Source organism: Procambarus clarkii, chromosome 23 (assembly GCF_040958095.1).
Source record: "Procambarus clarkii isolate CNS0578487 chromosome 23, FALCON_Pclarkii_2.0, whole genome shotgun sequence".
In the NCBI taxonomy this organism is placed as follows: domain Eukaryota; kingdom Metazoa; phylum Arthropoda; class Malacostraca; order Decapoda; family Cambaridae; genus Procambarus; species Procambarus clarkii.
The window spans coordinates 25608158-25680246 of NC_091172.1; the positions used below are offsets into that span (position 1 = coordinate 25608158).

The 72089-nt window shown below is 42.4% G+C and overlaps 3 protein-coding genes across 3 annotated transcripts in view; 1 reads left to right on the forward strand and 2 right to left on the reverse strand.

Annotated features, from left to right (window-relative positions):
* Positions 1–4134, reverse strand: part of rl (Mitogen-activated protein kinase rl) — a 25502-nt gene extending 21368 nt beyond the window's left edge. Inside the window, exon 1 of the mRNA XM_045751238.2 lies at positions 3934–4134. Coding sequence (XP_045607194.1) covers positions 3934–4046 — 113 coding nt within the window. The 5' untranslated portion in view covers positions 4047–4134. The remainder of the gene's footprint in view (positions 1–3933) is intronic.
* Positions 4135–33545: 29411 nt separating this feature from the next.
* Positions 33546–43120, forward strand: RpLP0 (ribosomal protein LP0). Its single transcript, XM_045751237.2, has 5 exons — positions 33546–33854; positions 35660–35894; positions 40285–40470; positions 41618–41776; positions 42914–43120. The coding sequence occupies exons 1-5, from the start codon at positions 33625–33627 to the stop codon at positions 43058–43060; spliced, it is 957 nt and encodes a 318-aa protein (XP_045607193.1). The 5' UTR covers positions 33546–33624; the 3' UTR covers positions 43061–43120.
* Positions 43121–50263: 7143 nt separating this feature from the next.
* Positions 50264–54955, reverse strand: LOC138367785 (mucin-22-like). The gene has a single exon (XM_069329749.1). The coding sequence runs from the start codon at positions 54953–54955 to the stop codon at positions 50264–50266; it is 4692 nt and encodes a 1563-aa protein (XP_069185850.1).
* Positions 54956–72089: the final 17134 nt, after the last annotated feature.

Sequence of the window (72089 nt, forward strand, 5' to 3'; positions counted from 1 at the left end):
TAAATTTGTTAACCATAGTTCCTCTGTAGTTGAAACAAAAAAAATTTGCTGCCTAAGTAAGAAAAAAAGTTTTTTGAACATCATATACATACCATATACAAGGCATTATTTATTATTTTATTTTATTAAAATGTGATGGGAGGCTGATCCTGCCGCTGCCGTGGCGAGCGGGCTTACCCTGCCGCTGCCGTGGCGAGCGGGCTTACCCTGCCGCTGCCGTGGCGAGCGGGCTTACCCTGCCGCTGCCGTGGCGAGCGGGCTTACCCTGCCGCTGCCGTGGCGAGCGGGCTTACCCTGCCGCTGCCGTGGCGAGCGGGCTTACCCTGCCGCTGCCGTGGCGAGCGGGCTTACCCTGCCGCTGCCGTGGCGAGCGGGCTTACCCTGCCGCTGCCGTGGCGAGCGGGCTTACCCTGCCGCTGCCGTGGCGAGCGGGCTTACCCTGCCGCTGCCGTGGCGAGCGGGCTTACCCTGCCGCTGCCGTGGCGAGCGGGCTTACCCTGCCGTGGCGAGCGGGCTTACCCTGCCGTGGCGAGCGGGCTTACCCTGCCGCTGCCGTGGCGAGCGGGCTTACCCTGCCGCTGCCGTGGCGAGCGGGCTTATCCTGCCACTATCATGGCAAGCTGGAATATCATGCCATTTCCATGGCAAGCAGGCTTATCCTGCCGCCACCGCAGCAAGCAGGCTTATCCTGCCGCCACCGCAGCAAGCAGGCTTATCCTGCCGCCACCGCAGCAAGCAGGCTTATCCTGCCGCCACCGCAGCAAGCAGGCTTATCCTGCCGCCACCGCAGCAAGCAGGCTTATCCTGCCGCCACCGCAGCAAGCAGGCTTATCCTGCCGCCACCGCAGCAAGCAGGCTTATCCTGCCGCCACCGCAGCAAGCAGGCTTATCCTGCCGCCACCGCAGCAAGCAGGCTTATCCTGCCGCCACCGCAGCAAGCAGGCTTATCCTGCCGCCACCGCAGCAAGCAGGCTTATCCTGCCGCCACCGCAGCAAGCAGGCTTATCCTGCCGCCACCGCAGCAAGCAGGCTTATCCTGCCGCCACCGCAGCAAGCAGGCATATCCTGCCGCCACCGCAGCAAGCAGGCATATCCTGCCGCCACCGCAGCAAGCAGGCTTATCCTGCCGCCACCGCAGCAAGCAGGATTATCCTGCCACCACCACAGGAAGCAGGCTTATCATGCCGCCACCACAGCAAGCAGGCTTATCCTGCTGCCACCACAGCAAGCAGGCTTATCCTGCCCCCACCACAGCAAGCAGGCTTATCCTGCCACCGCCACAGCAAGCAGGCTTATCCTGCCGCCACCACAGCAAGCAGGATTATCCTGCCGCCACCACAGCAAGCAGGCTTATCATGCCGCCACCACAGCAAGCAGGATTATCCTGCCGCCACCACAGCAAGCAGGCTTATCATGCTGCCACCACAGCAAGCAGGCTTATCCTGCCACCACCACAGCAATCAGGGTTTATCCTGCCACCACCACAGCAATCAGGATTTATCCTGCCACCACCACAGCAATCAGGATTTATCCTGCCACCACCACAGCAATCAGGATTTATCCTGCCACCACCACAGCAATCAGGATTTATCCTGCCACCACCACAGCAACCAGGCTTATCCTGCCACCACCACAGCAAGCAGGTTTATCCTGCCACTATCACAGCAAGCAGGCTTATCCTGCCCCCCACCACAGCAAGCAGGTTTATCCTGCCCCCCCCACCACAGCAAGCAGGCTTATCCTGCCCCCCCACCACAGCAAGCAGGCTTATTCTGCCACCACCACAGCAAGCAGGCTTATCCTGCCACCACCACAGCAAGCAGGCTTATCCTGCCACCACCACAGCAAGCAGGCTTATCCTGCCACCACCACAGCAAGCAGGGTTTATCCTGCCACCACCACAGCAAGCAGGCTTATCCTGCCACCACCACAGCAAGCAGGCATATCCTGCCACCACCACAGCAAGCAGGCTTATCCTGCCACCACCACAGCAAGCAGGCTTATCCTGCCACCACCACAGCAAGCAGGCTTATCCTGCCACCACCACAGCAAGCAGGCTTATCCTGCCACCACCACAGCATGCAGGCTTATCCTGCCACCACCACAGCATGCAGGCTTATCCTGCCCCACACCACAGCAAGCAGGCTTATCCTGCCACCACCACAGCAAGCAAACTTATCCTGCCACCACCACAGCAAGCAGGCTTATCCTGCCACCACCACAGCAAGCAAACTTATCCTGCCACCACCACAGCAAGCAGACTTATCCTGCCACCACCACAGCAAGCAGGCTTATCCTGCCACCACCACAGCAAGCAGGCTTATCCTGCCCCCCCCCCACCACAGCAAGCAGGCTTATCCTGCCCCCCCCACCACAGCAAGCAGACTTATCCTGCCACCACCACAGCAAGCAGGCTTATCCTGCCCCCCCACCACAGCAAGCAGACTTATCCTGCCACCACCACAGCAATCAGGATTTATCCTGCCACCACCACAGCAATCAGGATTTATCCTGCCACCACCACAGCAACCAGGCTTATCCTGCCACCACCACAGCAAGCAGGCTTATCCTGCCACCACCACAGCAAGCAGGCTTATCCTGCCACCACCACAGCAAGCAGGGTTTATCCTGACACCACCACAGCAAGCAGGCTTATCCTGCCACCACCACAGCAAGCAGGCTTATCCTGCCACCACCACAGCAAGCAGGCTTATCCTGCCACCACATCAAGCAGGCTTATCCTGCCACCACCACAGCAAGCAGGCTTATCCTGCCACCACCACAGCAAGCAGGCTTATCCTGCCACCACCACAGCAAGCAGGCTTATCCTGCCACCACCACAGCAAGCAGGCTTATCCTGCCACCACCACAGCAAGCAGGCTTATCCTGCCACCACCACAGCAAGCAGGCTTATCCTGCCACCACCACAGCAAGCAGGCTTATCCTGCCGCCACCACAGCAAGCAGGCTTATCCTGCCACCACCACAGCAAGCAGGCTTATCCTGTCCCCCCCCCCCCACCACAGCAAGCAGACTTATCCTGCCACCACCACAGCAAGCAGACTTATCCTGCCACCACCACAGCAAGCAGACTTATCCTGCCACCACCACAGCAAGCAGACTTATCCTGCCACCACCACAGCAAGCAGACTTATCCTGCCACCACCACAGCAAGCAGACTTATCCTGCCACCACCACAGCAAGCAGACTTATCCTGCCACCACCACAGCAAGCAGACTTATCCTGCCACCACCACAGCAAGCAGACTTATCCTGCCACCACCACAGCAAGCAGACTTATCCTGCCACCACCACAGCAAGCAGACTTATCCTGCCACCACCACAGCAAGCAGACTTATCCTGCCACCACCACAGCAAGCAGACTTATCCTGCCACCACCACAGCAAGCAGACTTATCCTGCCACCACCACAGCAAGCAGACTTATCCTGCCACCACCACAGCAAGCAGACTTATCCTGCCACCACCACAGCAAGCAGACTTATCCTGCCACCACCACAGCAAGCAGACTTATCCTGCCACCACCACAGCAAGCAGACTTATCCTGCCACCACCACAGCAAGCAGACTTATCCTGCCACCACCACAGCAAGCAGACTTATCCTGCTATCGTCCTGGTCAACTACCTCACCCTGGGAGCGGCAGGGTATGAGTCCTGCCCACATCAACCCCCCTCTCACCCCGCCCCCCTCTCTCTCTCTCTCTCTTATCTCCTCTACCTTCACACTTTCTCTCCCTATCTCCCCCCTTCCTCCCTCTCACTCTCACCCCCTTGAGCACCCTTTTCTCTCCCTCACTCTCTCCCTCACTTGACGTCCGACCCCCAACACTGATCAATAATCCACGAGCCCAACAGGTCCATCTTGCTCTTAGCAAGAGCGGTGCGGGGCGTGCGGGCACACGGCTGGGATACTTACACCACCATGCCGTAGGCCCCCTCGCCTATGTAGGAGAGGTTGAAGTAGCGTGGGCCCACCTCAAACAACTGACATCTGACAATTTCTCCCTCGACTGGACGATCTTCCGTCATCGTGAGTGCTCCTCCGACGCCGTCCTGATAACAACTAAGCGCGAGCTCGCTTCGCACCAACAACACGCAGGCTTCTAAAAGGTGTTGGGCGTGCTGCGGCCCCAATAGCGGGATCTCTGGTAATGATTACCTGGTCACCTTATATCTACTTTCTATAATATTTGTGATGCCTCGCTTAAACTTCTGTTTGTTGGTATTAATATATGCATGATAAACAAAGTGGATAGTATTGGAACGATATTGACGTTATAGCTCTTTATTGTTCGGGTAGAGCACGCACTAACCTTAATATACCTGGGACGTGTGAGCGCGATGCGCCTACTTGGAATACTCAGCACTGCAGTGATAATAATTGGGCTCCTACCGTGAATAAGATGATTATAAGATGTGCCTTTTAAACGCACCGCAGAATGACGTCATCTCCAGACAGGGTTGTCAAGGAGTACTAGTATACTGGAGGCAGTCACGTCTTCCCCCATCATATATCTCCAATATTTCACCACATAAACCTTATACACTACTTTCTTATTCTCTCCATGGCTCCCACCCAAGTAGAAACGTAGCAATACATTCAATTTACGCACACATATATATATATATCAAACAGAAATATTGCTAGAGGAGGAGATGGTGTGTGTCAGACATCCGGTCAAGGGCCGAGTCTCTCAGCTATCATCTTCCACAGGATGTTACAACGATCTTTTTCATCTGTATAATAATAGCTGGGTCGCCAGGTACTGCACCTCCCTCAACCCCTTGGTAGTGGACCAAATATATAGCAAGGGCAGGGTGACCGAAAGTCTTCATGAGAAGCAATTAGAATACACATGAAATTAAAATTGGTAAATACAGAGATCATTTATATCAAGTAAACGAGCAAATGAAACATTAATATGTCGTGGACAGTGGCGTTTACATATATATATATATATATATATATATATATATATATATATATATATATATATATATATATATATATATATGTCGTACCTAGTAGCCAGAACTCACTTCTCAGCCTACTATGCAAGGCCCGATTTGCCTAATAAGCCAAGTTTTCCTGAATTAATATATTTTCTCTAATTTTTTTCTTATGAAATGATAAAGCTACCCATTTCATTATGTATGAGGTAAATTTTTTTTATTGGATTTAAAATTAATGTAGATATACGATCGAACCTAACCAACCCTACCTAACCTAACCTAACCTATCTTTATAGGTAATGTTAGGTTAGGTAGCCAAAAAAAGCTAGGTTAGGTTAGGTTAGGTAGGTTAGGTAGACGAAAAAACATTAATTCATGAAAACTTGGCTTATTAGGCAAATCGGGCCTTGCATAGTAGGCTGAGAAGTGAGTTCTGGCTATTAGGTACGACATATATATATATATATATATATATATATATATATATATATATATATATATATATATATGTCAACACCTGACAGTCAGGTGTTGACAAAGGCCCAGATCGGCCGAAATCTCTCTTTCCCATTTTTCTGTGGATTTTCTGTATATATATATATATATATATATATATATATATATATATATATATATATATATATATATATATATATATATATATATATAATATATGTAAAGTAAGGCAAGTCCTAGTCAATAATGACTTCTCTAACGGTTATGATGAAGACGTCATTAAAGAAAGGTGACACGCTATGCAACCCTCTAAAGAATCAACCAACACAACACCTGTACCCCCTATTAAATTATTTTACAGAAACTTCTTTTCCACGGCTCATAAAACGGAGGAAAGAGTTCTGAAAGTTATTATTGGTAGGAAAGTTATCCCCACAGACACAAATCAGAAGATACAATTAACAATTTACTACAAAAAACAAGAAGACCGCCAACCTACTCATGAAGAACTCTCCAGACGCCAAACAGAACGCCTTAAATAGACCAACGTCGTTTATGCCTTCACATGCCCACTTGGGGACTGTCAGCCCCAAGGATCTCAGCATATAGGCAAGACAACAACGTCTATCTCTCTCTCTAGGCGATTAACAATACACAAGCAACAGGGCACCACCAAGGAGCATATAATCTCCTCACACAACCAGACCATCACCAGAGAATACACACACATATATATATATATATATATATATATATATATATATATATATATATATATATATATATATATATATATATATATATACATATATATATATATATATATATATACATATATATATACATATATATATATATATATATATATATATATATATATATATATATATATACATATATATATATATATATATATATATACATATATATATACATATATATATATATATATATATATATATATATATATATATATATATATATATATATATATATATATATATATGCGAACAAGCCTGAATGGTCCTCAGGACTATATGCAACTGAAAACTCACCCCAGAAGTGACTCGAACCCATACTGCCAGAAGCACTCTGCTAGCGTACAGGATCCCTTAATTGCTCGACCAACACGACCGGACAAAAGAGGATGGTAGCCGAGGCTATTTCCATCCCCCCGCCGGCACTCGGTTGGTAATCTTGGGCATGGTATTTTATCAAATCACCAAAGAATGAGGTGATTTGATAAAATACCATCTTGAGGTTATTTTGAGATGATTTCGGGGCTTTAGTGTCCCCACGGCCCGGTCCTCGACCAGGCCTCCACCCCCAGGAAGCAGCCCGTGACAGCTGACTAACACCCAGGTACCTATTTTACTGCTAGGTAACAGGGGCATAGGGTGAAAGAAACTCTGCCCATTGTTTCTCGCCGGCGCCTGGGATCGAACCCAGGACCACAAAATCACAAATCCAGCGTGCTGTCCGCTCGGCCGACCGGCTCCCTATGCCCATGCCCAAGATTACCAACCGAGTGCCAGCGGGGGGGATGGAAATAGCCTCGACTTCCATCCTCTTTTGTCCGGTCGTGTTGGTCGAGCGATTAAGGGATCCTGTACGCTAGCAGAGTGCTCCTAGCAGTATGGGTTCGAGTCACTTCTGGGGTGTGAGTATGTCGTACCTAGTAGCCACAACGCACTTCTCGGCCTACTATGCAAGGCCCGATTTGCCTAATAGGCAGAGTGATTTTCTTTATTTTCCATAAAATGTTTCCAATTGGTTTATTTGAATTATTATTATTATATTATACTAGGAACATAAATTATTGACTTAGTTATATTGGTTTAGGCAAGGTTAAGATAGGTTAGGTTAGGTAGGGTAGGTTAGGTTCGGTCATATATCTACGTTAGTTTTAACTCAAATTAAATAAAATGAACTTATGCATAATTAAATAGATTGGTCTATCATTTCATAAGAAAAAATTTGGAAAAATATATAAATTCAGAAAAACTTGTCTTATTAGGCAAATCGAAGCTGAACACTGAGCACAAAGGAAGTCCGATTCTGGTCTGTCTTCCTGGCTACCGGCTTTCCTTCTCTATCTCTTTGCCTCCGATTCCTTGGCAAGTGACTCCTCGAACTTGGAGAGACCTCTTTGAACAGACTGCCTCCAGGCTGAACGGTCTGCAGCCAGTGTCTCCCATATAGCAAGATCGACGTCCATGGCTTTCAGGTCCCTCTTGCATACGTCCTTGTACCGTAGCTGGGGCTTGCCTGTTGGACGCTTTCCCTGCATCAGCTCTCCGTACAGGAGATCCTTGGGGATCCTGCCGTCGCCCACTCGCACAACGTGCCCGAGCCAGCGCATTCGTCTCTGCTTCATCATTGTGTACATGCTGGTGATTCTTGCTCTCCCCAAGACGCTGTTGTTTGTCACCTTGTCCTGCCAGGTGATGTCCAAGATGTGTCGGAGGCAGCGCATGTGGTAGGCGTTCAGCTGTCTTTCCTGACGGGCGCGGAGTGTCCAAGACTCACTGACATATAGGAGAGTGCTCAGGACACAGGCTCTTACAGAGCCTGTGTCCTGAGTCATTAATTAATTCATTGTGTCATTAATTCACTGCGTTAAAAAAGGACTAACATAAAAAAGTGTAGAATAAAAAAGTATTTTATTATACACATGGTGTTTATTAAGCATCAACAAAATATAGGTTTTTATATATATAATAAACTGTTCGTTGTCTGCAGCTGTAATTACCTAATGACATTTTTTGAGAGGATTTTTGTTTCGAATTACTTGGTAAGTGTGATGCGGCGCCGGGTAAACGCCAGCGGTGGTCCAAGGTCACTATGGAAGGTCAGCCCCTTCATCAATACCGGAAGGTCAGACCTTAACCAATGCGCTTCGTTGAAGTGATTATAATAATTCACAATAATTAATAGTCCGGGGACAGGCAGCCAGTGTATATATACATGCTAGGCTTATATTAAGGTACCCCCCCCCCCTCCCCGTCAGGGTGGAACTACTGACCCTCCCCAGAGTGCAACCCCACAACAAGCTGACCAACTCCTCGGTACCTATTTACTGCAAGGTGAACAGTTGCATTAGGTGATAGGGAATGCGCACAACCATTTCTGTGCCGCCCAGGATTCCTGATTATGATTCGAGAACAAACCCGACTGTACACAGAAACGTTCATGTCAATATCTGGCGATATACACAAGCCAGTTCTTAAGGTTACAAGAACTAGCGGTATTCAAGGTATGGTGAGGCTGCCAATATGTAGAGGCCATCCCCTTTACGTCCAGGACTGGTGATATATCAGTGTCATTTAAGGACAAGCGATATACTGGTATACCATTGTTGGAGAGAGAGAAAACCTGTCGATCCTTCCTTGTATGGAAGGGGTGCCTCACAGCTGAGTTGACAGCGCTTCGGATTTCGCAACAGTAAAATGTGGAGTTGTGGAAGTTGTGGATGGAGGTGGTTTCCACAACTTCTTTTAGTTCATTCTACTTGTTGCCCCCCCCCCCGTACAGGGTACGAGCATTTCCTTCCATTCCTTCGAGGTATTTGCGTTTCCAGTTTCCACCTGTGTCCCCTTGTCCTACTTCGTTCAATTGTCATGGGTTCGTATCCTGGCCGGGGAGGATTTACTGGGCGCAATTCCTTAACTGTAGCCTCTGTTTAACGCAACAGTAAAATGTGTACTTGGATGAAAAAACGATTCTTCGCGGCAGGGGATCGTATTCCAGGGACTATAGGATTAAGGACCTGCCCGAAACGCTACGCGTACTAGTGGCTGTACAAGAATGTAACAACTCTTGTATATATCTCAAAAAAAAAAAGAAATTGCAGAGGCTATCCTTGTCCACTATTTCGATCAGTATCTTGTATTCTGTGATTATATCCCCTTTGTTTTTTTCTATCCTCTATGGTTGTGAGATTTAGTTCCATTAGCCTAGCTACCTTATTCTCATAGCTTAACCCTCTTACCTCTGGCACCAGTATTGTTGCTTACCTCTTAACTTTTTCAATATGATTTTATGCTTCACAAGATGCAGACGCTGGTGCTGCATATTCCAGTTTTGGTATAACAAATGTTGTGTAGATTGCCTTGAAGGAGTACTGATTTAGGTTTCTAAACGATGCTCATATATGCGCCAGCTTCCCATATGCTGCCGATGTTACCCTGTTTATGTGTGCCACAGTTGTTATTGATGAAATTATATCCAATTCCAAATCTTTCTCTCTTTCCGGTTCCTGTCGTTGCCTTTCGCTTATGGTGTAGATATCTCCTGGTTTTCTTCTCCCTTTTCCATCTTCATTACTTTACACTTGTCGGGACTAAATTCCAGCAACCATTTGTTTACCCACTCCTGGAGTTTGTCAATTAGGTCCTCCTGAAACATCCTGTAGTCCCCCCTCTGTTTTTACGTTCCCCATCAACAAACATTGACATATACAAGCTCTCACTCCCTCGGGTGGTCGTTCAGATCAATTAGGGACATCAGTTGTCTCAGGACCAAGCCTTGAGGGTTGTAGCCTATTATAGACCCCAGACCCAACTTGCAAATGCCTTTATTATTTTATACTTAATTCATATACACCTCAGTCTGAATTATAGTCCTTTAGCATGTCAGTGTTTCCTGGGACTTAATTAGAGTCTTTAAGCATAATCTTACTTGGGGTTTAATTGAGTCATTCAGGATGTCAGTGTTCCATGGAGCCTAATTAGTCTTTCGAATTAGATAAGTCTTTCGTCAATTCAGTGTTCATTGGGGTTAAAGTGGAGTCCTAAGACAAGGGTTAAGATTCCCTGGGGTAGGAGGTAGTGAGAACAAGGTGTTGACGACCGTGTAGAGAATATCAAGTAGAAAGTAGACCGCAGTAGTAGATTATGTTTAATTTATAATTCATTAATTTATTTAATACGAAAGTACCTAAGAGAATTCATGTCTTAATCCTTCCTTCGTGGTCTGACGTTGTCACATTGTTCATCGCGTGTTAATTTCTTCTTGATTTACACACTTAATTTATATTTATAATGTCATATACTATTGAAGTTCACTCTTGTTGTGTATGTACCTCCTTGTAGGTGTCCGGGGGGGCGTACATACTAAGCTTTCGTATGTACGCAGTCATCTTAGATGCCTTTTTCTGTTTGTTTTCTTTTGTTTTACATGTCCTGTAAAGTGGTCGCTTTTGTCTATTATGTCCTTTCGTGATTTCTATGTTCTGTGTTCGACGCACTATGCCTTGGAGTCCGCGTAGTTGTTGATAGTTCGGCACCTTCGGATGTGGAAATGTTGCGTCTGTAGCTGTTGCTAATGACTGTAATCGTCGTCTGTCCTGTGTGCTCGCTGGGTTTACACACCCACACATCTGAAAATTATGGAAGTGACGACGCTTCGGTCCGTCCTGGACCATCATCAAGTCGGGTGGAGAACGGGCCCAAACGTCACCATTCTCTATATTTCCAGACGTGTTGGGTTGGGTGTCCAATATTCAGCTGCGCTATTATGATTTGCTGTCTGCTTGCTGGACTTACGTTCGTCGGCGACCTCTTTTAAGTCTATGTTTGTCTTAATTTTCTTTCGTTAGTTCCTCCCACGTGAAAGTGTGCAGTTCCTCCTTCATACTTGGATGGTTTCCTCGAATCATATATTCATCTTTCTTGACCTTTTATTTTGGCTTCTGTTAATTATTTTTCATCCGAGGATATTGTGTTGGTGTGTGTGGGTGAGAGCAGGTGTTCCTCCACCACACACCGTTGACACCACAAGGTCTAGCTAGCACACCCCGTGTGATAGGACATGATGTATGAGGAATTAACATCTGTATGAGGTAAATAAATTTGATAATTTGTTAAAAAATAATAATTATCAAAAGAGAGTGCTATACTGTACAGTTATTTACCACTTGGAAGAGATATGAGAGTAAGGACCTGGGAAAGGACGGAAGAAAGGAATGATTTCTAATGGACTTCATATCCCATTCTGTATACTGTGTCTGGCCTCCTGTTTTCATTGCCTTACATTAGCTCGAGTTGAACTGTAGTAGCCATTTGTTGGACCATTCATTCAGTTTGTCTAAATCATCTTGTAGCCTAATACTATCTTCCTCTAACTTAATCCTCCTCATAATTTTTGCATCATCTGCAAACATTGAGAGGAACGAGTCTATTCCCTCTGGGAGATTTTTTTTTTTTGCAGGGATATTCCTGCGGGGGCCTAAGCCTCTGGCTGGCACACTAAGCGTTGTTTGTTTCTGTTTTACTTGGGCGGAGTATGAGTATTTATGACTCGTATGGTCGCTTCAGTAAGATTTTGTCCCATGTGTTTACCAAGTTCTTCTGCTCCGTTGAATCTAAGGTGAAATCTTAATGGGTTTGTAACTGTGCACTGTGTTAGATAATGTTCCAGTGGTCTGTCGGGCATTTCTCCACAGTGTTGACATTTCCTCTCATCTTCCGGAACCTGTAAGCCTATTTCCCATGCACATGGGTATCCAAGCCTGATGCGATGTAAGTGTACTTCCGTTGTTCTACTGTTCCCTTTCATCAAACTAAGTGGTTTGTAGTTGGTTGAATACTTGTACTAACCCGCAGATCCTGATGTTGCAACTGCTGTGTCGTGGTCACTGTACATCTTTTGCATTGCTCTGTTTCTAATTACTTTCTTAATCTATGATAGACTCTGTGGTATGTAAATGTCTACATTTCTTCTCTTAGCTGTAAGTTTTGCAGCTTCGTCTGCAATATCATTTCCTAATATTCCCACATGACTTGGCACCCAGTTGATAAGTACAAGTCGGTCTTGTCGTTTGAGTGTTTGCATTAATGATATGACATTTGTGATCAGATGGACGTTATCACATATGTGTTCTTGTTGCAAGGTTTCAATGGCAGAATCTGTATGTATGATAACATATTGTCAGTGTTCAGCAAGAGCATGTTCCAAAGCCTTTTGAATGGCTAGCATCTCTGTTTGTAAAGTCGAACACCCATTTGAGAGTCTCCAACTATTTACAGAGTTTCCTGCTTTAACTGCAGCTCCAGTTTCTTGTCCCTGCTGGTCTACTGGTCCATCTGTGAAGTAAGTGAAGCTGTCAGATGCCAAGTTTGCTTCTATATTCTTCTGTGCAATATTACATAGCAGATGAGGATTAGTCTGTTTTTTTTTTCTTCAAGAGCCATAATCTTAAAGTCTGCTGGCAGAGATTCCCAAGAGGCTTGCATAACAAAGTCTGCATGTATTTTGTCGACACCCTTCTCAGTAATTGTGTTTGTTATATCGAATGTATTGATGGTGTTTATCGCACAATGGGTCCACCTGTTGCTATTGGAGGCTCTTCTGTCCAGAGTTAGTGCTCCTGTGATTATATCTTTAAGTGAACTGATTCTAGGTCTAGTCAATATCTTGGTCAGCATGCACACAGCAATCCCTTTTAACCTTATTTCAATCGACGTTAGCTTGGTTTCTAGTCTTAGGTTCAGTATTTTAGTCCATCTGGGAGCTCCTGTTATGATTCGCAATGCATCGTTTTGATTAACCTCAACATTTGCCCACTGACCAGGAGAAAGAGTGAGTAAGGCAGGTGCTGCATAATCAACTAGGGAACGAACGGCGTGTATGTAAAACATTCTTAACACTTTGTGTCCCGCTCCTAGACGGGGCCCCTGTGATTGCTCTCATTATATTCAGTTGTGATTTTGCTTTCTCCTTCAGATATTGAATTTGCTTGTTGAATGTCATTTTAGAATCTATCCACACTCCGAGATATTGATATTGTATAACCCACTGAAAGTCAATGTCTTGAATGCGTAGGTGTCTGGGAGATCATTCATATATATCAAAAACAGTATAAGTCCAAGGACTGAACCCTGTGGGACTCCACTGGTGACACTTCGCCAATCTGAGACCTCGCCCCTCACAGTGACTCTCTGTCTTCTGTTGCTTAGAACAGAAGACTTCCTTATCCAATGGAGTACCTTCCCTTTCACTCCAGGGTAGACAATGCTCCCCTTGAGGGTAGACAGTGCCCCCAGAGCCAGAGGTAAGTGCATGCCAGAGTCCCCCCTGGCCGGGCGCGCGCGACCAGGCTGGTGGCGGGAGAGAGAGAGAGTAGCCTCTGATTGAAGGTCAACAGTCACTCCGAGGACCAGTTTTAACGCTGTTTGTTTGTCTATGAACAGTGTTGGGTTGTGACAGTAACATTGGTGGTGATGATGAGGGGTTATTGTTGGGGGTGATGACGGTGATTGTGAAGGCGATGAGGGTGATTGTGAACGAGATAGTGAATGTGAAGGTAATTGTGGAGGTGATGATGGTGTCTGTGAAGGTGATAACGGGTGATTGGAGGGGGTATTATATGGTGATTGTGGGGGTGATGATGATTATTGTGGTGATACCTCTATGCTTGGCTACTACAGTAGGTGATGTCTCCATGCTTGGCTACTACTGTAGGTGATGTCTCCATGCTTGGCTACTACTGTAGGTGATGTCTCTATGCTTGGCTCCTACAGTAGGTGATGTCTCCCTGCTTGGCTACTACAGTAGGTGATGTCTCCATGCTTGGCTACTACTGTAGGTGATGTCTCCATGCTTGGCTACTACTGTAGGTGATGTCTCCCTGCTTGGCTACTACAGTAGGTGATGTCTCCATGCTTGGCTACTACAGTAGGTGATGTCTCCATGCTTGGCTACTACAGTAGGTGATGTCTCCATGCTTGGCTACTACAGTAGGTGATGTCTCCATGCTTGGCTACTACAGTAGGTGATGTCTCCATGCTTGGCTACTACAGTAGGTGATGTCTCCATGCTTGGCTACTACAGTAGGTGATGTCTCCATGCTTGGCTCCTACAGTAGGTGATGTCTCCCTGCTTGGCTATTACAGTAGGTGATGTCTCCATGCTTGGCTACTACAGTAGGTGATGTCTCTATGCTTGGCTACTACAGTAGGTGATGTCTCCATGCTTGGCTACTACAATAGGTGATGTCTCTATGCTTGGCTACTACAGTAGGTGATGTCTCCATGCTTTTTATTAAGTTTAAAATACATTTATTAAGTACTGTTATCTTCCTCGTGTATTCATATGTGTACTGTTATCCATTTTCTCAGTAAAGGTTTACAAGATAGCAAATAAATAATGATGGAAAGAATTATATTCCTCATAGAGCGTATGTGTATTCCAGCGCCATAAACAACTCCATTAACATATCATGATGCTGTTGCATCACTTGACAACTGTATTAAAAAGTGTATAGTGATTATATTAATTTATTGTGTAAATAACCAACATGTCAACGTTCAAAGTTAGTCGTTTCAACAGTCGACTATAACTACTTTTCTCCAAAAGTATTACCAAGGGACACGACACGATTTTCTCTGCTTTCATCAATGAGTATTTTTAGCAGCGCCTGGAGTTGGCGCGTGGGTGATGACGTCACGCGGGTGGCGTCATCCAGCTGAAGCGAAGCTCTTGAGGTCTCAGCCTTGTGTCCTAGCGAGGTCTCAGCCTAGTGTCCTAGCGAAGTCTCAGCCTAGTGTCCTAGCGAGGTCTTAGTCTAGTGTCCTAGCGAGGTCTTAGCCTAGTATCCTAGCGAGGTCTCAGCCTAGTGTCCTAGCGAGGTCTTAGCTTAGTGTCCTAGGGAGGTCTCAGCCTAGTGTCCTAGCAAGGTCTCAGCCTAGTGTCCTAGCGAGGTCTCAGCCTAGTATCCTAGCAAGGGGGGTCAGCCTAGTGTCCTAGCGCGGAGTCAGCCTAGTGTTCTAGCGAGGTCTCAGCCTAGTGTCCTAGCGAGGGGGTCAGCCTAATGTCCTAGCAAGGACTCTGCCTAGTGTCCTAACAAGGAGTCAGCCTAGTGTCCTAGCAAGGTCTCTGCCTAGTGTCCTAGCAAGGAGTCAGCCTAGTGTCCTAGCAAGGAGTCAGCCTAGTGTCCTAGCAAGGAGTCAGCCTAGTGTCCTAGCAAGAAGTCAGCCTAGTGAAGGGTCATGGCCATTGACAGGAAGGATCGAATTGGGTTCATCAAGTCTGTACTGGTGTTTGCAAGATACATTCGCCTCGGGTTCATGTAAAGAGGAATTTCTCTTTTTTTTTTTTTTTTTTTTTTTTTTACCCTTGAAACAACTACCGAGGGCTCAGATATTTTAGAAAAGGTTTCAATTTTATTTGACTCGGAAAATCTTTTGTGGAATAATGTCTGTTGGTTCTATTTAGATGAAGCACCAGCCATGTTGGGGTCAAAATCTGGATTTCGAATTAGTGTGAAAAATCGAGTTTCAAAAGTTGAATTTTTTCATTGTATGATCCATCATCAGGCACTAACCTCAAAAACACTTCCAGCTCCACCAGGGAAGTTTTGGGTCAAACATTTCAAATTGTACATTTTGTGGAAGAAAGAGCTCCTAAATCACGACTTTTCAATCAGTTATGTATTGAAATGGCTGCGGGCCAGCGTTTGTTTTGTTTTTTCCACAAACAAAATGTTTGATGACTTTCAAGAAGAAAATGTAACTGGGCGAGTATTTAAGCTGTGAGATGATTTCAAAATATTGTTGAAGTTAAGAGTAGGATAAATTTGTTCCCTGGTTGGATGATAGTCGTGTCCCTTGTCTATTTGGCATGTTTCAGCAGCTGAATCTACAGACGCAAGGAAGGAATGAACACATCTTAAAATTCATTGATTCAATAAAAGCTTTCTGGAGCAAACTGGACAATTGGAAGATGAGGGTCAAGATAAAAATGGCATCTGTTCTTGCTTGCTGCTGTTAATGGCCAAGTGCTTCCAGAATTTGCAAACAATTAAATTTTGCAGTATTTCACAGCACTGGAAAATGTTTTCAGCCGACATTTCCCTGAGCTTGGTGTTGAGAAATTGGATTTAATGCATAAGACATTCAAACTGTCAATTGAAAACGTTCCCAATGATTGTCAAAATGAATTTCTGGAACCGGAGACTGATTCGACAGCTAGAGATATGTTTGATGAGATATCAATAAAATAATTGGACTCTTGATGTGCGATTCCTACCCAAAAGTAGCAAAAAGAACTATACATACATTGTTTCCACGTGTGCCGACATATCTTTCTGCGTCAGACTTTTCAACTCTGTTGCAACTGAAAACGGAACAACGATATAAATTGGAGGTTGAAAATGACTTGTATTGAGCCTTCCACGCATCCAAGAATTGCCGTAGAAAAAGAACACATGTTTCTCATTTGCTGTAATCTTCTTCTGAATAAATTGAATTGCAATACCCTGGCATTCTATTGATCTTTCTGCTTACTGAAATATGCTTCAGTTTAAAGCTATTAGTTATGAATATAACAATATTTTTATTCAAGTTTTAAAATTATTAATATTTTCAATTGCTATTAAATTTGTAAACCACCACTATAAACATTTTCCAGTTAAATGTATATGTACCAATATAGAAAAGATAAAATATTTTTCAATATTATGCGTACTAATTATTTGGACGACTACATATTCTGACGTATGGTGAGAGAGAGAGAGAGAGAGAGAGAGAGAGAGAGAGAGAGAGAGAGAGAGAGAGAGAGAGAGAGAGAGAGAGAGAGAGAGAGAGAGAGAGAGAGAGAGAGAGAGAGAGAGAGAGAGAGAGAGAGAGAGAGAGAGAGAGAGAGAGAGAGAGAGAGAGAGAGAGAGAGAGAGAGAGAGAGAGAGAGAGAGAGAGAGAGAGAGAGACAGAGAGAGACAGAGAGAGAAAGCTCATAAAACAACGAGCTCTGGTACAAATAAACATAAATGCGGAAAATGAGCTGGACATAATTGGAGGAGAAAGCCGATGACTAGTAGGAACTTCCGGAGAGATATGAGAGAACAAGCGGGAGGGAGTGAAGCAGTAGGTTCTAACACCTGTACCGGCATCAACAGTGTGCCCCTCATTGTGACTTCACTCACCTCATCAACACTACATCTATAACAACTTTTTTCTTTTATTTTCATTAAGTCAGGTTAGGTTGAGTTAGGTCAGAGTATCTTAGGTTAGGTTAGGCTTCGATAGGTTAGCTTCGGTTAGGTTAGGTTATCTTACATTAAATTAGGCTTGGTTAATGTTGGGTTGCATTAGGTTAGGTTAACAAAACCTAATGTTAGATTACAGAAGGTTTTGTTAAGCTAGGGTATGTTAGGTTACGTTGGGTTTAATTTGATTAGGTTAGGTTAAATTAGGTTTCGTTAGGATAGGTTAGTTTTGTTTTTACTATAACGATGACGTAGGGGAGTTCATACTTTTCTCAGGTCTCAGGGGAATGAGAGAAAATATTGCGTGACGAGAATATTGGTATCCTTATCTGTGGTGGCGCATTGGATCACCTGTGTCCCTATCTGTGGTCGGCTTTATGTCAACACCTTGCTTCCTGGTCCCATGTCCACACCTGCACTTGCTACCTGGCTTCTTGTCCACACCTACACTTGCTACCTGGCCTCATGTCCACACCTACACTTGCTACCTGGCCTCATGTCCACACCTACACTTGCTACCTGGCCTCATGTCCACACCTACACTTGCTACCTGGCCTCATGTCCACACCTACACTTGCTACCTGGCCTAATGTCCACACCTACACTTGCTACCTGGCCTAATGTCCACACCTACACTTGCTACCTGGCCTCATGTCCACACCTACACTTGCTACCTGGCCTAATGTCCACACCTACACTTGCTACCTGGCCTCATGTCCACACGTACACTTGCTACCTGGCCTCATGTCCACACGTACACTTGCTACCTGGCCTCATGTCCACACGTACACTTGCTACCTGGCCTCATGTCCACACCTACACTTGCTACCTGGCCTCATGTCCACACGTACACTTGCTACCTGGCCTCATGTCCACATCTACACTTGCTACCTGGCCTCATGTCCACACCTACACTTGCTACCTGGCCTCATGTCCACACGTACACTTGCTACCTGGCCTCATGTCCACACCTACACTTACTACCTGGCCTCATGTCCACACGTACACTTGCTACCTGGCCTCATGTCCACACCTACACTTACTACCTGGCCTCATGTCCACACGTACACTTGCTACCTGGCCTCATGTCCACACCTACACTTGCTACCTGGCCTCATGTCCACACGTACACTTGCTACCTGGCCTCATGTCCACACGTACACTTGCTACCTGGCCTCATGTCCACACGTACACTTGCTACCTGGCCTCATGTCCACACCTACACTTGCTACCTGGCCTCATGTCCACACCTACACTTACTACCTGGCCTCATGTCCACACCTACACTTGCTACCTGGCCTAATGTCCACCAAACCTACACACGAAAAAAAATAATAGTGTACACGAATGATATTTGTTTTACCAGAAGGGAATCACCCCATTGAGCAAACACAATCGTCTTTTTTTTCAGACACTCACTGGCCACTTCAATTTTACCAGTGATGCATAAGATGGCGAAGTTGTTAAAAACACAGTTTCTGATTCTGACTGCTAGGTGAGCAGCAGCATCGGGTGTATGTGTGGAGGCGTGTCCGAACCTCCTTGTCCTGCCCGAGAATCGCACCCGAGAGGAGAGGTAGCCCGCGGCTTGTCAAAGATCTCTCCATTATATATAAATGACAATTACGTTCATTATCACATTACAAAAGAAGGCAAGAGAACGAGCAGAACTTGGAAGTAATTATCAGCAAGTTCTTGAGAACTTGGAGCAATGAGACAACAGGGAGTGTTTAGGACCCACTTTTACAAGGTTTTCAATTCAGTAAGTGCAACATCGGTTATATATGCATTAAGGAACCGGGAAACAGAACATTAACTTTACCAGTGACCTTTACAAGGTTGCTGCATCTTGAATTAGGATGTTTCAAGACAAAATTACTGAATGTGTGTTTATATATATATATATATACATATATATATATAATATATATATATATATATATATATATATATATATATATATATATATATATATATATATATATATATATATATATTATATTAATGAATTCAGCAGCACTAGTCTAGGCTAGTGGTACAGCCTAGGTTAGTGGTACAGCCTAGGCTAGTGGCACCAGCCTAGGCTAGTGGTACAGCCTAGGCTAGTGGTACAGCCTAGGTTAGTGGTACAGCCTAGGCTAGTGGTACAGCCTAGGCTAGTGGTACAGCCTAGGCTAGTGGCACCAGCCTAGGCTAGTGGTACAGCCTAGGCTAGTGGTACAGCCTAGGTTAGTGGTACAGCCTAGGCTAGTGGTACAGCCTAGGCTAGTGGTACAGCCTAGGCGAGTGGTACAGCCTAGGCTAGTTGTACCAGCCTAGGCTAGTGGTACAGCCTAGGCTAGTGGCACCAGCCTAGGCTAGTGGTACAGCCTAGGCTAGTGGTACAGCCTAGGCGAGTGGTACAGCCTAGGCTAGTTGTACCAGCCTAGGCTAGTGGTACAGCCTAGGCTAGTGGCACCAGCCTAGGCTAGTGGTACAGCCTAGGCTAGTGGCACCAGCCTAGGCTAGTGGTACAGCCTAGGCTAGTGGTACCAGCCTAGGCTAGTGGTACCAGCCTAGGCTAGTGGTACAGCCTAGGCTAGTGGTACAGTCTAGCACCCTAGGCTAGTGGTACCAGCCTAACAGTGGTAACGTCTAGAATAAGCTTAGAATAAAAATAGAATAAGTGACAATAACGTCACTGACAGCAAATAATCCAACCTACACATGAAAACAATTGAAAGAGACGTTTAGGTCCGTCAAACCGAAACGCCTCTTTCATTTGTTTTCATGTGTGTGGGTTCGATTATAAATGTAGAATCATTTATGAATAAAGTTTTTCATTCGATTAAGAAGAGTTGGCTCGGAGTTTTTCGTGAGTGACCCTTCCAGCACTGCTGTAGCGGTCTCTACAGCAATGTAGGAAGAACGCCTCATTAACGTGTATTTTTGTATCTGGCTTCAATCAACTATATATATAAATATATAGTGTGGACACCTTTGACCTTAGGAGTTGAGAGAGATAAGCTTTCTGGAGGATGTGGCCTCTGGGGGTGTCATCATCCTCTGCACCTTTGTCATCTCATCTACTGGGGGGGGGGGGAAGGGGGTGTAGATTTTGATTGCGCAATGGTGAAAAACCCTGTGCAAGATAATATGGAATGCTCATTGGCAAACCACTTGGTTAGCGACCACTAAGCTATTTCTTTTTCCCCATAAGGTAGCTGCAGCAACACAATATTCAGTAATTTTCCTTTTGTCTGTGGTACGGAAGCCACAGGCAGGCAAGACACACTAATCACAGTCATTTACGGTCACAAGGAAGGATTGAGTGGTTGGTGAAGTTTGATTTATTCATTGGTGAAGTGTGTGCGCTTGGTATGAACTGACATAAGTGGGTGCTAATTATAATTTTACAACAATTGTATTACATTCGTGGTGACCCACGTGATAGCCCAGTTAGTTGCACTTACAAACCACCTGGAGTAGGTGAGCAGTTTTTTTTTAATTATTATTTTCTACCACAGACGTGGCCACACATTTACAATGCTAACCACATATATACATTTTCTTCTGTCCTCCATGGACAGGGTGAGAGATTTGTCAAACATACAGTTCAGAGATTTATTGGACAACCACAGAAGTGCAATTAGGAACTTTACCTCTGAAGGTGATTAAGATGCTTTTACAAGCTCAGGTTATATAGTTACATTACATGGTTAATCTAGGGTACAAGTCCAATATATCATCAAGTGTTCCAATACTCATATAGTAGTTACAGAGTTCAGCATACCTCAGCCCAGGAGGGTGAAAGTCAGACAATATGGGACATTCTACAATATAATGTTCAGGAGAGTGCATGTTTTCTCTTTCACAAAGTTGACACATTGTGTACTCGACATTTGGGTTTTGAGAAGGCTGCCAGATACGTCTATATCCCAGGCGTATTCTGGCAACTATAACATCACATTGCCGAGTTCTTGCTCTATTAGTCCCATATGTGAATGTCTCCTCACGATATCTATCATAATATTTAATACTGCAACTTTCAGGGCTTTGTGAATTTGTTAGGTCGGTGAGATCTTCATTAGATATTTGTTTAAGTATTCTCTTTGTCACTGCTCGTGAAACACCCATATCAATTTCTACCACTGGTTTTCTACAGGCTGTCTTTGCAAGCATATCAAGAGTGTCATGCCTTGAGATGCCAACATGTGATGGTATCCATAGGAATTTAATTTCAAATCTGTTTTCTTTAGCAGCAGTGGAATCTGAGAGACTAAGAGAGGCTCTGAGTTCATCCAGGTGCACCCAGCAATGAGTGACGACTCTTACGAGTGCCGCCAAGAAACATGTAAGTGATTATTCCACCACATTTAGCTACACCATGTGTAGGTGATTATATTGTTCGTGCATGTAAATTGATGTCCAAAGTATCCCATTGGAACTCCTGTAATCCCTATAATTACAGAAATGATAGGAAGTCACAGTGAAGAGAGTCATATATAAATGCCGTGTTGAGGCTGTGTCCCGCAGGGGTGACAAGTATCTATGATAACCTTTGGTTATAACACTTCGTAAAGTAAGAGAATCCCAAACCATGTATGTAGAATGAAGCGTAATAGATAGTTATTTTAATTACTTATTGTCATATCTGTGTAATTAAAGCCTTTCAACTGAGGTTGAAAATTTCCAGCGTTAAACAAGATCAAATGCCACACTAACTTTTGTGTCGATTAGCAAATATAAACATTATTTAAATCAAATAAATACAATTCCTTTTTTTATGATTAATTTGTATTACCTTCATGTACTGGTTATGAAAATACTTCAATAGATGAATGTGGACAACCATAGCCTCACAGATATTGCTGTTAGGGCAGCAATCCCACCCTTGTTGTAGACTCTGGTAATACTAATACTAATAATAATAATAATACTGATAGGTCTATCTCATTACCCCGTCATTATCCGGAGTCAGTAAGGTCGACCTTAAGCTGAAGCTTCAAGGGGAAGAGTGGAGTTGGGGGGGGGGGGGGCTGAGGGCCCCATGGTACTAAAGGAGATGGTGGTTCACGGTGGGTGATTGTGGGGGGGGGGAGGGAGGGATATTCACTCTTGCAGTGGAAAAAGTGTTTTGGCTAGCGAGGTGGGGTGGCGTGTGGTGGTGTGACTGGTGTGTGGCGTGTGGTGTGACTGGTGTGTGGTGAGTATGGTGTTGTGACTGGTGTGTGGTGAGTGTGGTGGTGTGACTGGTGTGGCGAGTGGTGGTGTGGCGTGTGGTGGTGTGACTGGTGTGGTGTTGTGACTGGTGTGGTGTTGTGACTGGTGTGTGGTGAGTGGTGGTGTTGTGACTGGTGTGTGGTGAGTGTGGTGTTATGACTGGTGTGTGGTGAGTGGTGGTGTTGTGACTGGTGTGGTGAGTGTGGTGTTGTGACTGGTGTGGTGAGTGAGGTGTTGTGACTGATGAGGTGTTGTGACTGGTGAGGTGTTGTGACTGGTGTGGTGTTGCGACAGATGTGGCGAGTGAGGTGTTCTGACTGGTGTAAGTGTATAATGAATAGCCAGGAGGTGTAGTCAAAGAGATGTTAATCCCTTGTCTGACAAACTGTTCACTTGAAACAGTCCCAGTGACAAGTGACATGATGGTCACTTGTCACAGGATGGACAGGATACAAGTGACAGGATGAACAACCCAGCAGCAGGTGGTCTTCCTATTGGGGAGTGTTGTACATGCTTCTATGGCGGTGTGTCCACTCACAGGATGTGAGTTACATATTCACTCATGTATGAGTGCCGCTGCCCAATAAACTAACCCTCCAGGACAAAATTAAATACAAAATAAATGATTGTGCTGAGGTAGCTACAGCGTGCGGCCAGGGTGAAATTTTTAACTGGCAACATTTGGTAACTGAGGTTCTTTGACGGGTTGGGTGTGGCTGGAGGGTCATGTGACTGGCAAGGTGTGGCGAGAAAGGTGTCTTGACTGGCAAGGTGTGGCTAGAAAGATGCTTTGATTGGTAATTTGGGGCTAGAAAGGTGCTTTGATTGGTAAGTTGGGGCTAGATAGGCGTTTTGACTGGAAAAAGTGTAGCTAGAAAGATATCTTGACTGAGGTGTAAATAGAAAGGCGTTTTAATCGACGAAGTGTGGCTGGAAAGGTGACTAACAAGGTGTTGCTCTTCCATGTTGATCTCACGATCTTCCGTCTGTACGCATGAGAGCGTGGTGAGCGGCCTGGCAAGGGTAACCAGGGCGTTGGCCGACAGGGATGGTAGCGCAGGTTGAATGACAGCTAGTTCCCACCTGCTTGTTCTCTCCCCCTCTGTACCTCCACAGCGGAGTGGCGTGCACCGCGTACCCGCGATCACCCAACCATTAAAGCAGAACTGGAGAAGTGTGTGTGTGGCAGGGTGCAGTAATATGGGCCAAGCCGCCACCTTCTGCTGCTAAACTCTCCAGTTAGAACGACGAGCAGAGATGTGGGGGTAGAAATAGCCTAGTTACTCTATTTTCTTTCTTGTCTCAATAAACATACTTGAACTTGAACTGAGGTGTGCTCGGCGGTGCCTTGAAGGCCTTACCCCGGGAGGTGGGCAAAATTGGGCAAAACGCATATATAAACATTGATTCAACATTGATGCAATTACGGGGCTATTCATGTCCATGCCACTTCTTGGGTGACTTAATCTTTATCAATCAATCATTGATGCAACATAACAAGGATGGGGAGGGCCCCCCCCCTCCCCATGAAGCTTTAAATTTAATATAGTAAGATGGTCTTAATCTAAATCAAACGGGTAACTTGACATTTGTATTGTAAACCAATGAGGAGAAGTTGATGTATTCCCAAGTTCGGTGAAGTGTACATTTGTGCGCTGTCGATAGCTGAAGTTTACAAACATGCGGCCACCACAGGAGAAACTAACACTCATATTTCTGTGTTATGTGGAACTTGGCGCTCGACGTGTTATGTTCCAGTGGCAGTTTGTACGGTAAACTACCGCTCATATGATGAGTATGAGGTGCACGATAAATTACCACCCACAGAATGAGTATTGTGTTCATCACTCTAATAAATAGCCTAAGCTACTCTATCCCTTTGAGATGTATTTTTTTGTCACAATAAACATACTTGAACTCTAATAATAAACTCTGTAAGCAAGAGATGGGACTTACTCAAGTAAGAGTCAACACTATTAGTAAAACAATCAGTAATCAAGGATTTTACATCAATTAGGATGAGATACTTTGAGCCTCGTAGCAATTTTCTTCATCCACGGATATTACAAAATATATCCTCAAACTATTGACACACAGGTTATTATTTTATGTTATTGTTATGAATAATAACAGCATATTATGATGTTTAAACACCATTCATAAATTTAAGGTATTTATTATATAAACACCATAAAACTTGTGGTGTTTGCAGAGCGAACATACGAGTTTATACAAATATTATTATCATCGTTTTCACTTTTGACTTTTGTTTTGTGTGGTACGAGTTCATTGCTCTGCAAGATCAAACAACAATGTAATTAAATGCACATTAACCTACAAGTGTAGATAAATGTACATTAACTTGCAATTCAATTTCTTTATTATGCACCCCATACCCATCCCGTGGGCGGTGGTGTAAAGGATTACAGACACATAATCGGTTCAGGAACTGAACCCTCTAGTTCGCTTAGCTAAGCAAATAACAATCTTTTGACGCTAGTTACAAAATTATTAATGTTATATATACATGTACACACACTCATGAATACATGTACATATACATATACATACATATTTAATCACCCACACAAATACACACATCAATAATCTTTTGTGTCAGAAGTGATTCAACAAGAGGCTCACAACAGTCACTATACAAGGCACTTTACATCTATGATGAGTTGCACAGTTACTAGTCTAGTTCCACACCCACCCAACTGGGCGGCAGCTTTAGTCATGTGCATGCATTACAGTAAGCAAATTTTGGATACTTCGCTAAGATTTCGGGCAGCACATCATTATGAATGAAGTACTTACACATTTCTTGGACACTATTGATGGTGTTATCTCTAAATTCCGCGATTTTTTTCACATTCCATTATATAATGACGCAAAGTATGCGAATAGTTCTGCTGGCAGAGTTTACACTTAGTCAAATCAACATCAGAAGATGTTACAAATTCCCAGAGGCACTTGTAGCCGAGCCTAAGCCTAGCAGTGGTAACATCTAGAAGTCTGCTAACATTATTGGATGACCCATAAACGTGCGGTACTTCCTGCATAATAGAATGATGATAGATAGATAGAACTGATGAGTTGGCCAAGACTTTTGCTCGTAAAGAGGGAATTGATTACCAACTTGGACTGCCTTTGAGCAGCCTGAGGGCAGTAATATTCCGGGAACATCAACTAAATTTCGGAGACTTGAGGCAAAGTGAAATTCACACTAGTTACTCCGTGGGCTGACACATTTGTCATCACGTGTTAACTTTCGTGATTTACACACACACACACACACGTGTGTGTGTGTGTATTAATCATGAAAGTTAACACGTGATGAAAAATGTATCAGACCACTGAGTAACTGGTGTGAATTTCACTTTGCCTCAAGTCAGATGAGCCTGTCGGTCGCCCAGACGGGATCACGGTGAACCCCTGGAAGAATGGTAGACAGATGGCGTGGGACTACACTTGCGTTTCAACCTTAGCCAACACCTATGTTAACTTCAGTGCTGCACAGGCCGGAGGTGCTGCCAATCACTGGGAAGCAGCCAAGTCACATAAATATGGAGACCTTGATCACCACTACAATTTTGTCCCCATTGCCTCAGAGACACTTGGTGCCTGGGGTAAAAGTGTTGCAAGTTTTTTGAAGGAACGGGGGTCCAAGCTAATTGAAACAACTAGAGACCCTAGAGCCGTCAGTTCTTTTTCAGCGCCTTAGTGTGGCGATCCAGAGAGGAAATGCGAGCTGGAGGAGCTGTACAACTTGTGACAAATAGTCTTGTACCCTGCATGTAACTAATGTTGTAACCCTTTTTGTGTAATGAAATTTCAAATAAAGTTAGATATATATACACACATACACTAAAAGAATAGGGGTGGTAGGGGAAGAAAATATCAAATTGTTCAGAGAAGATCCACAAGGTCTTCTCTCAGTACTCATTTTCTTCTCCGAGGCTATGGGCCCCTACACTTGCACCAGTGGTGCTACCCCTTTTAGGTTTGTATATATATATATATATATATATATATATATATATATATATATATATATATATATTGTGACGGGAAAGTGTAGGAGTGTAGATGTGTAGATGTTCGGCAGTCCTCCAATGGCTGGTGTCAATGCCAAGTCACACTTACAAAAAAAAGATATACTGCTTGGCTGTTTATCTGTGGTAAAGTAAGGGAAGACACGCAAAACACATACTATGAACAATGAAACTTTAATATAGAAAACAAATTAAAAACAAAGACAATCCCTTGGCTTACCTGGCTATGTACAGTGCAAACAAACAAGTCAAAAAAATATAACATAAGAATGAAGAATAGGGATGACGTTACTCTACAATAATATAAAGACAAAGTGAAAATAATCAGGTGCTGAGAATATAGCACTAGCTGAGAAACATCCACCTGATAGACAGCGTATATCAGTTAGTTGTTCACGGCTTGAGAGCACAAGGATATTCTGACTTCAATGGCTGGTTCAAGCCCAGACATCGACTTGTAGAGGGCGCTGAGGTGCTGAGGTGCAGGTGTGCAATCGGCGGGTCACCAATCAGAAGCAGGCAAGCTGGGAATGGTAGTTTTCTGGTTGATGACGGAGCCGGCATGTAGGGAGTGTGGAGTAGGGGAGAGTCTTAGGTACGTTTGCCTCCTGGTCAAAACGTTTTGTGCTTCTGGTAGACGTATCTTGAAGGTAGCATCTTATTGTTGTATAATATGCGTAACTTTATGTAGAGAAGAGCAGGCTCAATCTCTCTTGAAAGAGATTATCGTCACAATAAATATATATATATATATATATATATATATATATATATATATATATATATATATATATATATATATATATATATATATATATGTCGTACCTAGTAGCCAGAACTCACTTCTCAGCCTACTATTCAAGGCCTGATTTGCCTAATAAGCCAAGTTTTCCTGAATTAATATATTTACTATAATTTTTTTCTTATGAAATGATAAAGCAACCCTTTTCTCTATGTATGAGGTCAATTTTTTTTTATTGGAGTTAAAATTAACGTAGATATATGACCGAACCTAACCAACCCTACCTAACCTAACCTAACCTATATTTATAGGTTAGGTTAGGTTAGGTAGCCAAAAAAAGCTAGGTTAGGTTAGGTTAGGTTAGGTAGGTTAGGTAGACGAAAAAACATTAATTCATGAAAACTTGGCTTATTAGGCAAATCGGGCCTTGAATAGTAGGCTGAGAAGTGCGTTCTGGCTATTAGGTACGACATATATATATATATATATATATATATATATATATATATATATATATATATATATATATATATATATATATATATATATCTTATGTTTCACTCGAAATATTTTAAATTTAATGGTTGTAAAATATAGCTTATATAATTCTGTCTTTATCGTGATATAAATGATTTACGTTTAATGACTAATGACGTATTTAGATCTTGCCCGAAACGCTATGCGTATTAGTGGCTTTAGGCATTGTATGTACTAGCTCTATCTACACATCCAACACTATGTTTGTAACTCTGCATCTATGTATGTACTTTTCCTGGCCAAAACGCTTTGCGTAATAGTGGCTTTAGGCATTGTATGTACTAGCTCTATCTATAAACCCAACATTATGTTTTGTATCTCACCTTGTATGTATGTACTTTACCTGAATAAATATTTGATTTGGATAAAATATTATTATTATTATTATTATAGTTTCAACAGTTGCCTTTGGGCGTCGTCGCTCCCAACTTGGAATTCCCTTACATGGGTCAACCCAACTGCTAGTTTGATCACACTCCAATATGGTGTTGAGTAGGCCTATTTAAAAAATACGTTGTATTATTTTTTCATGGATTAAGTGTAAATTAACTAGATGGTTGTTTTTAAAATGTGAAATTGTGCACATAAAGAACATTTGTAAGTGCAGTTACAAAAAATTATGTTCTACGTAATCCATACTCTTTAAAAAGACGTACTCTATTGCAATCTAACCTAATCTGTTCTACTCTAATCTATTCTCAAAAACCTATATTTAAAATAACTAACGAAAGCAAATGAATCATTTTTGTGTTAGATATATATATTGTGCGCCAGGTGTCTGACGTCACTATGACGTGTCTGGCTTTCCTCTGTGGACCTTTTTGGACAATACTGACACGTGCTCACTCAATCATTTATTGGAACACGCAACTCACGTGTTATAAAACCCAAAAATAAGATGTATATATTTGTAATGAATATAAATAAATATTTTTAAGTTATTATGATAGTCATAAGTATACATTTACAAAAGTTTTAAGTGAGCGCGCTTCATACTGAACGGAAATTCTGGGTTTTGACTGTCCGCGCCTCTCATATCCTCTTCTCGGCGTGTTGATGACAAGGTGAGCACGCGCGGGGCAAGTGGCTCAAGGATTCTGGTATTTTTTGGCAATATTGTACCTCAAACATTCACCATTTTCGTGTTTAGAACTAGCAATGAGGCGTGGTTGCATGCGGCGAGGGTTGTGAGGGTGGGTGACGAGGGGCGAGTGTGGCAGCGGGGAGTGACAACATGCTGGCAACATGGCACCAGTTGGCTTATCTTACAGCTCACTTTTCCTATAGATAGACTGTGTTCGCAAACCTGACGTTATAATCGTGAAAGTATATGTATTATTTAAACGGAAAATTGGTCGCTTATTTTGACTGGAGCGTGCATAGGGGGTTAGTATAGGAGGCTTCGCGTGGAGGCTGTTATCCAGTAGTCTATAAGCTGCGTGTTTCATATGGTAAGGCATATTTAGGTATATTGGGTATAGGTGACTCGTGACCATGGGTGAACTTAGGGTGTGGGGGGGACATTACAAGCAGGTGGAGCATAAGGGCCATTGTTACAGGTTGCTTTACCGTGAGGTTATCTTGAGATGATTTCGGGGCTTGGTGTTCTCGCGGCCCGGTCGTCGACCAGGCCTCTTGGTTGCTGGACTGGTCAAGTAGGCTGTTGGACACGGCTGCCTGACATTCACAGCCTGGTTGATCAGGTACTTTTTGGAGGGGCTTGTCAAGTTCTCTTTTGAACACTGAGGGGTCGGCCATTTATGCCCTTAATTAATATGTAGTAAATCGTGTTGAACCGTCTGGAGCCTGTTCATCCAGGACGTGTTATTCCATACGAGGGCTCTGTCTCATATGGGAGGAGAGAAGACCTGTAATGCCTGACAGAAAAGCACCAAGCATCCAGGGGGGAGAATAAGACCAATGAGTTACCATCTTTATTATACCCATTGGGTTCTGGTTGTTGTATTACTGAGTAGCATTAAAACGGCTTGATAATTAAATAATAAACTTGGCAGATATTTGGGTGGAAGGGATTGAATTTAAATACATTCTAAGTATGGGCTAACAGGCTTGCTGCCGTGCTTCCTAATTATTTTGGTAACAAACTGCAAAAGGAATATTGGCTTGAGTAGCTCGTATTTATACCCAACAAAATTTGCATATATCTAAGCTATGCTTAAAACTTCAATTCTATTATACTGTAATTTGTTTAATAAAGCTACAATCCTATTTCCAAACTAGTATTTACGGACTGTGCTTTCTTTGTTCATTGCAGCAATATTCAATCATTTGTCATTTTGAGAAATTTATATGTATGGAACATTTCAATGTTCCATACATATATTGGTGACAAATATTTGTCATTAATATGTTCACAATCATAAATTCTTTGAACAATTCAAAGATAATTCAGGTTTGGGCAGCAATATTTGCAAATTTGCCCAATCGTATTTGCAAATATGAAAATCAGGAGGGAAGATAAACATGGAAAAAGACTCGCTGTCACTTCAAGACTATCTAAATAGGGGTTTGAAATGGTCAAAAGATTGGCAGCTGCAGTTTAATGGTGACAAATGTAAGGTTTTGATGTTAGGTAATGATAGTTACAAGATACGAGCTAGATGGTGTTGAGATTGTAAAGTCTGATTGCAAGAGAGATTTAAGAGTTATGATTAGTAAGAATTTAAAAACAAAAAATCAATGCATAAATGTTCTTAATAAGGCAAATAGGACACTGGGATTTTTTCCCCCGTTATTTATTTCCTCAAAGCGTTGGTAATAAAACAGCTGGTGTTATTCTTCAGCTGTATCTTGATCTTATTAGGCCCCATTTAGATTATGCAGTTCAGTTTTAGTTGCCATGTTCCTATGTTCAATAAAACATGCAGTTTTTGCAGTTATTACACTATACACATTATATATAGCTAATTTTATGCACCAGTGCTAACCATGTAAGCTGTTTTGTGGGCATGATAATCTCATAATCGGTGATCGTTCAGCCTAGCCTCGCATATTTTGCACAAAGTTGAAACGGCATGCATTGAATATACAGTATTATATTTTCATATTTTTAATGTCTTATAATTTTTTTCAAGTGCAGTGATGCATTTTGGTGTCAATATTAATATCACAAAATACTGCATGTAGAATACTGTGTTTTTGTTAGGAGTGCTATAACTCTATGCCTCCAATCTCATTTTTAACCCATAAACCGCGCATATTGGGGATCTGGAATCGAAAATATTCAGATTATGTAAAAATAATGTGAAAATGTTAAACAAATCTCCAACTTATTGGCTTCAGCGTCGTGAAACTTTCATCAAAATATTTTTAGAAATTTATTTTAGATGAATTTTTAAAAAAGAATGTTTTGTTAATAAGAACAGCTCCTATTAACTGGAACTGAAGGATAATGCAGTAATAGAGATGCATGCACCTGTACAACGTGCAAAGAAGAATAGTAGCAAGAAGTGTCCACAAAGTGGATATGCAGTTGGTGCCTTTATATCATTGCTGAGTAATACATAATAACAAATAATAATGAGTAACTATATTATTATGCTCTATTTTGTTATATATCAAATAAATACACTGTCCAATGTTAATGTTACTTTCGTCAATGTCCCAAAAATATTTTTTTAGGGGAATTTTTTAAGATTTGTTTTTTCTCCTTTGTATTTATCTGATTTTGTTGTAACCTTCACATCTTGGAGAATGCACATGTTTCCCTAACTATGTGAAGATAGAATGAAATGGGTCCACAAATAAATCAGTCACAACTTGCAGAACTTGGGACTTTTTTTTTTTTGGCTGATTTTTTTCTCTGGTTTCAAACTATTTTCTTTGTCTCTTTAGGTTGTTTTGATGATTAGGGACCATATTAGGGCTTTTTCACTTACATGAAGTATACCATAAATATATCCCCTAAATCATTATAATTATCCATATATTGTTTTTTTTTTCTTGACTTCATTTCAACACATTGACCTACAACTTTCACACATTCGAGTACCAATGCCAAACAATGTTTATTAAAATATACAATTAAATTAACAAATTAAAACTACCTTTATTCATTGTTGATAACTTCAACTTCAATTATTTCTGAAACTAGAGTTTCAACTTTGAGTGGCTTCTAAAATTCCAGTTTTTGACCGATTCTCACTATTTTGGCATTGTGTGCTAAGCTGTCTGTTCTACAATCCTTCAGAATGGATTTTTCATAAACTTTATACATTTGGCTATAATTTTTTGTTCTAAATTTGCTGCACATTTCAAATGCCTTATTAGTGTTTTTTTACAATAACCTATACAGTACTAATAACCTATGTTCTAATTTGATGAAAATGAAGATCATATGCTATTCTGAGAGAATAACAACATTAAATGATCAGTTGGTGATAGTTCATATTTTTTATTTTGAATTGAAAATCTGAAGTTTTCAATATTCAATTTTAAAATTTTAATTCTCTTGTTTTTCAAATTACATTGTGACCATTTAGACAAAGTTGGAGCATTTGCCTAGTTGATTATGCAAAAAAATTGGAACGAGTTATGCAAGTTTTAAAAACTTATTTTAAATTATGTCAAATATATGTATGTACTGTATTGTGTGGTTTAAGGGTTAATGATTATCACAGAGGCACAAAATTACAAGAAATAAGTTGGATCCTTGGTAAAGCCATTAATTCTATGGTTTGTTTTAAATTTGAGTTTGCTAGGTTTTTGTTCTCAGGTGTGGCTCTGTTACCTTTTGAAAATGCAATATGACGCTGGAGATAGGAAATGAGCTAGATTTGGATTGGGGGGGGGGAAGACTTGTTCGTTTAATAGTTATTATAGGTTGAAATTAAAATTTTGCTAAGTGGAAATTAGCCCATAGGGCATGGGAAATGCATCTTGGAGGCATCTCCAGGCTGTATTTTCGGTTGCCACATTAATGGAGCGCCGCCCTGCTCCTTATTGTCCGAATTGCGTTGTCCCTCTTACATTTGTGCATATCCTTGTTGAATGACCTGACTTCCAGGACGAGCGTGTCTTGCTTTCCGATCATCCCCCGCAGTCACTTGTCCCTCGATAGAATTATAGGTGAATCGGATACTTTTGATATTGTTCGCCTTATGGGTTTTTGTTCTCGTATTGGCATTCTTGGTGATATTTAGCGCCCTCTGATTATTTCGTACTTTAATGGTGCTACATAGCCTTCCCGGTTTGGTGCCTTCTTTTGATAATTACCTTACCTTCGGTTGCCACAAATCCCTCACTGCAGCAAATTGCTGTTGTTCCTATGTAGAGTAGTTCGTTAAATCAAAGATGTACGGTATCTTCGAATAGGATATTTGGCCATTTTGCCTGTTTATCCAACCAAGTTTGTAATCAAACATGTCCTGATGTAGGGAAAACTACAGTACAGTACTTTGGTTGCAAGTTACGTTTTGCAATGCTATACCTTTTATTGCATTTTTTCCAATGATTGATCTGTTTTTATTTCTTGAATTGAAGTAAAATTACTAACTGTACAACAACAATCAAGATGATTTGGTAATTTATGAATACTGTACAAAAAAATCTACAAAGCAGCTGCTTCGCTTACATAATTTGTCATCTTAACCAAAAATTTACTTTTTTCATTACAGTCCCTAAGTCCGTTTGATCGGTGCCTTAATCCACGGTTTCAAGATGGTTAGGGTGGACAAATCAACATGGAAGGCTAATTACTTCACCAAGATTACTCAGCTTTTTGATGATTACAACCGTTGCTTCATTGTTGGAGCTGACAATGTGGGCTCAAAGCAGATGCAAGAGATCCGAATGGCTTTGCGTGGCTGCGCTGTTGTTCTCATGGGGAAGAACACCATGATGCGCAAAGCTATTCGAGGTCACCTTGAGACCATTCCAAATCTGGAGAGGCAAGTTTAAATTATAAATGGTTTAGATTTATATTTACAGTAACCTACTATATATGCTGACATTTTGAATATAATTAATTTCATGTGCACTAGAAATGTTCACCTAGTTTCTTGTTGTATGTTTAGAGCTTTAATAGCTACTTCACTACATAAATGGCTGTGTATATATGTATGTATAAGTCTTATTAACATTGAAATGCCATTACAGGTATTGAAGTTAATTTAATATATTAAAGAAAAATCTGAATAAAGTGGGTGTACAGTTATTTTGAAAGTTACGGTTATAAACGGTAATTTCCTGAAGACCTTACTGTTTATATGGTAAATTATAGAAATTAAAGTTTGACTTACAACTCGGTTCACTTTTAAAGCTTCATGGGCTATAGACACTATACAACCACATCTTACAACATGAAAGGATAGACATATGACCACAAACCCACTGCCAGAGGAACAAAACTGTTATAATTAATATATTAATTAGATTAAAGAGTAAGATCTGGTAAGATGACTTAAGGTATGGCAACTCCTATGGTGATCAGTAAACTAGAGGAAATGATACTTGTGCTTAGTCCACCTCATGAATCATGGCGACCACCCGGGAACATCTTGGTAATAACCACTCCTGCCGGCAAATGTTTAATTTGAGAGGTGCACAACTGTTATAAACACTTGATTTAATCACTGAATTAGGAATATTGAATGGACTATTACTTAAAATAATAATGGGGTTTATATATGCCTATAACTAGCCTAGCAACTCCCTACCTCCAACTATCTGTATACAGGCCCATATATATACAGTGGAAAACAAAGATGCATGGCATAGGTCAGATCAAGGCTGGTAGATATGGACTGCTAACTGCCAAAACTTCAAGGGCCTAGAATAGGTCATCTTATGTTGTCTGCCAGAGGAGTTGAAGAATGGCGCACAGCCCGCCCTCCCTCTCTCGTCCAGTATTTGTGGATCAATGTAAAGGCTTATTATTTAATCAGGAGTGACATTTAAATTATTACTGACCGTAAGGTCAATTTTTTATTAATTTGATAAACTTTCCAAGTATTAACTCATTTCTTCTACGTACTTTGAATTAATAATGAAAACTAACAAGATGATAAATTTAGCAGCTTGATCATCTCATTAAAGAAAGATGTTAAGTTATTATTTCTGCACAGGATGATTCCTCATAGTTTATTATTAAATGTAATTTCTATTTATGATTATATGTGGAGAAATATTTCCGATAATCTCTGCATTGCTTCAAATTTTCTCATTGATATATCATGCCATTGTGAATTCTTTGTTCTGAAGGAGTGTATGGTGGAGAACACTGTTAACTCACAGGCCAAGGTGTAGGTGGTTTATATGTAAAAATATGGTTGTGGCACCAGTTGGAGCATTCACTCCCCCATAGGGTTTGGTAGTTCTGGTTTGAATAGCTTTGTCTTATCTGGCCGAGTGCATTAAAGCAAGCATCTAAGTCACTTAAATACTGGTTGAAATCCCCGCATTGCTCTAAATTATTTTCTCATTCAAACTGATGTTGAGGATTTGTGAAACTTCATTTTTGGTAGAAAAATTAATGTCAAAATTTATTGTTTTTCATTATTTTTTAGGTTGTCTTAAAATTTTGATAAAATTTGTAATAACATACACCAAACTGCAAGTTTTACACTTTGTTTTGAGAATATTCTGAGTTTTTTTGTAACAAAACTATTTTATTAGGAAACATAATTTAATATTTCCCTTTTAAAGACTGTACTGTATTATGTATTGGAAATATTAACACATTCTTACCTGGCAGGCTGCTTCCTCATATTGTGAACAATGTGGGATTCGTGTTCACCAATGAAGACCTTGCTGAGGTGCGTGACAAGCTGTTGGCCAACAAGAAGAAGGCTCCTGCTCGTGCTGGAGCTATTGCTCCATGTCAAGTAACACTTCCTGCTCAGAACACTGGGCTTGGTCCTGAGAAGACTAGTTTCTTCCAGGCTCTGCAGATCCCCACCAAGATTTCCAGGGGTACTATTGAAATTGTTGTAAGTATTTGTAAAAATCAAATTTTAGATGTAAGCAACATTGTTGAAAAGCCTTATCCTAAGTTAATTAAGGTATGGCAAACATGTCCAAACATCTGTGCTTACTGTGATGCAGCAGGCTTTCAACTGTCCATCTGATCTTTATTGCTCAAAAGAAGTTGGTGGCTGGCTGTCAAATGTACCGAACGTGTTAAGCCTACCCCTGTTCTCCGGGATTGTACCTGGAGGGGGTTCTGGGAGTTTTCTATTCCCTAAGCTTTGCCTGGGGCCAGGCTTGATTTCAGAGCTTGGTCCAACAGGCAGTTGCTTGCAGTGGCCCCACATCCACTACAGTCTATTTGGTCAGACACTAACTGAAGCGAGTAGCATGACAACATTGCCCTCCTCTCCCCTTACTCTCACTCCCATTCCTGCCTTCTTCGTCACTGAATTATTTTGCACTGCCATTGATATGTGATCCGAATCAAGATGTGCTATCATTCTTTAGGCAATCATGACAAAGTATGGTGGGTTGCTCTGTACTAAAGAGTGTCTTAATTTGTTTTAATGAGTGAAATGAGTCGTTTCCTTTAGTAATAGTACAGAACAGTGGAACTTCGGTTTTAGACTGCCCTGGATTTAGAGTTTTTCGGTATACGAAGTCAATTTCCTCATAAAATTTGACTCGGTTTACCTCGGTAGACGAGTTTGTTGATACATGTATGGGACATTGAGCACGTGGGTTCTGCTGGGCGCGGGGCGAGGCACGCTCGGTTTACCAGTGTATCCAGTCTAGCTTGAATTCTTTGTGAAGAATTTCATTGTTTTTGTTTTTTTGGTTTCTGAACATAAAAGTTCTTATGTATCACGCCATGGGTCGCAAGAAAGTCGGTTGTTATCTAAGAAAATAGTCAAGGATGACGATAGGGGATGTGATTGTCGCTACAGACAAGTATTAAAACGTAGGGAAAAACAAAGTGTCTATAGACAGATTCTTATTAAGATGAGCAAGCAGTGAGCCACAACTAGGTCCTAGTGGTATGCCTGTAAAACATAGGTGAGAGAGAGTACGCCAGAAATATCATTGGCTGATGTTATAATGGTTATATAAAGGGACTTCCCTTCCAAACATTAACACCTCCCCCCCCCTCCCTCCTCATCGGTCTTATATACACCAACGAGAGTCCTCAATAAAGGTAAGGTATTGAACAAATATTCTGTATAAAATCTATTTTTAAGTTACAATTTTTGGGTGTGGAATGGATGAATTAAATTTACATTATTTCTTGGCGGAAAATTTGTTTCGGTTTGCAAACCGTCTCCTGGAACGAATTAAATTCTTAAACCAAGGGTCCACTGTACAGTATTATTATTTATTAAAGCTGCATAAACATAAACAAATCCACAAGGGCTGTGATGAGGATTCGAACTTAGGTCCAGGATGATCACAGACGCGCCTTAGTCTCATTGTGCCACGACATGGTAAAATTGCAACCCGAAGTGCTACTGCTCTCGCATGGATCCTGCAGCCTCTCCTAGACACAAACTGGGGTTTTACACAATTCCCCCCATGCAATAAATTGTAAACCGGGGGTTTGTGTAAAACCCTGGTTTGTCTCGGAGAGGCTGCGGGATCCGTGTGAGAGCAGTAGCACTCCCGATTGTAATTCATTTACCATGTCATGGCGCAATGAGACTAAGGCGCTTCTACGATCATCCTGGACATAAGTTCAAACCCTCATCACGGCCCTTATGGATTTGTTCATTTGATGTATCACGCTATTGTGATTTCTGTGTATAAATAAAATTTTCAATTAATTGGCACTGATTAGTCCCATATAAGTTGAAGCATCCATATCAAAGTCAGCAAGTGAGTTATGTGCTCCTCTTGTGTTAATGATATGGTAGATAAATGCTTCATAAAGCTGTCTGTGGTGCCTGCTGTTTTAGCAGTCTTGCAGTTGATGCTTTTGTAGCTAGTTCCCATGAGTTGGCACCTTGGTTCCTCTAAGGTGTCTTAGTTCGGGGACGTACAAATGTAGGCATGCATGATGCTAGTTACTTGGGTTAAGAAAGTAGATTTTTTCCTTGGTACCCTTTATATACCAAGTTCACAAGTTGAGCCTGGCCTCGGGGAGTAGAACAACTCTCGGAACCCCATCAAGAAGGTATCAAGCAGGTAAGCAATACTGCAGCCCATAGCTATGCAAGTAATTTATTTACATAATACACATTTTTGTTGATTTGTATAGATTGAGCTTCACATAAACCTACAAATTTAGCATACTTTTCACTATTGCAAACAGGGCACCTGACAGCTGGGTGGACAGTGCTTCGGATTCGTAGTCCTGAGGTTCCGGGTTCGATCCCTGGTGGAGGTGGAGACAAATGGCAAAATGTTTTTCACCCTGATGCCCCTGTTACCTAGCAGTAAATAGGTACTGGTACCTGGGAGTTACAGCTGCTATGGGCTGCTTCCTGGGGGGGTGGGGGTGTAACAAAAAGGAGGCCTGGTAGAGGACCGGGCCGCAGGGACGCTAAGCCCCGAAATCATCTCAAGATAACCTCAAGATATGTTCAAGTAATTTTGAAAAATTAAGCTGTTTTGACTAGCTGGGGGCACTACGACTAGTCATGTGGGACTTATCATTGTGTCCCCCATTATTTAATGGGGGGACACTTAACTGGAGGCTTGAGGAAGCAGATGTGAGCCCCATGTACCCATAGGAGTTTTTAAATTTTCCCAACAGATAATTGGCGAGATCCCCAGCTGTGTTGAGCAGATAAGAACCAAGTTTTTGAGAGATTGTTTACAGGTAGTACTTCTGAACAGGCTGTGTTTAGTGTACTTAAATATTATTTAACATTTGCATTTTAAGGGGTAAGACTTCTTATTTTGTGTGAATTACCCACTGCAGCCACTAGCCGAGCAATAAATCAAAATTTTGTTCCCGGTAATCGTTCACTGTTAACTTTCGCTTGGCGACTACTCGGCATTGAGTCGTTCATTTAATAGAGGGAAGTCCAGTAACGACTCGGCATTGAGTCGTCCATTAAAAACTGTGCCCAGCATTCACACTTTGCTGTGGGAAGGGTGTGCCGTGGTTTTTGGACCTTATATGCCTTATATATAAAGTTGAAAAGAGTACTGTATACACATTTTATTGTGCTTTATTAGCGCTCACGGAGGTAACACGATGTCACTTTCTTTGTTTGCTGTGGGTGGTATGCTGGGCTTTTGGAGTTTATATGCATTTAGTCTTGTAGAGAATTCAATTGCGAACACATTGATACCAAAATTAAAGACCTATGACGAGAATTGAGGTGACCAAAGTGAAAAGGGTGTACACATTTCATTGCTCTTGCGCGCTCCCGGGTAACTCACTCTCACTTTGTTGCGGATGGTACGCCAGGCTTTTGGTCTTTATATACCTTTAGTCCTGTAGAGAATTCTATTGCGAACACAATAATACCAAATTGGAAAACCTTGGACGAGAATTGAGGTAACAGTTGAAAAGAGTATATACTTTTCAGAATTACCGCGCACTCCCGCGGAATGCCCAAACCTACCTGGGATAATGCAGCACTCGCGCGCCCAGAGCATCAAAGTGTTACGGAACCAATTTATATTAGATCATTGGGTTTGGTTTCAAATTGTATGGATGTTACTATTTTAGAGTATATACAAAACTAAAATGGAAAACCATACCAGGTATACAAGGTGCTGTTGAATTTTTAAATACTGTGTTCATAAATCTGCATGGTGAGGAATTTTTTTGTGGATACAGTATTTGCAAAGTGAAATGTACGTGCAGCTTTTCCAGAACCACCAACTGAATGCAGTGCATTGTGTGTGCAAGTTGTAAATTTATGCTAAATTTGTTTGCAAACCTATTTATAAGACTGTACATAAATTTTAGCTCTTTCCAGCCTCACCATATGTGATGTGAAGAGGCAGGGGCCAGATTCACAGAAGCATTTATGCAAGCACTTACGAACCTGTACAACTTTTCTCAATCTTTGGCGGCTTTGTTTACAATTATTAAACAGTTAATGAGCTCCGAAGCACCAGGAGGCTGTTTATAACAATAACAGTTGAATGGGAAGCTTTCATGCTTGTAAACTGTTTAATAAACGTAACCAAATCCGTCAAAGATTGAGGAAAGATGTTCACGTTCGTAAGTGCTTTTGTGAATCTGGCCCCTGGCCCCTGAAGTCCAGCCTCTCAAAATATTTTGAGCTCACCAAGTGGCTCGTGAGCTACTAAGTTATGTGAAAAGTTTGCAATCACCTTGTTTTATGAGTTAATGGTTAAGAAGTATAAATTCTAACCCAAAAAATATGTACAGTATCCATTCATACACTAAGGTTTGTATGAAAACAAGTTACCTTAATACCTTTCACCTTTCAGAATGATATTCAGCTGATGAAGGAAGGAGACAAGGTGGGTGCCAGTGAGGCCACTCTTCTCAACATGTTGAATGTGTCTCCCTTCACCTATGGTCTGATTGTGGAGCAGGTGTATGACCAAGGCACTGTCTTCTCTCCAAAAGTGTTGGATATCACTGATGAAGATCTTAACAAGACATTCCAGGAGGTAAGATTTGACATACATGATTGAGCAGCCCAACTTGAGCATTCCCAACCTCTTTGAACTGCCGTATTAAAAGTGCCCGAGGTGGAGAGGGAACCAACTATATTGGTGCTGGTAGAGCAAATAAGGTGCATTTAAATTGATGAAAATAATGCCATTGTAAATTTAAGTTTGTGATGCAAGTGGTGGTGATGTACTAGTGATTTTGTTGGAAACATTAGTGTTTGTGATAGTATGAATGAGCCAGTTTGTTGACATGGAATGTGTGGGGAATTATCACATCTTTTACTAGGTATATATATATGTTTGGAACAATGCAGCAGTCCCACGTCTGTTATGTTGCCTGGTAATTTATTCCATTAATTAACTAATTTGCCCATGTCTTTCCTGAATCTAAACTAATCCAATTATATAGTGTGTGTGCTCTTTTGGTGATATTTAAAAAAGATCTTTGAATCCTTGATCAGCCTTTTATCCATGTATATATTGGAATCTTGTCAACCCTTAATCTTGGTCTCTTGGAGAATGTGAATTAACTTTTCAAAAACTTTTCTAAGGGAGGTTTTTAATTCCTGAGCAGTTACAAGGTCAAGATAAATCTAAATAATAATTGATATCGTATTGCTAATACTTCTAGAGAGAAATCTTGTTACTCTATTTCATTCCTTAGTTATGTGTGGAGTTTGACTTGAAGATCCCTACTAATCATATAAATACTTCATCTTCCAGCTGTCACTTGTCATTTGCCACCACTGAACCCACTCTCAAGCCATCAGCTTTACCTAGCACAGTCAAACTACAACACATGAATATTTTTTATATTTATGATGAGTTCCTCTGATTGCTACACTAAATTGTTTACTAAATATTTATTTTTTCCTCTTTACTGACTTTTTTGTAAATCATAATGCAGCACTACTCATTATACTCTTGTACTCCTTTTACTCAACTTTACAATCTCCCATAATCATTGCCCCCTGCTGTTCCTATTACAACATTGTTCATAGCCTGAGACATGTAGACCGTTGCTTCCAATGATAGATTTCTGTCCAAACATAGTTGTGTATGATCATTTCATTCATGTATACAATGAATTATTAAGTAGCAGATAAAAGCAATTTTGTAATACATCTGTAAATTTTATCTGCAGGGTCTGAGTAGGGTAGCTGCTTTGTCACTTTCCATTGGCTATCCAACAATTGTGTCTGTGCCACACTCCTTTGTGAATGGCTTCAGGCGTCTGCTGGCACTAGCAGCTGTCACCAACATCACTTTCAAGGAAGCAGAAACTGTGAAGGAGTTCTTGGCAGTAAGTTTACATAAGTTTTTCATTTTGTGCAAATTAATGCTAGACATTAAAATAACTGAAAGAAAGAATGCTATATTTTTTATTTTACTCAAGATTTATAATGGAAATATGAAGTGTGATTGTTTTTCCATATTTTAAATTTAATATGAAACAAAAAAAATCAGTAGTGGACATCATAGATTGTCATGGATGGTATTTATAAAGTTCTGTTAAGTGCTGTGAAAAGTTTATATGTAGGAAGTAGTGAATATTTAATGAAGTAATGAGTTAAACTTGGTTATGATATTTATGTAGGAGTACCAAAAGGAATGAAAAATTACTCCTATATTCAATCTGCTCATTCTTGAGATGTCACACTGGACAATATGGTGTTCTAAAACCCCTAAACCTAATCTAACCTAAGTGGTCAACCCACACATACAAAACGTGAATGGGGAACTATATGGAAATAGTGCCGAGCTATTCCCTGGAAACACAGAAACCGTGTCTATTTTCCGCTTGTTACAACTTGGCGTAACGTGTTTATGACGTATTAGAACGTTGTTACAACTTGCTATATTGGTTGTTATAACTGGTTAGGAAGTGTTAAAACTTGATCGAACGTTGTACCAACGTCGTAGTTTCGGTGTGTTTGGCGGGTTTTGACTGTAGCACTTCCTGCTATCCCATAAGATGGGATAGCAGGAAGGAATGGTGCCCAACCACTTGGACAGTTAGAGCTTGAACGCCGACCTGCATGAAGCGAGACGGTCACTACCGTCCAACTCAAATAATTGGACATTCAAAATGTGATTGAATCATTGAAGGGTAATAGCACCCTTATTTAGAAAGGAATAAACTGCACGATTGTAAAGAATACCTAGGAGTGGATTAAAGTGAATTTAGGGTAGGAAAGGCAGACAGGGAAGATGAGTGGATGTAGCAAGTGTGAGGATGCAGGGATTGTGTAAATAACACATGGGACAAGACTGGGTTGAAGCCATTTGTAAAGGGATTTTTTTTCTTGGGGCCCACCCCCCACCCCAAGTAAGAAATTTTTCTATAATGTTTTAAGCCTATTTTTAAAGTTAGCAACTATAGTAGTATTAACATTTACCCATATCTATCCTTAAATATTTGTAAATTATCTCTCTGCAGGACCCAAGTAAATTTGCTGCTGCCGCTGCTTCTGCTGCACCTGCTGCTGCTGCAGCAGCAGTTGAGGCCCCTAAAGCTGCTGCTAAAGTAGAGGTTGAGGAGGAGGAAGAGTCCGACGAAGACTTTGGAATGGGTCTCTTTGACTAAATCTCTTCGACTAGGCGCCATTTATGGAGCTGGTCACGAATAAAAAGAAAGAAAATATAATTTTTTTTCTTGCATCCTCTAAAGAATATGTAAAAACATTGACTTAACTGCAGCTCACAGGGAAGTGTGAATTCTGAGTTCGATTTGTGTCCAACCTCAGTTGGATTCCAAGTCAGTGTGATCAGTAATGGTCCCCATGAACAATTTTGTTATTCATTGGTCACAATTCATTTTTGCAGAACAGGGATTGCATAATAATGGCTCCATTGGAGATTTATCTAGGTGACTTTAATAAATTAAAAGTGCTGTTCCAGGTAATTGTGCCACTATATATTTAAAGAATTAGGGCTATATATATCTAATAATTCAAAACTAAAAATATTTTGATCCTTAACAAATAGTCGCCTCGATATGCTGCCTTAGTTACTTATCTATAATTAGTTATAAGGCGGGTACAACTCTACAGTGCTGAGCACCGGCAATTAATTGTCAAGCGGTGTGAATGCATGCTGCTTTTATGTACAAATTTGAGTAGTTTATAACTGAAGTTCTTGTGACATCCACAACAGCAGTTTTGAGTGCAGTAATGAATTGTGGTTATCCCATCATTGATTGGATTCTAATAAGTTTTTCTTTAATCCCTGTTTGAGATACGACTCGGCTAGTGTGTGTTACGGGTTGCATATACTGTAGCCACGAACTGGGTAATGTTCGCAACTTTGATATTTTGTATTCGTCCATTGTTCCCTAGACAACTGATGTCATGGTTCTTTGTTCATCAGAGGTAAATTTGGTCAGGTCTACATCGGCACCTATTGCAAACTTCCTAGGGAATCCTATGATATAAATAATAGTACACTACAGACCTATATCAATAGTCTTCCGCTATAGGTAAAAAAATAATGTTATTTGATTCAAATTTGATAAATACACCCCAAAAGGATAATTTAGTATATTTCTACCCTCATATTACATAGGTCCTTCAAGCTCAAATCTATACAGTATAAAAATTAATTATATTTTACATAATTTCATTAATTCACATAGGACATAATGCAAAATGAATTAATTTGTATACATACAGCTTGTGAGAGCCTTGGTCTTGTAATCAACGTCGTTGCTAAAACAGGTATTGGTAATGGCAAAAATGGTCCACGGAAACTTTAGGTAACGGACCAGTTGACTGTCTTCTTTCAAATACTTTGGTGTGTGTGTCCCTTGTACCTGCAAGCAATAAGTTACATCAACAATGTAGAGACTAGGCTCTCAAAACTGTAGTGGGGTACATCCCTAAATACGCTGTTAATATTAGAAAAGCAAAAATGATGTACTTAGCATATATATAAGGTCTCTGATAGACTTATGCACCCGCTTTAGTCCTACAAAATGAAAGTATAGATCGACGAAAAAAAACAAAATGAAGCACTTAGATTTATACATTGCTGTCTTATAACTACCAAAGTTCTCAATATGCGGAAAGTTAAATATACCAAGCATTCAATATAGAATGTTTGAAGTCAATCTTATGATGGGACTGAAGTTTCTGCGTGATATAAGCAACATTGTGTCAGTTGAACTGTTAGAACACATACGTAATGGAACCAGGGAGTTTAAATAGATTCAAAGAACAGCCACTCTTAAAATAATGGGACTATGCACGAAGTATGTACAGGTGACAAAAACCACTTCCTTCCATCCTGGCAGATAGTACCTTTTGACATCCTGACCCCTGCATCTTGAAACTTGATCACAAACAACCCTCGTCTTCAGCTTGCTGCTAAATTAAGCACCATAGAACATATTCACAATATACAAACTAAAAGCAACAGTATACACTGACGGATCACTCAATACAGCTACAGGGAGGGCAGGAAGTGCTGTTATTGCTCATACAGTCCGATGGCAACAATTAAAAGGAATATAAGAGTTAGTAACTGAGCGTCCATAATGCAAGCTGAATTTGTAGCACTAGAAATTATTAACAACACTGAACTAGACAGCTTAATTATTTCTGACTCCCTTTCCTCACTACTAGTAATAAACAGTTTGCAATCAAGTAATAACGTGCTTGTCTCCCAAGCCAGACATAGATATATAAGCATACTTAAAAGGGGGTAAATATCAAAATGTGGATTCCTTCTCACATTGGCCTGCAGGAATGTCGTAAAGTTGTCGCCCTTGCCAAGACTGCAGTAAATAAAGACAGTCTTTATTTACTTGAGTTATCAGATAGGTCCCTTAAAAGTGTCATTAGACGAGAACTCTGATGAATTTGAAGAAAACAGAACAGTGCAAACTGGAACCAGTAGGTCCATTATTTATCACAATGAAATGTGTCAAGGAAAACATGTGTATGTGGCAAGTAACAAAGTCAGTAGACTAACAAATGTTGTCACAGCTCGTATAAGACTTGGCTACAAGTATCTCTGGCAGTTCGGCTTGTATAGGGATCTAGATGAAGTAAAGTGTGTGGACAAAGACAGGGACACACTCGAACACTATATCTTGGATTGTAGTCAAATTGAGCCATTTAGAGATAAATCTAAACTCATGTTGTATGAAATGGCAAACCATCGCATTACTAAGGATAAAATACCTGAAATCCTGGCACTATTCATATTTCGTTTCAAGTAGATAAACGACATATGAGATTAAGAAACAAGTAGTGTATTGTGAAGATTAATAATAACAAACAGCAGCTCCCCTATGACTGTAATATCTCCATTGCTTAAACAAATATGTATTAGCGATAAGACCTACCATTAATGTATAATGACTTATTGTAACTATATAGCTCTTGAAATGTAACCCTTGTAAACTCGTGTAATGTAATTCTCTGTAACTAGCTGACATTGCAGGCGATGAGTCACAATAACGTGGCTGAAGTATGTTGACCAGACCACAGACCACACACTAGAAGTTGAAGGGACGACGATGTTTCGGTCCGTCCTGGACCATTCTCAAGTCGATTGAGAATACAATAGCTGACATTGTAATTTTAAGGTGTGAAGGATAGATGAAATTGTTAATGTAATAATCTCCGTTGAGATCTGATAACAACTTTTTTTTGTAATCTCTGTAATCGTCCTGTGAGCTATCGCTCACAGGATGAGTATGGGGTGCACCATAAACAAGTCGTCTCTGGCGGCAACAATCAAATATATTACAAGAACCTTCAAGTCCAGGAGTTCCACCACAATGTGCAACCCGTTCTCGCACTTGCTTTAGTCAATATTGGCTTATTTAATAAGTGCATATGTGACATACTAATTGATTGTGAATATTTTAGTTTACCTTGAAAAGCTTCATAGAAAACACCGACCTCACCTAACCTTCTTAGTATGTTAAGATAAGCATCTTATTGCTTCTTATTTACAATTATTACTTAACCTATCAACGGTATAGGTTAAGTATCAACGGTATAGGTTAAGTATAGCATCTTATTGCTTCTTATTTACAATTATTACTTAACCTATCAACGGTATAGGTTAAGTATCAACGGTATAGGTTAAGTAATAATTGTAATTAAGAAGCAATAAGATGCTTATCTTAACATACTAAGAAGGTTAGGTGAGGTCGGTGTTTTCTATGAAGCTTTTCAAGGTAAACTAAAATATTCACAATCAATTAGTATGTCACATAGGCACTTATTAAATAAGCCAATATTGACTATAAGCAAGTGCGAGAAAGGGTTGCAATGTTCCTACTCTTGAGATCACTTGTTTTCCCACATTGAGTACTGCTCGCTACTATTTTGTTTCTCTCTAAACAGATTTCTGAAATAGAATTAACAAAATATACGGCAAAGTATAGTTACAGGGTAAGCCACTAAAAATTTACTCTTAAGGAAAGGAGAAGAAATGAGAAAAAGAAGTTGTCACGTAATATATATTGGAGCGAAAGATATGGTAGGAAATATAAGATAGACTCAGTGAGGAATAGTGGTGGATTGACGGTCTCGGCAACATGGCGACGGCTGGGAGACGTGCAGTGTCTCTCTCTCACTGGAAACTACACTACCGCTGAGAAATCAAACTAACCACCGTCACGTGGCACGCATTCGGATAATGTTGGCCTTCCGCCCTGTGAGGAGGGTAAAGAAGGCGCCTTCCTGGACAGCAAACATCACAGTAAAGCAAGTAGATCAGAAGCGAGACACCGTGTGGAGGTAAACAAGAGACCATCCTGCCCAACAGTACCATCAGCCATTGCCCAACTAAGGTAGGACATATTCTATAAATTACTTCAAGTGTGACAGCTTTGAGAAGAGCAAGATTCTCATTACCTTTCTTGGTGACGGGGGTGTATAATACTTGAATGGTAAAGCACAGATAAAGTCATATCAGTGATTGGTAGATTGCATTTAAAAGCAATGTTCAGTTTGATGTGATTCTCGGCATTTTACTGAACCATTTATTATATAAGGAGTGAGTTTATATGTTGGCACTTAATAGTGCTGAGAATATTATCACAGCGTGTGCTTTTAAGCGGGATATGTCAAACCAAAAGCCTCGTATATAACTGCTAGACACGGGTTGGAGAATTTCGAATAGGGAAAATACTGTTTTCACAAAACCTGTACAGAAGCAGCCATTAGCAACTCCGTACACATTCAATAATGGCAGTAATGTAATTTCTCCGTGTTTTGGCACAATATAGTAGTTTCAAAACAAATTAATAATAAGACTAAAGCCGCCATTTCGCCGAAGCCGGCAATTTAAGTTGAGGATGAGCCTGTGGCTCGCGAAATTTAACAATTCGGTCAACTGTTTAGCAGATGTTAAGTATGCAGCCCGTCCTTTCAAGTGTTCCCAACGTCACTAAACAGATGTACAAAATTGCTCGATCCTAACCTGACTGAACTGCCCGTCCACTGTCATTAATCTCGTGGCGCAGTTTTTCTTTCACCTAATGCACCTGTTCACATAATAGTAAATAGGTACTCGGGAGTTGTAGGTTGTAACCTGGGCAAGGCCATTTGGCCTAGGGGGACCTCGTAAAGTCTAAGTTCTTTTGATCCCGACTGGAAAACCATGTATATATTACGTTAGTAAAGGCACTCGTCAAAGATGGTATCAAGGTTAGACAAAGCAATATGAAAGCAAAAAGCAAGATATTGCAAGCATTGCGTAGCATACATATATCATGGTGTACCTTCCATTGTCAATGTTTACCCTCGTATATCATGGTACGTATATCATGGCTCTGCTGGTCAAGGCGTACTCTCGTGAGTACGCCCATGGGTCAAGGCGTACCCCCCTCATTATGGTACACCTCAGTTAGTTGAGGCCTACCCTAATATATTATGGTACACCTTAGTGGCATAAGGCGTAATATTTTTCATCCCGGTTCAGACTTTAGACTACTTGGCGAACGAGGCTACAGAGGCTTTGTAAAGTTAAAGTAAATGAAGTGTCTTTTCAAGACTGAATATCACATCAATATCATTCCCCAAAAATATGATAATTTGCATTGAGCAATATTTTACACACTCTGGAATGAAGGAAACCTTTTTTGACAGATCTAACACTGAAACACAATCTGACTAGTAATATCCGTTAAATTTTATTTTCGAGGAATGTTTAAAGAAATCTTTATTATCTTCAGTTAATAAACCGTTTCTGGCAAATATGAACATTGACAAGTTGCACTTGATGGGACGGGAGGAGTTCCGAGAGGGGGTTATAGCTAGCAATAGATGAGAGAACATTTGTGAGAGTACATAACATGAATAACCTGTCAGGCCCGTCAGATGGGGCCTGACAGCTGAGTCGACAGCGCTTCGGATTCGTAGTCCTGAGGTTCCGGGTTCAATCCCCGGTGGAGGCGGAAACAAATGGGCGGAGTTTCTTTCACCCTGATGCCCCTGTTTCCTAGCAGTAAATGGGTACCTGGGAGTTAGTTGCCCCGAAATCATCTAAAGATAACATTATTCTTACATTACACTAACACGCATAGGGTGTCGAGCCAGTTTTTTTTGCCAGATAATCTGTCCTCTCCAGATACTCCACTATTGTCGACCTGATCACTTTCTCCAGAACTTCTCAGTGATACCGGTTTGTGGAGACACCTCCTTCCTCTACTTTTTTTTTTTTTAAATATTGAGATCAATATTTGCATTTTTTTTCAGAGTGCGAGATCTCCTGTCTCAAGAGTTTTTATTATAAATGTTAGATAATGGGCGGCAAATTGCTTCTGCAGTCATGGTGAGATTAGGGCTGGTCCCATTGATTTTGTTACATCTAGTTCCTCTAGGATAAAAAATACTCTGAAGATTTGAATACAGTATGTCTGTGCTATCTATGATAGTGACTCATTAGGCAATAACATTAATTAATACTGTTAACCCCCCCTTACAAGGATGAAATATTCATGTGCATTTAAGTTTCACTCCCCAGCCTGGATTATTGTGAAATATTAACATTCAATTCCTAGGAAATGTAGATGTTTATCTCTCAGAATGTAACATGTTTATTGTTTGTGATGTGTGTATATGTATGTATTAACACGATGTACTGAACGGGGTGAGAATAGCTTGAGCTCATCCCTTTGTGTGTTTTTTATATCAATAAACTTATTTCAATTTCAATTCCTAGCCCAGAATATTACCGTGCATTACGAGTCTCCTTTACTACACTGGAATAATTCTGTACTTTTCAAATGTACAAGAATATTTTTTCTCGCCTCGCCTGCCTCTAGGATTTTTCTCGTCTCTTCTAAAATAACGTAGATAAGGATAGAAGAGAGGGATGGGGTGGTGTGATGTTTTAAGAGAGAGCAGGAGAAATGGGGGAGAGAGGTGGAGATGGGAGGGGTGAGAGTTTTATACTCGAATATAGTTTATATAGAGAATAGTATATAGAGAATATAGAGAGAATATTTATATATATATATAGATATTATTTGATAGTGAAACACGTAAATACTGTGAATAATATATTTACATTCGTTATAAATAGATAATTAGGGCTTCTATCTTTCTGACTAGTATTCACAAAGTGTTTAAGTAATTTAATTTACATATTTGCATACATACAGTAGTTTACATAATAGTTTAATTTATATACAAGGGGGGTAATACAAAGACCCCTAATTACAAATCTCCAAATCATATCTGAAAATGTTCTTGCATGCAGAGTTAAAGATACCATCGGGAAGGTACCTTGTAGAGTCGTCCCGGTCATCATCTGAGAATGACTTGGATTACTTGGGCTTGTGAGCCTTGCGAGAGCTGTTTTTGGCCGCCCCGTGCTGGTGGTGCTGACCCTTTTGTTTACTAGTCCTGCTGCCTCGCCCGCCAACGGGGCACGACTTAGCGTTGTCCGCTCCAGCCGTCACAGGCTTTGCCGCTGCAGCAATCTTTCTTTCAGACTTGACAATTTCCGCAATCACATCGGGACACTTGGCAGTTTTGGTAATTCTAGATTTCCCCTTTCCACTTTCAGCAATGGTGGCTTCAGACTTTATAATTTCAGCGATCACATCGGGACACTTGGGAGCTTTGGCGTTTTTAGCAGGAGGCTTTGCTGCTGTCTTAGCTGCAGACTTTGCAGTCCTGACTTTCTTAGCTGCAGACTTTGCATTTCTGGCCTTCTTAGTTGGATGGTCAGAACATGCAGCTGTTGCTGTCTCGACTGAAGATTGAAGAAAAGATGTGGCTGTTTCATCGTCCCATTCCGTAACGTCAGACCAGTTGGGTGTGGCGGCGACGTCAGTACGTTTGGATGTGGCTGCGACGTCAGTACGTTTGGATGTGGCTGCGACGTCAGTATGTTTGGATGTGGCTGCGACGTCAGTACGTTTGGATGTGGCGGCGACGTCAGCATGTTTGGGTGTGGCTGCGACATCAGCACATTTGGACGTGGCTGCGACGTCAGCACATTTGGACGTGGCTGCGACGTCAGCACATTTGGATGTGGCTGTGACGTCAGCCCATTTGGATGTGGCTGCGACGTCAGCCCATTTGGACGTGGCGGCGACGTCAGCCCAGTTGGACGTGGCGGCGACGTCAGCCCAGTTGGACGTGGCTGCGTCATCAGCCCAGCTGGACATGGCTGCGTCATCAGCCCAGCTGGACATGGCTGCGTCATCAGCCCAGTTGGACGTGGCTGCGTCATCAGCCCAGCTGGACATGGCTGCGTCATCAGCCCAGCTGGACGTGGCTGGTAGTCCGACGTCACCAACTGGTAGTGTGGCCGAAGCGCCTGGGATTGCGTTCCAGGCAGCAGATGGGGTCACATCAGTGCCCCATCCTGGATATACTGATGTGATGACGTACCCGGATGCAGGTGTGGCCGTGACGAAATACCCAGCTGCAAGTGTGGCCGCGATGTACTCTTCGGCTGCGGATGTGGATGGGAAAACGTCCAAGGCTGAAGATGTGGCTGTGTCGTATCCCTCGTCTGGGGATGTGGCTGGGGATGTGGCCATGTGTAAGGTTGGAGATGTGGCCGAATCGTCGTCCTCAGCTGCAGATAAGGATGTGCAGATATCCCAGTCAGGGAATATGGCAGTGCTGACGTCCCAATCAGATGTAGCCGTGCTGACGTTGACAAGTGAAGTGGCTGTGATTTCGTCACCTTCAGCTACAAATGTGATGTCCTCCTCGACTTCAGCTACGGTTGCGGTGGTGTCGTCCTCGACTTCAGCTACGGTTGCGGTGGTGTCGTCCTCGACTTCAGCTACGGTTGCGGTGGTGTCGTCCTCGACTTCAGCTACGGTTGCGGTGGTGTCGTCCTCGACTTCAGCTACGGTTGCGGTGGTGTCGTCCTCGACTTCAGCTACGGTTGCGGTGGTGTCGTCCTCGACTTCAGCTACGGTTGCGGTGGTGTCGTCCTCGACTTCAGCTACGGTTGCGGTGGTGTCGTCCTCGACTTCAGCTACGGTTGCGGTGGTGTCGTCCTCGACTTCAGCTACGGTTGCGGTGGTGTCGTCCTCGACTTCAGCTACGGTTGCGGTGGTGTCGTCCTCGACTTCAGCTACGGTTGCGGTGGTGTCGTCCTCGACTTCAGCTACGGTTGCGGTGGTGTCGTCCTCGACTTCAGCTACGATTGCGGTGGTGTCGTCCTCGACTTCAGCTACGGTTGCGGTGGTGTCGTCCTCGACTTCAGCTACGGTTGCGGTGGTGTCGTCCTCGACTTCAGCTACGGTTGCGGTGGCGTCGTCCTCGACTTCAGCTACGGTTCCGGCGGCGTCGTCCTCGACTTCAGCTACGGCTCCGGTGGTGTCGTCCTCGACTTCAGCTACACTTGCGGCGGCGTCGTCCTCGACTTCAGCTACACCTGCGGCGGCGTCGTCCTCGACTTCAGCTAAACCTGCGGCGGCGTCGTCCTCGACTTCAGTTACACCTGCGGCGGCGTCGTCCTCGACTTCAGCTACACCTGCGGCGGCGTCGTCCTCGACTTCAGCTACACCTGCGGCGGCGTCGTCCTCGACTTCAGCTACACTTGCGGCGGCGTCGTCCTCGACTGCAAGTGAGGGTGTGACGTGGTCCTCGACTGCAGGTGAGGGTGTGACGTGGTCCTCGACTGCAAGTGAGGGTGTGACGTGGTCCTCGACTGCAAGTGAGGGTGTGACGTGGTCCTCGACTGCAAGTGAGGGTGTGACGTGGTCCTCGACTGCAAGTGAGGGTGTGACGTGGTCCTCGACTGCAAGTGAGGGTGTGACGTCGTCCTCGGATACAAATGTGGGTGTGATGTCCTCAGCTGCAGATAAGGATGTGCTGTTGTCCCAGTCAGGGAATATGGCAGTGCTGACGTCCCAATCAGATGTAGCCGTGCTGACGTTGACAAGTGAAGTGGCTGCGATGTCCTCCTCGACTTCAGCAACAGATGCGATGTCCTCCTCGACTTCAGCAACAGATGCGATGTCCTCCTCGACTTCAGCAACAGATGCGATGTCCTCCTCGACTTCAGCAACAGATGCGATGTCCTCCTCGACTTCAGCAACAGATGCGATGTCCTCCTCGACTTCAGCAACAGATGCGATGTCCTCCTCGACTTCAGCAACAGATGCGATGTCCTCCTCGACTTCAGCAACAGATGCGATGTCCTCCTCGACTTCAGCAACAGATGCGATGTCCTCCTCGACTTCAGCAACAGATGCGATGTCCTCCTCGACTTCAGCAACAGATGCGATGTCCTCCTCGACTTCAGCAACAGATGCGATGTCCTCCTCGACTTCAGCAACAGATGCGATGTCCTCCTCGACTTCAGCAACAGATGCGATGTCCTCCTCGACTTCAGCAACAGATGCGATGTCCTCCTCGACTTCAGCAACAGATGCGATGTCCTCCTCGACTTCAGCTACAGATGCGATGTCCTCCTCGACTTCAGCTACAGATGCGATGTCCTCCTCGACTTCAGCTACAGATGCGATGTCCTCCTCGACTTCAGCTACAGATGCGATGTCCTCCTCGACTTCAGCTACAGATGCGATGTCCTCCTCGACTTCAGCTACAGATGCGATGTCCTCCTCGACTTCAGCTACAGATGCGATGTCCTCCTCGACTTCAGCTACAGATGCGATGTCCTCCTCGACTTCAGCTACAGATGCGATGTCCTCCTCGACTTCAGCTACAGATGCGATGTCCTCCTCGACTTCAGCTACAGATGCGATGTCCTCCTCGACTTCAGCTACAGATGCGATGTCCTCCTCGACTTCAGCTACAGATGCGATGTCCTCCTCGACTTCAGCTACAGATGCGATGTCCTCCTCGACTTCAGCTACAGATGCGATGTCCTCCTCGACTTCAGCTACAGATGCGATGTCCTCCTCGACTTCAGCTACAGATGCAAGTGAGGGTGTGACGTGGTCCTCGACTGCAGGTGAGGGTGTGACGTGGTCCTCGACTGCAAGTGAGGGTGTGACGTGGTCCTCGACTGCAGGTGAGGGTGTGACGTGATCCTCGACTGCAGGTGAGGGTGTGACGTGGTCCTCGACTGCAGGTGAGGGTGTGACGTGGTCCTCGACTGCAAGTGAGGGTGTGACGTGGTCCTCGACTGCAGGTGAGTGTGTGACGTGGTCCTCGACTGCAGGTGAGTGTGTGACGTGGTCCTCGACTGCAAGTGAGGGTGTGACGTGGTCCTCGACTGCAAGTGAGGGTGTGACGTGGTCCTCGACTGCAAGTGAGGGTGTGACGTGGTCCTCGACTGCAAGTGAGGGTGTGACGTGGTCCTCGACTGCAAGTGAGGGTGTGACGTGGTCCTCGACTGCAAGTGAGGGTGTGACGTGGTCCTCGACTGCAAGTGAGGGTGTGACGTCGTCCTCGGATACAAATGTGGGTGTGATGTCCTCAGCTTCAGATAAGGATGTGCTGTTGTCCCAGTCAGGGAATATGGCAGTGCTGACGTCCCAATCAGATGTAGCCGTGCTGACGTTGACAAGTGAAGTGGCTGTGATTTCGTCACCATCAGCTACAGATGCGATGTCCTCCTCGACTTCAGCTACAGATGCGATGTCCTCCTCGACTTCAGCTACAGATGCGATGTCCTCCTCGACTTCAGCTACAGATGCGATGTCCTCCTCGACTTCAGCTATAGTTGTCATTTCGTTACCTTCAGCTACAGATGCGATGTCCTCCTCAACTTCAGCTCTAGTTGTCATTTCGTCACTTTCAGCTACAGATGTGATGTCCTCCTCGACTTCAGCTATAGATGCGATGTCCTCCTCGACTTCAGCTATAGCTGTGATACCATCGGCTGCAGATGTGATCCTGATGTCGACCTCGGCCGACAATGTGGGTGACCTGCTGTCCCAGTCAGTTAATATGGCAGAGCTGACTGGAGACGTCGCTGCGGCGAAGTCATCGGCAGGAGAGTACTCTGTGTACTGTTGAGAGTTCCAGTGTACTTTTTTGCTGGCAAAAATGGGAGATTTGGGATAGCAAATTTCCATGTCTTGAATACTCTCCTCAACAAAAACTAGGAACGTTGGTGAGAGAGCATTTAATTCTGTTGATGCGGTAGTTCTCCTCAGTGCTCCAAGTCTGCTTGGCGATTTCGCCTCTAGATCCTGCGAATTTGGTGCTTGAGAACTACTTGTTGTTCTTGAATTAAGTGCCTGAAACGTTGTAATGACCTTCTCATCTACAGGCAGTGTCTCGACGTTACCCGAAGAGGTTGTTCGGTCAGACAAAGCTGCAGACTTCGATGTGCTGGCCATCGTTGCCGAAGAAGCTTCCGAGTTGGTCACCAAAGGTGTAGATCTCGTAGAACTGGACAAAATAGTGGAAGGTTTGGTTGAGTCGGTTGTCGTTGGCGTCGACTTTGCCGAGGTGGCCATTGAAGACTTAGGTCTTACCGAAGGTAAGCTGTCCATTGAAGGCGTAAACTTTGCCGAACTATCCATCGAAGGCTTAGACTTTGCCAAGCTAGCCGTCGAGGGCTTAGACTTTGCTGAGCTGGCCATCGAAGGCTTTGACTTTGTTGAGCTGGCCATTGAAGGCTTAGATCTTGTTGAGTTGGCCATTGAAGGCGTAGCCCTTGTTGAGTTGGCCATTGAAGGCGTAGCCCTTGTTGAGTTGGCCATTGAAGGCTTAGATCTTGTTGAGCGGGCCATTGAAGGCGTAGCCCTTGTTGAGTTGGCCATTGAAGGCTTAGATCTTGTTGAGCTGGCCATTGAAGGCGTAGCCCTTGTTGAGTTGGCCATTGAAGGCGTAGCCCTTGTTGAGCTGGCCATTGAAGGCGTAGCCCTTGTTGAGCGGGCCATTGAAGGCGTAGCCCTTGTTGAGTTGGCCATTGAAGGCGTAGCCCTCGTTGAGCTGGCCATTGAAGGCGTAGCCCTCGTTGAGCTGGCCATTGAAGGCGTAGCCTTCGTTGAGCTGGCCATTGAAGGCGTAGCCCTCGTTGAGCTGGCCATTGAAGGCGTAGCCCTCGTTGAGCTGGCCATTGAAGGCGTAGCCCTTGTTGAGTTGGCCATTGAAGGCGTAGCCCTTGTTGAGCTGGCCATTGAAGGCTTAGAACTTGTTGAGTTGGCCATTGAAGGCATAGCCCTTGTTGAGTTGGCCATTGAAGGCTTAGATCTTGTTGAGCGGGCCATTGAAGGCGTAGCCCTCGTTGAGCTGGCCATTGAAGGCGTAGCCCTCGTTGAGCTGGCCATTGAAGGCGTAGCCCTCGTTGAGCTGGCCATTGAAGGCGTAGCCCTCGTTGAGCTGGCCATTGAAGGCGTAGCCCTCGTTGAGCTGGCCATTGAAGGCGTAGCCCTCGTTGAGCTGGCCATTGAAGGCGTAGCCCTCGTTGAGCTGGCCATTGAAGGCGTAGCCTTTGTTGAGTTGGCCATTGAAGGCGTAGCCCTTGTTGAGCTGGCCATTGAAGGCGTAGCCCTTGTTGAGCTGGCCATTGAAGGCGTAGCCCTTGTTGAGTTGGCCATTGAAGGCGTAGCCCTTGTTGAGCTGGCCATTGAAGGCTTAGATTTTACCGTGCTGGCCATCGAAGGCTTAGACTTTACCGTGCTGGCCATCGAAGACTTAGCCTGTACTGAGCTGGCCATCGAAGACTTAGCCTGTACCGAGCTGGCCATCGAAGACTTAGCCTGTACCGAGCTGGCCATCGAAGAGTTAGCCTTTACCGTGCTGGCCATCGAAGACTTAGCCTTTACCGTGCTGGCCATCGAAGACTTAGTCTTTACCGTGCTGGCCATCGAAGACTTAGCCTTTACCGTGCTGGCCATCGAAGACTTAGCCTTTACCGTGCTGGCCATCGAAGACTTAGCCTTTACCGTGCTGGCCATCGAAGACTTAGCCTTTACCGTGCTGGCCATCGAAGACTTAGCCTTTACCGTGCTGGCCATCGAATGTGTAGACTTCGGAGAGTTAGTCGTCTGGCTTGCCGTTGATGACGTAGACTTTGTCTTAGTCGTGCTCACTATATCTGCATGTGAAGGCTTCGTTGCGCCGAGCGCACCTTCACACTTCGTCGGCCTGACCATATCTGAAGATGTGGTGTTCGTTGTATTACAAGCAGACATAATCTCTTGGACTGAAGGTATGGTGTTGGTGATGTTGTATGCGTTCTTCATTGCCTCAAGCATATCTGAAGGTATAGGTTCGTTCATACAGTTGGACCTCTTATTTCTGACCATATCTGCGAACCTCGTCGACATGACCGTGTTTGCATACTTGATTGGAACGGCCATATTTGGATATCTTCAGACTTAGCAGTGCTAATCTTTATTGCTGAAAAGAAGGAATAAAATGAGGCTAGCTGAAACTTACTTGTTGCTAGTTATAAGCTACTAATACGGAAATACATTAAGAGTTGAAAAATGCTTTAGTTTCAAAGTATACATATATAAATATACATTCAAAACAAAGAAATTATTGACTTAATTAAATATTTGCTAGAGACTTGCTAGAGAAGGGACATAATTTTCAAATATGCAATAAATGAAAACTAGTTCGATTTCAATCAAACTTTTTTTGACTAGTTGTATATGAAAAGGGCTTCATCTGGTCCAAGTCTCAGCATCGCAGCATAAATAGGAAAGGAGAAAAAAAATATTTAATTATGTCAACAATTTTCCTAAGTGTTCAAAAATTAACATCAAACACAAGTGTCAACTGAAATCATGTCTATGACTCAGGTATCACAAGTGCATATAATAAAAAAATCAATAATTAGTTTTATCCCCCCAAAAAATAAAAAATAAATTACATTTTTTTTATTGTTTGTTCTTATTTGTTTATCGGACGATTTACATGAAACTTTTACACCTGACTGCACGTAAGCCTATCTGTAAGGGTGCCAATTTTAGAGGAAATTGGTCGATATCAGAAAAACCTCGGCCACAGATGGCAGCACCTTTAGGGAGTCGGTCGGCCGAGCGGACAGCACGTGGGACTTGTGATTCTGTGGTCCTGGGTTCGATCCCAGGCACCGGCGAGAAACAATGGGCAGAGTTTCTTTCACCCTATGCCCCTGTTACCTAGCAGTAAAATAGGTACCTGGGTGTTAGTCAGCTGTCACGGGCTGCTTATTGGGGGTGGAGGCCTGGTCGAGGACCGGGCCGCGGGGACACTAAACGCCCCGAAATCATCTCAAGATAACCTTAGACTTCATATTTTAATCATTTTTTTTCAAGTAACAAACGTAACTTGTACTCTTTCATTTTTTTTTATTCAATTTACATGAAACTTGCACCTTATATATAATGTTTATGTCTCTACAATCTATAAGAAGCGTTTTTTCCTAGGTTCATTTATTGATGTTATAAATAGTAATAAACATGACATTTGCATAATTTTTGGGGGGAACTTTGACCATCTAAATATTAGTAAAAACCTGAAGTAAAAATTATTGGTAAAATTAGGTATTAGTAAAACCTAAACATATTTTGGAAAACCCTGTCATACACTCCTGTCATACAAAAATGCTAATTTTTATTAATAATGCTTATTTTTATTAATATTTTTATTTTATTTTAATATTTTTATTTTTATTAATAATTTTTATTAATTTTATTTTTATTAATAATGCTTTATTGCTAATGTGACAGAAGAGTGTCATAAAAATGATTTAATTTTAAACTTGTGGTTGTAGAAGCTTATTGAAAATGTGTAAAATTCGTTGAAAAAAAATTTCAACTTAATTTTTTTGTAATAAAACTAATTATAATTTGTTTTTAATATATGCTATTATGATAACTGAGAGTCATAGACATGATTTCAGTTGACACTTGTGTTTAATAATCGTTTATGACCATTTTGGACAATTTTTGACCCCTAATTGAATTTTTTTTTCTCCCTTCCTATTTATGCTACATGCCGAGACTTGGACCAGATGAAACCCTTCTCATATAGAACTCGTCAAAAAAGTTTGATTGAAATCATTTTGAAAAAATGAACCATTTTGAAAAACTTACCTATTGACCCCTTAATACACATAAGAATTCAGGAAACTCTGAAGAAAGCATATTAACCCATAATTGATATCTAATGTTCCTATTTATGTCAGTCTCAAACTCATGTCTAATGAACAAATAAGTGTCATGTCTAATCTACGCTTGAAACAATCAAGAGATCCTATATCTATCATGTTATCCATTAATCTGTGGCACAAATCAAGACCTCTATTTCCAAATCAGTATTTACCTTTAGGTAGTTTAGGAACTGTTCGTCTTGGAATGTTACGAAGGTTAAGAGGCTTAGAAAGACTCTGGGAAAAGCCTCCTACAGCCTTAGTAAAGACTTCCACGAAACGAAAGGAGCGCCGGTAAAAGAAATAAGCGAATACTAGTTGTAGGAGATTCTCAAGTGAAGTATTTAAACATGAATTTTTCTGCCAGAGTTGGGGAAATCAGGGTAAGGTTTTGCTATCCGGAGAGGCAGGAATATGGGATATTGTAAACAATGCGTAATATTATAATTCCAAATGGGTAGAAGTCTGTTATTTGTATCAGAGTCGGAGGAAATGAAGTAGGGAGAATTAGGAGTGTAGTACTAATACACATGTTTAAGACTTTCATCAAATTAGTGAATTAGAAGCAAGGGGGAGGGATTCTGATTGTATTTGGCACTCTTCCAAGAAGAGGAATGGGAAATTTATGGCGGTGTAGAGCTCAACTGCAGACTATAACAATTGCAAATTAAAGGCAATATCATTCATTGATAACAGTGAACACTTCTATGGAAGGAATGATATGAATTTGGGATGGGGTTGTCTTTGTCAATTCGATGGAATCTGTGGTTGGAGGAGAGGTTTGTTTGGGTTTAAACTGTTCATAGCTAGTAGATGTGGAAACGTAAGGCAATAGAAATACACGTTGATAAGGAAAAGAGATGGAGAAAGGCCTCAACATAGCAATATCGTAAGATGTATTGCACAAATTGTAAACCGAGTCTTAAATACAAAATAAACAATTTAAATGCTAGAAATTATAGTATTTCTGAGTGCAGGCGATGAGTCACAATAACGTGGCTAAAGTAAGTTGACCAGACCATACACTAGAAGGTGAAGGGACGACGACGTTTCGGTCCGTCCTGGACCATTCTCAAGTCGATGGGCCCTGTGAAACACGCCCTGTGTACCACAGACGGAAGTCCGTCGTCACTTGTTCAACATGATTTTTTGAACAAATTACCGGGTAAAATAAAAGGAGGGAGGACGCCCTCATCTCCTTACTGAACACTGAGAAGATGCTCCCATCTCCTTACTGAACACTGAGAAGATGCTCCCATCTCCTTACTGAACACTGAGAAGATGCTCCCATCTCCTTCCTGAACACAGAGAAGATGCTCCCATCTCCTTACTGAACACTGAGAAGATGCTCCCATCTCCTTCCTGAACACAGAGAAGATGCTCCCATCTCCTTACTGAACACAGAGAAGATGCTCCCATCTCCTTACTGAACACAGAGAAGATGCTCCCATCTCCTTAATGAACACTGAGAAGATGCTCCCATCTTCTTACTGAACACTGAGAAGATGCTCCCATCTCCTTACTGAACACTGAGAAGATGCTCCCATCTCCTTACTGAACACTGAGAAGATGCTCCTAAGTCCATACTGAACAATGTGAACGTTATGTATTCAAATATTTAGAGCAGCTAGGTCAAAGTGTTTGTGTTATGGGTGACTTTAATTTTAGAGGAATTAGCTGGATTAACAAAACAGGTAATTCCGAAGCAGATTTTTGTTAGAATTAGGTGATGATTTTTTCCTGGAGCATATTAAGGAGCCACCACGATAACGTATTTCCTGGAGCATATTAAGGAGCCACCACGATAAAGTATTTCCTGGAGCATATTAAGGAGCCACCACGATAACGTATTTCCTGGAGCATATTAAGGAGCCACCACGATAAAGTATTTCCTGGAGCATATTAAGGAGCCACCACGATAACGTATTTCCTGGAGCATATTAAGGAGCCACCACGATACAGTATTTCCTGGAGCATATTAAGGAGCCACCACGATACAGTATTTCCTGGAGCATATTAAGGAGCCACCACGATAAAGTATTTCCTGGAGCATATTAAGGAGCCACCACGATACAGTATTTCCTGGAGCATATTAAGGAGCCACCACGATAAAGTATTTCCTGGAGCATATTAAGGAGCCACCACGATAAAGTATTTCCTGGAGCATATTAAGGAGCCACCACGATACAGTATTTCCTGGAGCATATTAAGGAGCCACCACGATACAGTATTTCCTGGAGCATATTAAGGAGCCACCACGATAAAGTATTTCCTGGAGCATATTAAGGAGCCAGCACGATAAAGTATTTCAGACTAACAGGAAGAGAAATGACTCCGAAGTAGGAAGTGAGTTACGGAACAGTGATCACAAGGAAATAGTGAGTTACGGAACAGTGATCACAAGGAAATAGTGAGTTACGGAACAGTGATCACAAGGAAATAGTGAGTTACGGAACAGTGATCACAAGGAAATAGTGAGTTACGGAACAGTGATCACAAGGAAATAGTGAGTTACGGAACAGTGTTCACATGGAAATAGTGAGTTACGGAACAGTGTTCACAAGGAAATAGTGAGTTACGGAACAGTGTTCACAAGGAAATAGTGAGTTACGGAACAGTGTTCACAAGGAAATAGTGAGTTACGGAACAGTGTTCACAAGGAAATAGTGAGTTACGGAACAGTGTTCACAAGGAAATAGTGAGTTACGGAACAGTGTTCACAAGGAAATAGTGAGTTACGGAACAGTCTTCACAAGGAAATAGTGAGTTACGGAACAGTGATCACAAGGAAATAGCGAGTTACGGAACAGTGATCACAAGGAAATAGTGAGTTACGGAACAGTGATCACAAGGAAATAGTGAGTTACGGAACAGTGATCATAGAATCGAATAAATGTGCAATAGGAAATCTTCAGACTTTACAGAAATCGGAAAAAACTGATTTTAATGCGACGTACGAAATTTCTTGGAAGGATATATTGGACAGACTTAAACATGGTGGTGGGGGGGGGAGGGGAGTCGGTCTTGGAACAGATTCTTGGTTCGCGATGGGTGACGTAATGCGGGATTACGATGTAGAATCAAAATATAACTTATTTAGCAATATTCCTAGCAAAGTCAAAGAACATAGTATACCTTATAAACATTTATGGGCTATACTAGTAATGACCTCACATGGACAGCCATGGTTATAAAGATACTAATATGTAAAGAGAAAACTTTGTACAGATGGAGTGGGATTGGGTGGTTATAGATAGGAGCTGCCTCGTATGAGCCAATAGGCCTTCTGCAGTTACCTTTATTCTTATGTTCTTAAGGATTAAGAATTGGAAGTCAATAAAGACCAACAATTTGTCAAACTAGTTAGAAATGTTAACTAATATGGAAACCAAAAAGAAAACAAAGTTTACAAGCCACGCAAAGACAAATCCTAAAGAGGTTTTCAGTTATGTCAAAGATGAGGGAAAAGACAGGGGACGTTAAAAACTGAGACAGGTCAGATAACTGATAATGACAGTAGCATTTAAAATATTTTGTCCCCCATTTACTAAACAAGTTAACATTATGCCTTCAGCCAAACTAGTCTATATTGGTGTTGAAGAGGACATGTTGAGTAGTTTAGTGGTTACTAGGTAAAGTTATGAAGCAAACAGAACAATTCAAATCAAACAAGTCCCCAGGGCCAGATGAGGTGTTTGGCAGGGTGCTTAATTAATGCAGAGAGGAGCTTCGGGAACCATCTTATCTTGAGATGATTTCGGGGCTTAGCGTCCCCGCGGCCCGGTCCTTGACCAGGCCTACTTTTTGATACACCCCCCCCCCCTCCCGGAAAGCAGCCCGTAGCAGCTGTCTAACTACCAGGTACTTATTTTACTGCTAGGTAATAGGGGCATCAGGGTGAAAGAAACTGCGCATTTGTTTCCTCCTCCACCGGGGATCGAACTCGAAACCTCAGGACTACGAATCCGAAGCGCTGTCCACTCAGCTGTCAGTCCCCTAGGTAATTGTCCATTGTCCTCCATTTTTAATAAATCATTAGTCAGTACTGAAGTTGTGGATGTCATTTTGTGTCGAATTATCGGTCAATTAACTTATCGTTTATTGTGGGGAAAATTGCTGGAATCAATAATAGCAAAAGCAACTCGTCTACATCTTTGCAAAACAAAGATTAATAAATGATTCACATCATGGTTGTACTAAACAAATATTGTAAATCAAATGCATTATCATTCATTGATAACTGGGAACACTTCTGTGGATGGAATGACATGCAGGTACGGAATGGGGTGCATTTATCAGTGGCTGGGGTTGTTGCTGTTGCTAACTCGTTGGAACCTGTGGTTGGAGGAGTTTGTTGGGGTTTAAATTGTTAGTAGATAGTAGTATGGGAATTGATATAGAGAATGGAGGCAATAAAAGTATGTGTTGGTGGGGGGAACAATTGCAAATTGAACAGGGGAGGATAAGGGCCTCAAAATAACAATACAACTAAGGTATGTTACACGAATAGAAGGAGTCAAAGAAACAAAATAAACGATTTAAATACTCATATCTGCACATAAACAATAAATATTACACTTACCGAACCATGGAAGAATGTAGAAAACAGAGAACTATTAGCTGAATATCAAATAAATTGATTTAAACTGTTTCACAGGTAGATATATTAGACGAGGAGGGGGAGTAGCCATATATGTTAGGGAAAATTTGAAATGTAGTCTCAAAGAGGGAATCAAAACTGAGCCACACTCAGTAACTATTTGGCCAGGATTAAACGAAAAAGGTATATATACAATTCCTATAATAGTAGTTATATACAGCTACAGAATTTAGACTAAATGGAAGCAAATCATCTATGGGATGGACTCATAGACGCCCATTTAGCATAAATCGTACAGCATCTAGGTCAAAGTATTTGTGCCATGGGTGACTTTAATTTTATTGGAATAAACTGGCTTAACATAAAAGGGAGTAGTATTTTTCATAAATATTTTATTTCTGTATTTACTAAAGAGGAACTTAACATTATGCCTTCAGCCAAACAAGTCTATATGGGGTGGGGAGAGGATAGGTTGACTAGTTTAGCGGTTACCAGGGAGGATGTTATTAAACAAATAGTGAAATTGAAGCCAAACAAATCCCCAGGGATTTGGAAATTTCAAATCAAAGCCAAACAAAGTTTCCAATCGAAATATTTGCCAGGGTGCTTAAAGAATCCAAAGAGAAGCTTTGCGAACCATCGAGTACCATATTTAACAAATCATTAGTCATGCAATTTTATGAAGGATAGATCACTTGCATCAAACTATCAGCCTAACGTCTATTGTGCGAAAGTTACTTGAATCGAAAATTGTATATACCAATCATCTTCATCTTGAAAAGCATAAATTAATAAATGATTCACAACATGGTTTTACAAATGGCCGTTTATGTTTAACAAATTTGTTATCATTTTAATCCAGCATAGTTGAGGCAGTTGATAATACAAAAATCAGGAGGGAAATAAATACGGAAAAAGACTCACTATCACTTACACCACAAGACTATCTAAATAGGGTTTTGAAATGGTCAAAATCAAATCTGCCAATTAAAAGATTGGCAGATGCAGTTTAATGCTGATATATGTAAGGTTTTCGGGCTAGGTAATGATAGAGTTACTAGATACGAGCTAGATGGTGTGGAGATTGCGAAGATTGCAAAAGGGATCTGGGAGTTAGGTGTACAAGTGGACGAATGGGCATACCAAAGGGGTTATTAATAGGATAGTGAAAAGTATCAACACAAAACAGAACACGAAACAATGGGTATAAATTTGATAAGTTTAGATTTAGGAAAGACATGGGTAAATAATGGGTATAAATTTGAAAAGTTTAGATTTAGGAAAGACATGGGTAAATACTGGTTCGGTAACATAATTGTTTATCTGTATAATATAACCTTTTAAATAATAATTAAATAATAGATAATTAAGTTTTTAAGGTACCAGGTACGCCAAGGTGCATAGTGTTCCTGGCTGTCTGGGTTCGAATCCTGGGGTGTGGAATTTTCAATTATATAATAAATAATATAACCTTTTAGAATAAAATGTTGAGAAACGTACCTTCAGAACTGTAGCACTAATCACTAGAGACACACTTGCTCCCACCTTAGGATGAACTAATCACTAGAGAGACACACACGTCCGTCTTAGAACGATGGAGCAAAACTGCTTCCCTTGCGCCCAGCATTGTGTCTTATATACCTCCCCGCCGCTCACTGATGCCACTTCATGCTCACAGAGTTGGCAAATTATTTGCTATTTTTCTTATACTAAACATTGTTGTATATATTATTTAGGAACACAGGTATATTAAAGGTATGAAAAGTGTGCAAATCAAATACATGTTATTAAAATGACTTCAGCTGCGCTCGGCATGCAATGATTATCAAGATGATCCAAGAGGATAAAGAAAAAGTTAAGAGAAAGGCAATGGTGGACAGCAGTAACACACTTAAGAATTATGTAATAATATATACAAATTCGTCCTTCACTATGGTAGAGGAAAGACTACTTGGAAGGATTCAATTTACATGAGATTAAGAGTAGGATACAAATATATCTGGCAATACGGTGTTGATGTCAGTGAAAAAAAGATAAGGATTGTAAGTTATGTAATATGCCGCACGCCCACACCTTAGATTATTATGTATTAGTGTCAACTTATTGGTAACTATAGAAATAAGGAAATAAGTAGTGTACCACATCAAATTGTTTGGATGTGTGATAATGGTATGATAGACAATATATAGGAGCTACAAGCACTTTGCCCCAAGAGTGTAACACTTATATGCTGCGATTACTATATTAACCTGCAATGTTAAATGTGATTCTTGTACTCTGATTTATGGATTAAACTCACTGGATTTGTGCGCCCCTTGAGGGACTTGAAGTAGGGGGGGGGGGTAGAAATAGCCTAAGCTACTCTATTCCTTTGAGATGTATTTATTGTTTCAATAAACGTACTTGATCTTCAATATAACACCCCCAATACCCTGAGCCTCTATCTTTTTAATCACTCTTTCATGTGTGTATCAAAAGCTCTGCTAAAGTCAAGGTACACAACAACACAAACTTTACCACTATCAACTGTCTCAACTATGCTGGAATAAAACGATAGCAAATGTGTTAAAACATGAACGGCCATTAGTAAAACCATGTTGCGAATCATTTATTAATCTACGCTTTTCAAGATGAAGACGAATGTTTGTTATCCCCATCACCAATAATCAACTTATTATCGACCATTCTGGATGATAAATATACACTTATCTTCCTGTACACGGCAATAATAGACCAAACGTACACACAAGGTAATCCTAGGAATTACAAACCTCAATTATAGAGATTAAAAAAGCTTAACTTTCAACTTCCAGAACGACGAAGCTTAAGAGCTGACAGGATCTAAGTGTATACATGGGATGGAATCTTATAACAAAACGGGATAATATTAAGTGTTGTTAAAGATCCTATTACTGCGCCCCTTGAGGGACTTAAGAACAAGGCAACTGCAGAAGGCCAATTGTCCCATACGAGGCAGCTCCTATCTATAACCACCCAATCCCACTCACATGCATGTCCAACCCACGCTTGAAACAATCGAGGGACCCCACCTCCACCACGTTACGCGGTAATTGGTTCCACAAATCAACAACCAAATTGACTTGAAGTAGAGGAGGGTAGTAATGGCCTAAGCTACTCTATCCCCTTGAGATTTTTTTTGTCTCAATAAACGTACTTGAACTCTGCAGCCATTTTTTGTTTTAGAATATTATCTCTACGTTCGTCTTCAATATGCTAAAATTTAGATTTTAGTAAGTTTAGATTTAGGAAACACCTGGGTAAATACTGGTTTGGTAAGAGTGTTCGATTTGTGGAACCTATTACCGGGTAACATAATATACGTGACGTAGAATACCTTGGTTATTTCATGTTGTTATAGATTCAGCTACTCGGAACAGTTCCAAGTAGCACGGGCTATGGTGAGCCCGTAACGTACCTGGAACAGGAGCGGGGCAAGTAGCACGGGCTATTTTGAGCCCGTAGTGGACTTACCTGGCACAGGAGCTGTGTGTGTGGATTGTTCCAAGCGTAGGTTAGATATATACATGAATGAGTTTAGGTGGGTATAAACAGGCGCACCCTCATATTGACCAATAGTGATTGGCCCATACTTCAGTTCCTTTGATTCTTATGTTCTTAATTTAATAGTCTTCTACTACTTAATGACTCCTATGCGATTGACTGATTGACGAAGATTAAGCCACCCAAAAGGTGGCACGGGCATGAATAGCCCGTAAGTGGAGGCCTTTCTGAGCCATTACCAGTATCAATAGATGATACTGGAGATCTGTGGAGGTGCGACTGCACCCTGCGTGACGGGAGATGTCTCCCGTGGACTCTATGCTCTTCTACTGTTAATATATATTAGGCATGTCTACTACTTCCTTTAAGCCTCCGTTGAAGAGACGTTGTCAGTTAGGCTACCGAGTCGTTATAATAAACATTTAATTTAGTTTAATTTAGGTTTTTTACTAAGTATAAAATCATATATTGCCTTCAACTGTCCTGTTTCTTCATTCTCTATTTCTTTTACAGGAAAACAATCACTACATCTACGTTACATTCCACCCATGGTGGTGTTAACTGTTTCTTAGGCAATGAAATACATTCTTGCAATACATCACATTTTGTAACAAAATAGTTCTCATATATCCTCTCTTAAACTTAAAAATACATAGTTAATTCCTTCCCACCTTTGATCTGAGCGGATTAATTCATTAGGTCCACCGCCTCTCATTAGTGTAATCGCCGAAGCTACTGTAATCTCAGAAACTCTATCCCCAATACTCTGTAAGTAGAGTTCCGTCTTCGTTATAACAGTCACGACATTTCTTGCATCTTAACAGTATTGGTTCGACTTCATATTGTTCCTTCCCCAACTTGTTTAGTCCACCGTCACCAAACCAGAAGTGAGAGGTGCAGCATAATCAACATGAGATCTTATAATACTTATGAATATCAAGTGTAGCACAGGGACTCTCGTTACGGGCTATTCATGCCCGTGCCACCTCTTGGGTGGCTTAATCTTTATCAATCAGGGACAATCTTTCCACAACATGTCGAGGATGTCACAGGTTATAATCTCTTCCCACATCGACCCAACTCCGTTTCCAAACTTTCACGTGTATACCAAATATATGTGCCTAAATATTTGTAGATTTTAACTTTGATTTTCCTAGACCAGCCGTGGTCGAGGAAGGGTGCGTTTTGGAGCGCTCTAGAAAGTTGTGAACCAGTGACTTTGATGGAGGAAGATTGAGGAGATTCCAGGCCTTTTCAGGCCTGAGCTTCTCTGTCAACATTTTCCACCACACGGGGTTGAACACTGTCATCATTAGTGGATAGTTATCCACGTGTTGTGGCATAATCGACTAAGGCGCGTCTGGGATCATCCCGGGCGTATGTTCGAACCCTCATCACGGCCTTTGTGGATTTGTTCATTAGTAGACAGTTAATTTTCCTGAGACTCTTCCATCCATGATACGCCATCCTCTTCCTGACTGTCTTTCCCCCTCCGTTTCCTTGCCCCACTACACACCATCTGTTTGCCATACCTAATTTTAGCTAATTTTTCGAGAGCTTGAAAACAATTGATTGTTTCAACCTCTTGTCCAACGTTTTGAGGTATTTCAAGATCTGTTTACCGACCTCAGAGGCCATGACGCTGCCCTGCACCTCATCACCAACGGTACACCTTTTCGACTTCGTTTCCTACTGCCCCCTCCCCCCACCCACCCGCTCCTGTGCCAGGTAAATCAACCAACGGGCTCACCATAGCCCTTGCTACTGGGAACTTTTGTTCCCAGTAGCTGAATCTAAAACAACATACTTACTGCCACTATAGGCTGCCCTTAATCGTCGCCTTGCCTTTCTCCCTAACGTTGTTCACAGAGGCAGTTCTTGTCTTTTCAACTCTTTCTTCCTTGTTCCTGCTGTACGATCCTGACTTCCTCCAGAGCCTCGTAAATTTAACATAAGAACAAAGGCAACTGCAGAAGGCCTATTGGCCCATACGAGGCAGCTCCTATCTATAACCACCTTATGTTTATTTACCCTGCTTATAGTTACCGGTTTGCAACCTCTTGCACGGGGCTTCATGGGACAGAGAGAGGAACCAGCATTGTGGATGATGCCTCGACAATTGCAGCAAGATGGCAAAAAAAAAAATTCTCCTATGTCAATCCTGACTTTACACTGTCGCGAGTGATGCTTCTTTCCCCAATACCGTCACCTGGGGTCACATTGACCACAATACCGTCACCTGGGGTCACATTGACCACAATACCGTCACCTGGGGTCACATTGACCACAATACCGACACCTGGGGTCACATTGACCACAATACCGTCACCTGGGTCACATTGACCACAATACCGTCACCTGGGGTCACATTGACCACAATACCGTCACCTGGGGTCACATTGACCACAATACCGTCACCTGGGGTCACATTGACCACAATACAGACACCTGGGGTCACATTGACCACAATACCGACACCTGGGGTCACATTGACCACAATACCGACACCTGGGGTCACATTGACCACAATACCGTCACCTGGGGGTCACATTGACCACAATACCGTCACCTGGGGGTCACATTGACCACAATACCGTCACCAGGGGTCACATTGACCACAATACCGACACCTGGGGTCACATTGACCACAATACCGACACCTGGGGTCACATTGACCACAATACCGTCACCTGGGGGTCACATTGACCACAATACCGTCACCTGGGGGTCACATTGACCACAATACCGTCACCAGGGGTCACATTGACCACAATACCGATACCTGGGGTCACATTGACCACAATACAGACACCTGGGGTCACATTGACCACAATACCGACACCTGGGGTCACATTGACCACAATACCGACACCTGGGGTCACATTGACCACAATACCGTCACCTGGGGTCACATTGACCACAATACCGTCACCTGGGGTCACATTGACCACAATACCGTCACCAGGGGTCACATTGACCACAATACCGTCACCTGGGGTCACATTGACCACAATACCGTCACCTGGGGTCACATTGACCACAATACCGTCACCAGGGGTCACATTGACCACAATACCGTCACCTGGGGTCACATTGACCACAATACCGTCACCTGGGGTCACATTGACCACAATACCGTCACCTGGGGTCACATTGACCACAATACCGTCACCTGGGGTCACATTGACCACAATACAGACACCTGGGGTCACATTGACCACAATACCGTCACCTGGGGTCACATTGACCACAATAAGAACATAAGAACAAAGGCAACTCCAGAAGGCCTGTTGGCCCACACGAGGCAGCTCCTATTTATAACCACCCAATCCCACTCATATACTTGTCCAACCCGCGCTTGAAACAATCGAGGGACCCCACCTCCACAATGTTACGCGGCAATTGGTTCCACAAATCAACAACCCTGTTACTGAACCAGTATTTACCCAAGTCTTTCCTAAATCTAAACTTATCCAATTTATACCCATTGTTTCGTGTTCTGTATTGTGGTCAATGTGACCTGGGGTCACATTGACCACAATACCGTCACCTGGGGTCACATTGACCACAATACCGACACCTGGGGTCACATTGACCACAATACCGACACCTGGGGTCACATTGACCACAATACCGTCACCTGGGGTCACATTGACCACAATACCGACACCTAGGGGTCACATTGACCACAATACCGACACCTGGGGTCACATTGACCACAATACCGTCACATTGACCACAATACCGACACCTGGGGGTCACATTGACCACAATACCGTCACCTGGGGTCACATTGACCACAATACCGACACCTGGGGGTCACATTGACCACAATACCGACACCTGAGGTCACATTGACCACAATACAGACACCTGGGGTCACATTGACCACAATACCGTCACCTGGGGTCACATTGACCACAATACCGTCACCTGGGGTCACATTGACCACAATACAGACACCTGGGGGTCACATTGACCACAATACAGACACCTGGGGTCACATTGACCACAATACCGTCACCTGGGGTCACATTGACCACAATACAGACACCTGGGGGTCACATTGACCACAATACAGACACCTGGGGTCACATTGACCACAATACCGTCACCTGGGGTCACATTGACCACAATACCGATACCTGGGGTCACATTGACCACAATACCGACACCTGGGGTCACATTGACCACAATACCGTCACCTGGGGTCACATTGACCACAATACCGTCACCTGGGGTCACATTGACCACAATACCGACACCTGGGGGTCACATTGACCACAATACCGACACCTGGGGTCACATTGACCACAATACCGTCACCTGGGGTCACATTGACCACAATACAGACACCTGGGGTCACATTGACCACAATACCGTCACCTGGGGTCACATTGACCACAATACCGACACCTGGGGTCACATTGACCACAATACCGTCACCTGGGGTCACATTGACCACAATACCGACACCTGGGGTCATATTGACCACAATACAGACACCTGGGGTCACATTGACCACAATAAAGTCACCTGGGGTCACATTGACCACAATACCGTCACCTGGGGTCACATTGACCACAATACCGACACTTGGGGGTCACATTGACCACAATACCGTCACCTGGGGTCACATTGACCACAATACCGTCACCTGGGGTCACATTGACCACAATACCGTCACCTGGGGTCACATTGACCACAATACCGTCACCTGGGGGTCACATTGACCACAATACCGTCACCTGGGGTCACATTGACCACAATACCGTCACCTGGGGTCACATTGACCACAATACCGTCACCTGGGGTCACATTGACCACAATACCGACACCTGGGGTCACATTGACCACAATACCGTCACCTGGGGTCACATTGACCACAATACCGACACCTGGGGTCACATTGACCACAATACCGTCACCTGGGGTCACATTGACCACAATACCGTCACCTGGGGTCACATTGACCACAATACCGTCACCTGGG

Coding starts and splice junctions, on each gene's coding strand:
- RpLP0 (XM_045751237.2), top strand. CDS start 33,625: ATGGTTAGGGTGGACAAATCAACATGGAAGGCTAATTACTTCACCAAG. Junction 33,855..35,659: donor ACCATTCCAAATCTGGAGAG/GCAAGTTTAAAT, acceptor CTTACCTGGCAG/GCTGCTTCCTCATATTGTGA. Junction 41,777..42,913: donor CTGTGAAGGAGTTCTTGGCA/GTAAGTTTACAT, acceptor ATCTCTCTGCAG/GACCCAAGTAAATTTGCTGC.
- LOC138367785 (XM_069329749.1), bottom strand. CDS start 54,955: ATGGAAATTTGCTATCCCAAATCTCCCATTTTTGCCAGCAAAAAAGTA.